This window comes from Protopterus annectens, chromosome 9.part0 (assembly GCF_019279795.1).
Source record: "Protopterus annectens isolate FY-2018-M chromosome 9.part0, PAN1.0, whole genome shotgun sequence".
Classification (NCBI taxonomy): domain Eukaryota; kingdom Metazoa; phylum Chordata; order Ceratodontiformes; family Protopteridae; genus Protopterus; species Protopterus annectens.
Window position 1 is genome coordinate 1,139,487,239 of NC_056743.1, and position 72,089 is coordinate 1,139,559,327.

Genomic DNA, 72,089 nt, shown 5'->3' on the forward strand with positions numbered 1-72,089 from the left:
CTCTACCCATAAGCCCCTACTGTAGTACCCTCTCCCCAGATGCCATTGTGTTGGGATCAAGGATAACAAGCTCTACAAACAAGTATCCTTTTGGAATTGTGGACTAGCCTTTTCTAATATTTTTCCTCTACCTTTATTTAGATAGTTTTCAGGTTAGGATTGTTGGGTGTTTTGTGATAGCTTTGTTATTCTGTGATAGTTTCTAAGTGTGTGATGTGTTTTGCCATTCCCATCTTTGCCCATTTTCCCTTGAGAGTACCACTGCTTGTAATTCTTTAGATTGTGTTTGTACAAAGACTTTTTTCATAGTCGCTACTAGTTATTAGATATAGGGGGTATATATTAGCAGTTACAATTTTTGTCTTGTTGTGTTGTTCTGCTTTGTTAGGTATGTAAATAGGTATTTTTTTCTGTGTAATAGTGTGCCGTTTTTACCCTTAAGTTGGATAGTTCTAAGACTTCAGAGTTTTAGAAATGTGTCTCCTATACATAAACTATCTTCTCAGGATACCCACGACAATGCGTGTATTGTTAGGGCACTGCCCATTTGAAAATTGATTGTCAGGCATGTGCCATGTTTGGTTCTCATGCTATTAATGAATGATGGGCTAAGCTGGTAGTAAAGGCCCTGCTAAAACCAGCTTCTGCCTTTTCCTCCCCTTCCTTCCTTAGTAAGAAGACTGGCAAGTGGGAGAAGGACATAGCTAAGAACAAAGATCCTAAGTCCAATGAAAAAGGGCAGGAGGGATGGAAATGACTATCCACATCTAAAGAGGAACTGCTAGAGACAAAGGTATATCACCCGTAGGCCTCTCTGGCTCTGATCCCTTCAGGTCTTTTGGTGCCAACTCTTCCCAATCTCCAGTACTGCATTTATCGCAGTATTCTAACTCCCCAACTCACACCATACCCAGCCCCTTTCAAGCTAAAGACCTCACTGCTTCCTCAAGCAGACTGCAGTCACCCTTCTGCTCTATCACTTCTTCCCCCCTTCAGAGCCAGTCTTCCCCTTTTCAGATCTGTTTCTCAGATCCTACAACCCACTAAGCGGTCATCCAAGCTGCTTTCAATGGCCTTTTTGTCTAGGTCAGCCAGGTCGTCAGGAGACTCGAGCCTTCAGATCTAGAACAGCTGATGTGATTTTTCCTGCAGGCTTAGATCTAGTTAGGTACTCCTGCCTCCTTGACCCTGAGGTCTGAGGTTTTAGCTCCCATTTTTGTTTTTCCCTTAGTTCTATCTGTTCTGGGGTAGTGTAGTCTAGCTGTGGTGACCTGTCCTGCTGGTGCTGATGGAATGGTCACTTTAGGTGCCAACCCCATCCTTGATGTTCTGAACTCTGGCAGTGTCAGATCTGGGGGCTCCTTGGGGCCAGGCTTTTGGGACTGGTTCCTTGGCATTGGGGTTGGCTTTCCATTTCTTGGAGTTGTCCTTGTCCTTGGGTGCATTGGCTGTTTACATCTAAGCTCTGGTCCCTGCATCAGAGACAATCAAGTCGGTTCCAGTTACCTGTGTCTTGCTTGTGTCTAAGGATATGAATAGTGCTAGGTCTAATCATCCAGCTTCCATTTCAGCCTTTAACATTGTGGAGAGGATCCTCTTCCATTTGAAGATGGGAGTTTTGGCAGTTTCTTTGGATCCATCCCAATCTGTCTGTTCTAGGCCTGCTGATCTATATCAGTTACCTCTGGAATAGCCTGTGCCTGTGAATCCCCATGTTCAACATCATTCAGGGCCCTCCACTTCTTCTGTGTCTCCTCCCACTTCCCCATCCAGGAAGGTGCAAAGTAAGAGCAAGTGCAGAGGAAATACTTGAATTCCCATGAGAAATCTCACACTGAGGATACTGACCATGATGAAGAGGAGGCTTCTCCCAGTTCCCCTCTTGATGATGCCTCCTTTTGTTATCTGATGGATTTGCTAAGACAGCATAGTTGAACCACAGAAGCCCCTTCCCCAGAGGAGGCTGTATTTCTGGAGGCCTTTGGTGCAGGTCCATTCATGTCCTGGGTGGTCCCCCCTACAGACAGTCTTATAGAACTGATGTCTTGGAGGACTTGGAGAAAACCCATTGTGGTGTAAATGATCCTCTAGAAACCAGACAAAATTTTGGCCTCTCCTAAAGACAGACCCCACTGATGTAAGGGTCCAGCTCTAGATGCCATCGTGATTTTGGTTACCATTGAAAAAGACCTCTCCAAGGAGAGTTTCTCGGTCCATCCACCCAAGAAGACATCTCGGACCTTGGACCATTTTGGAAAGCATGCTTACATTTCAGGCACCTTTGCCTTACATGTACTGAATTATCTTGCTCAGTGGATAAGGCTTCAGAGAGACCTGCTGTGTGAAGTGTCAAATGTCAAGACTCAACAGCCACTGGAGACTTAGAAGGCTCTGGAGGTTCAATTGTCAGTTATGCAGTCCATATCCAATGGGACATCCTATGCAGAAGGTACTGGCATTGTTATGTACCATCATGCATGGATGTGTTTATGCAATTTTGTGGACTGTTTCAAAGCATCCTTTGTTAATACACCTTTTGATGGTTCCTTCCTATTTTGCCCAAAGTTGAAGGAGATGCCGATTAGGACTGAACTGAAACAAAAGACACTGTCTACTGTCAGAGTTCATTTTGATCCCTCAGTGGTCCTTCTTCAGGAATAAGCAGAGTGGGAAGCATCTTTTTTTTTGTAAAATACAACAATCCTTCCAGAACTCTCCTAGTAAAGGGTTTCCCAGTGGCAGACAGGACAATCATAATGGACGCTGCCTACATAGAAGGGGCGGTCAGTAGAACTACAGGTTCCACAGGGGTTCTTAGGAGGCCCTTATAGTGCCCCCGCAGAGTTGCCCAGCTGCTGCACTCTAGAGGCAGTCAAGAGTCACTTGGCTCCCCGCCCAAAAGTTTGGAAAGCCATCACCTCAGACCCATGGGTGTTGAGAGTCATGTCCAGAAGTTATAAAATTCCTTTTTTTGTTTATCCAAATGTTTCCCAGAAATCCCTTTCAGATGTTCCACCCCACCAGATAAGGGACGCAGCAGTGAAAATCCAAAAACTGCTGGTCAACTGAGTCATCCAAGAGGTCCCACCAGACTAGTGAGGATCTGGGGTCTATTCCAGATTCTTTTTGGCACAGAAGAAAAAGAAGGACCTTGGATCCATTCTGGATCTCAGCAAGCAGAAATCTTTTGTCAAAAAGACCAAATCCCTGATGATCATGATACAGTCCATTCTACCACTTCTGAGGCAGTATGACTAAAAGTGTTTGGTGAATCACAAGGATCCCTGTCATGAAATAAAGATAACAAAGCACTTCAGTAGATTCCTGCGCTTTTGGCTGGGGTTCAGTCATCAGTTTCAGGCTCAAGGATGCCTATCATCACATAAAGATAATGAGGAACTCCGGTAGATTCCTGTGCCTTTGGCTGGGGGGGGCCAGTCATCAAATGCATGGCAGTAGTGACAGCTTGGCTTAGACTGCAGGGGTTCCAAGTTTTCCTTTACCCGGACGATTGGCTTCTCATCACTTTCACAAAGGCATTCTTCATCAAGGCCTTAGATTCCTTACTCCAGCTATGTTTGTTGTTGTGCATAACAGTGAATAATGAAAAATCCTCTCTGGAACCAGTTCGAGTACTAGAATTTATTAGTTGCCATGTGAGTATGGTCAGTCAGACAGCCAAGCTATCTTTATCAAGAATAAGTTTACTTTGTCTATGGGCATCTCACATTCTACAGTTTCCCAAACCCTCTACCACTTGAATACTTCATCTTCTTGGGCATATGGCAGCTTCTATTTGTCTAGTACCTCTTGCAAGATTCCACATGAGGGTTTTACAGTGGACTGTAGCAGCTGAATGGTCCTATCTGACTCATCCATGGAATTTTCAATGCCTGTGATAAGAGTTTGTCGCCTCTACATTCCATGGTGGTTAAGAGTCCCTCCTGGTCATAGCAGAAAGGCCATTTGTTTTTTCCCATCCTGACGTCAGGATGACTAATAACTCTACCCTTCTGGAGTGGTGGGGCAATTTGAGAGGAAGACTCTCTAAGGTACCTGCCTAGATACGAGACCAAGCTTCACTTCAGTGTCCTAGAAATGTAGACAGCTCTTCTAGCATTGCAGACATTTTAGGACCATTTCACCAAGGGTATAATTGCCATGCAGACTGACAACACATTCGTCGTCTTTTATTTGAGCAAGCAAGGAGGAGCTAGATCCTATCCTTTGCCAAGAGGCCATGGGATTTTGGCAATAGGCATTGTCCTCTCAATGATTTCTGATCACAATGCAAATTCCAGGGCGATCCAACAGTTTGGTGAACATTTTGAGCAGGAACATTCTTCTGCCTCATGAGTGGTCCCTGAATTCCAGTGTAGTGGAGCAGATTTTCAGTAGCTGGTGCACTCCATGCTGCGTTCATTTTGATTCTCTGTCCAACACAAAGTGTAACAGCTTTTATGACCTGATCCATCCTAAGAGACAGTCGCCAAGGGATGCTCTTCTGCATGTTTGGCTCTGGGTCTCCTTTATGCCTATCTCCAATGCCCTTGATAATCAAGTTTGTTTCAGAAGGCAACCCACTGTAAAAGTGACTGTCATCCTCAATTGCTTCATTCTGACCCCAAAAGATTTGTTTTCCCTTTCTTTGGTCTCACTTTTTTCATCCACACAGACAGCTGGCTGTGGTTCTGGATCTGATTTCTCATTATTCAGGATTACTGCTCCCAAACCTTTGCTCTCTCAAGCTTACTGCACAAATTCTGCAATTCTAATGGTGGCCAGGATTTCCATATATATATATATATATATATATATATATATATATATATATATATATATATATATATATATGTATATATAAAATCTATATATCTATATTTGTTGCTCTGGGAATTCTAACTTAGCTCTGTGTGGTTTGTATGCTTAATACTCTTTTTAAGCAGTTATAGGACTTTTCAAAAGTATTTTATGACTTGCACTGGGAAATTGAAGTTCCATGGTATCAGTAGAAAACTAGGCACTGCTTTATTCTAGGTCTGTTATTTATCTGCTTCATTTTGAAGTCCTGACAGGAAAATAATGCATTTTACACTTTTTTTTCCTTGATTTATATAATATTCACTTCTGAATTAACACTGCTATAGCAGTTGTTGTCATTACTTCACAATTTTAAAGCAAATTACGTTATTTCCTTTTTCTGTGGAGATTTTTTTTTTCATTTATGATGAGGGAGTCTCTAACAAATTTTTTGTGTTGTTTTAAAAGGTTTCTGTTTTATTTAAGGGCATATATTTTATTTTTTACACTATTTGGACAAATGAATTTTACTTGGTACTGTTACTGTTTGTGCTATGTTTACTGTACTGTGCAGGCTGTGGAGCAAGTCTTAGCACATTTAAATCTGTTTCTGCTATATTTCATGCAGTTTAGCCCTATTTGCTGTGTAGGGACATAGTTTATATTTTCTCTTATTGCTGACCTTAATTGGCCCTTAATAGTTCTAGTGTAATATTCTGTCTTGTGTTTTTCCCAGCTTGACAGATCCTGATATGGCCAGTTGGCCACCCCCCACTAATCCAATTCAGTTGCACCTAAAAAGAAAAACTCAACAAAATATGCCTCAACCTATGATTTGTGAATCTGTTTTTGCCTTACGCTGGCCTGCAGACCATTTGCCCTTTACTTTGTCACCCTCTGGTGTAGGCCTGCAGCTGTCTGTGGTACAGAATCAGACAGATCCTCTGGGGCTATTCCAGTACCTGGTTCAAGTATGGAAGAACCAAACCCTTTAGATATAGGAGATGTCTGCGGTAAGAGACCACTTGCCAGGTATAATACTCTGTCCCCAGATATTTTATCCACTAGTGTAGTTCGCAGTAAGAAGAAACAGAATCTTCACCACTATGCAAACAGTCAGTTATTACCATGTATATGACTGATGTGGTTTCCTTAGTTAAGAACGTTTTGCAGTCAGCTTATCTTGGAGACTATTCAGAATGGCCATGGGGATACCTTCTTTAGAGATTAGTCTATGATTGCAGATTTTTTGAGGGACTTTGATGCAGACAAAAGTGAGCACTCTGAGTCCATCCAGTATTATTGTTAGGAAGATGAACACGTTCAAAATCCCAAGCAGATGTTCACCTTTCCACAGATGCTAGTTAGGTTTAGAGATGTATTTGACTGGAAACAATCTGGAGCTATATCAGCAATTTGCAAAGTATATGATCTTATTGAAGATGAGATTCTAAATGTTTTTGCTGTTTCTCCTTAGAAGATGTATATAAAACTGCATGAAAAAAAAAAACTTTGGCTAGTGAATCAGTTCATAAAAAGGCTGTGATGAAATACAAGGTATGCTCTAATCTTGCATCTCTTTTTGCTCATTTGTCAGCTGACACATCTATGCTTTCTCCAACTGCCAACTCCAACAAGAGGGCCTTTGCTTTTTCTTACACTACAGTGCTGAATAAAATTGGTAAGTGGTTAGAATTTCAGGGAAAACAGTTGGCTCACTCTAGTAGTTTAGTGTTTAAATTTTAAATTGTCAGGTCTTTATGTGTGAATTTAATTTGCAATGTACTTACAGATTATATGACTTTTCTTCATATTTGCCTGCTGAACAGAAATGTTATATGAATGAGATTCTTTCTAATGTGACTCATGCCAAAACATGCTTTGAGTAGTATCTTGGAAGGTGCAGGCACAATTTCCAGAAATGCAGTTTCTTCTGTTGTATTGTGAAGGTATGCTTGGTTATATAATCAGAATTTTTTCTGAGGATTTAAAAAGTGAGATTTTGAACAGTCCTTTAAGTTCTGGATTTGTGTTTAGTCCTGCTTCCACCTAGATGCTCTAACAATGCGATGATAGAGGTAAATAGATGCATGGGGTATCTAGAACGTTTCATATTCCCAGGTTCTTCTCTAACAAGGCATTCAGCTTAAAAGTGAAAATCTCAGCCTAACAAGTGTCACTATACCAAGAGAATATGGCAGAAGGATAATATTTCCAAACCAAATGATAGGGGTTCTGTTCCCCAAAAAAAGATCTTTACCCTGCTAAAGAATGACTATGCCATGGCTCAAGGCTTCTAGTCCCTTCCTCCTGCCCCTCTTCCCTTTTCCCCTTCCCGCAAACTTTTGTTCAACCCAGCAGCCTGACCACAAATAGTTTTAGGCAATGAGGTGTTGAGTATAATTCAGTGAGGATATTCTTGGCAATGGACAGAAAATCCTCCTCCCTTCAGGGAAACCCCCTGCATTTGTCAGACAAGACACATCTGTTTTCTCTGAAACTCCTTCATAAGTTGCAAGCAAGGTTTATAGAACCAGTTCCTGCATAACAAAAAGAAAAGGATTGTATACCTGAATATTTTTGGTACCCAAAAAGGAGTTGCCATGGAGACCAGTGTTAGATTTGTCATATCTAAATTTCTTTTTGAAGGTACTCAGTTTCAAAATGCTCACCCTGCACATGGTTCTACCCTTTCTTCCAGACCACTATTTCATGGTGACTTTAGATATGCAGGATGCTTATCATCACATTCCAATTGCTCCAAACTTCAAGTTGTACATGTAAAAGTCCTGTTTCACACTTTCACAAAAAAAATTCTCAAGAGAATTTCTCAAAATTCTAGGCTTTATGGCATCAGTGATCTTTATGATACCACTGGCCAGACTCCATTATGAGAAAGATTCAGTGGTACTTAAAAAAATTGTTGGACCCTGCACCTGCATCCCTTAGAGTTCCAGTTATCAGTGCTGGAATTTCTGAAGTGAGACTTACGGTGTTGGAGGAATCAGATGTCTCTCAATGCAGACCTACTCATCTCCCTCCATACCCCAGTTTAATCAGTCCAAACTGAATCATCAGATTTTGCATTAGAAGCAGTCTGCAGGGGAGTTCAAGTGCAAGGCAAACATGGTCCCTCAGATGCTACAAAGCACATAAACATCAGAAGGATACCATACTAAATGGATACAAGGCCTAAACAACATGTCCTACGTGGACCAACTCAAAGTCCTTTCACCATACTCAGTATCCTACAGACTGCTAAGAGGTGACCTCTGTCTAGCATACAAAGGCATCCTCCGACCCATTACTGATGGATTTGCTGCACATCAGCAAGTCAAATAGCATCAGAAATACTTAGTCTAAGGATATAAACCTCTTCTGCAATATCAACAGAATGGTTTGGAGGGACAGGTATATTTCACAAAAGATAGTGCTGCTATGGAACAGACTCCCCATCCACATAAAACAAAGTTCAACCCTGTCTATTTTCAAGTGCAACTTAGATCTATAGACGAGAAACAGAAATTTTACCCCGGGACTGCCCACTGTACAACTAAGTGACAGTTGCAGGTCCTGAATGCTTTATCCCATGCATTGATCCCTTCAAATTATCTATGGTATGATCCCAGTTATATCCATTAGGGACGATATATAATTCTAAACCATGGCATGGGAAAGGCAAAGCTATAACCAAATGAGATAGGTCATTTTGAGCACCAAAAAGGAAACTGGCTAGGCTTAAAATGGCCTGCAAAGGCAGCTAGCATAGTACTTTCTTATGAACCTATGAGAAACAAGATACAAATGCCTCAGAAGAAATACGAGGAGGTCCTTTTACCACAAAGAAGGTATTGATGTATAGGACAGATTTCTTAATGAAAATGTGAGGCTGTAAACAGGAATACATTCAGACACAAAAAGGGAAACTGGCTAGAATTAAAAAGGCCCACAAGGGCAGCTAGCCTGGTACTTGCATATAAACCTATGAACCTATAAGAAATGTTAGTAGTAATTCAGGACTTAAAAGTTATTCACCACTTATGGTCTCCCATTCCCCTTTTATTGTAAACAGACAGCATCACAGTCATGTGGTATCTGAACAAGCAAGGGATTACAAGGTCAAACCTTCTTTGCTGGTTGGCATTAATGACCTGGGAACGAGCCTTACAGCATTCCTTGATGCTTCAGGCCTCATGCATCCCATCAGAACAAAACCTAGTGACAGACAGACTAAGCTGATCCTGAGTAGACCTTCATGAGTAGAAACTCAGGACAGAGGTCTGCCAGGATTTGGTCCAGATGTGGGGAACACCTCAAATTGTTCTTTTCACCTCCTTTCTAGGCAGATTGTTGGAAAAAATTTTGTTTGATACATACTTGCAGCCATGCTAGAAGGGCAGATGCATTCTCATTCCCTTAGATGGGAATGTTCCTTTATGCATTTCAGTCCTTTCCACTGATATCCAAGGTACGTCTGAAGAGTCAGAAAGACTTACCAGAGATCACTGTGGTGATGCCCTTTTGGCCCATGCAAAGTTGGCCATCTCTTTAATAGAATTAGCCAAGGGGAAATTACCACAAGCTTTCTCACAGTCTGATCTACTCACACAGTGTCAGAGGTGTCTGGTGCCTCCCAGCATAGAGAAATTGCAGCTGACAGCCTGGTTAATTCTGTCTTGATATCTTTTAAGCACTTGTTCTGAGAGGATGTGCAGCAGGTATAGAAGGAGGCAAGAAAACCTGCAACTTGAAAATCTTATCTTTACAAGTAGAAGATGTTTTGCAGGTGGTGCCTAACTGATATCAGAGAGCTCAGTATAGTGTCTACTCCTCTGATTTTTAAATATTTGATGTCTGACAAGGTGCATTGTGCAGCCATTTCAGCTTGCCTGGATCCCCTATTTCATCTCTTTTTGGGGGGTCAAACAGTTTATGAAAGAAGTGTTGCACTTGAGACTCCCTCAAATTCAAATTCCTCCTCCTTTGGATCTCAACTTTGTTCTTGAAAAACAGACCTTATCTCCTTTTGAATGTGCCTTTCAGGCTGATTTAAAGTTCATTGCTTTGAAGCATCTACAAAACGTGTCTATGAGCTGCAAGCTGTCATAGTAGACAAACCTTATCTGATTTTCCACACAGAAAGGGTTGTTTTATGCATTAATCCTTCTTTCATGCCAACAGTTTATTTCTGAATTTGTCCTGAAGCATACTATCAATCTCCAAGTTTTCTTACTGGAACCTAAAAACAAAGGAGAGCAGCTCAGGTAGTACCTTGGCAGAACTAAGACCTTCAGCAAAGCCGAACGGCTGTTTATTTCCTCTACTGGAGATAAAAGCAGTCAGCCTGTTTCTAGGCAAATGATTGCTCATTGGTTGTCCTCTGCTATTGTTTTTTGTTACTCCCACCATGGTAAATCAATTCTAGGCAAGGTTAGAGCACATTCCATTAGAGCCTTATCCTCTTTGATGGCATATTGGAAAGGAGTGGACTCAAGAAGCATTCTACAGACAGCAACTGGTACTCTGTTCATACCTTTACAAAATACTACAAACTGGAGTGTTTCTCAAGTTCCAGAGCAGACTTTGTGAGGACCATTCTCCAGGGCATTCTGGATCCTTATCCTTCCTCATCCCAGGCATGTTACGCTTAGGAAATCTACCAATATGGCACTGAGGCAGTGTGAATAATGAACATAGTACAGTTGCATAAGTCCTGTTTTCTTGTAATAGTACATATTTGAATTTTACACTGCCTCAGTGGCAACACCCACCCACCATCCCACATATTGTATATATAGTGTGATGGCATCCAACTTTGTTGTGTTGTTGGTTGGCTTTGGTTATTTGTGTTGGTGTTTTTCTTTGTTTGGTTTTAAGTATGTTGGTTTCAGGCAATTCTTTCTTCTGGTTCTTCTTAGTTTATCCTACATAGCATTAAAAGCATGAACAACTGACTTTGCTGTGAGAGGGTTGGGATTCCTCAGATGGGAGTGATTTAGCCAAATCCCTAGCACAGGGAGTCAGAGGAGAGGATTCTGAGGTTTGGAAAGCTGCCAGTGTGGGCTTGTGCAGGCACAGAACCCATATGTCACTGAGGCAGTGCGAAATTCAAACATCTGCTGTTACAAGTAAGACTTACACAACTGTACTTTTCTTTCCTGGACTTTCTGGGCAGGATAGAACTGGAATGAAGCTTAAGGGGCATCCTGGGGGTCTGGGGAACTACTTCCATGGGGGTATGCTATATGTCCTTCCCATACCCTGACAAATCCCCTATGTTCTGAAATCTCATCCAAGGGCTGCTTCCCTCATTGGAATACCCCTCCCATTAGGAAAGGTCATTGGTGAACACCCTACTTCCTGGGATGGGAATGCTCATCCCTCCCTGCGAGCACCTCAGACGCCTAAGATGCTAATCAAACTTAGGTCACCTGAACCATACTTAGGGATTTATCCCTCTATGCCACTGTGCTGGATGATGTAATGTTGAACTTAATACAGTTGTGTGATTAAACTTATCATAACATGGATGTTTTAGTAGATCACTGTTGCACCTTTCAGGGCTGTGGCCTCCATTTTTGAGGCAAAAATGCTCTGAAGCTTTTAGTGCCCTAACTTATTGCTTTTATGTGCCTCTGTTTCATCCACCCAGTGGTTAGGGGGGTATGGTATGGAGGGTGTCCTGAACTTTGAAAGGTGGTTGGTAGTCATATGCTAGGCATGCCATAATCCACACAGCGTAAACTACTGCAGTGATGATCTATTAGAAAATATGCAACTGTACTTTACAGTTTCAACACCCAGAAACTGCATTCATATTAGATTAGGAACTAAACATAATTAAAAAACAGAGGGTTTGGTACTGAATCATTTAGAAGAGCACAAGAAACACTAAAAAATGTGGTAACTGTCCATCCATTCTTTGTTTTCTAAAGAACAGACAGTTTTTTATCCATTGTACTTCTAATAAGCTAGTATATTTTTTCAGTAAGTTGCTTATAGTAGCTTCTTGTACTAAAGTGTCAAGGGGTTTGGCAAAGTTAGTATAAACTGCAGAAACAGAAAGAACATTATCTGGTTATTTTATTTATGTAGCTGTATAATGTAATGACTATCAGAACATGGCCTTGCAATCATATATGTATTCAGTAATGAACCAGATCAGTTTTAGAGTTATTATGCTACCAAGGTAAATAGAAATTTGCACATCATGAAAGCCTGTCTTGAAGAACCAAAGGGTTGAAATTCCCAGATCATAAATGTTGTGAGGGCTTATACTCATACTCTTGGTTCTCTCAAAGACTGTCTTCTAAGTCACAACCTGTTCACTCCTTTCACCGTAATATCCCCACCTTTTATCATCATTTATTCCCTTATTTACTATATCTTACTCCTTTCCAGCCTCTTCACTTGCTTTTTGTACATCTCCAGTTTATGTTTGTTCCCTGTATTCATCAACTCTCTTCTGTTATCTGTTTCATAATTGTCTGTATATCCTCTGTTCTATTTATACTTGTATTACGACATGTACTAGCATTTATAAATATTTTTGGATTTCTGTGAAGATATTTGTGAAATATTCAGATGTGTACATATTTTATATATGCTGTCCTTTTTGATGAATTAACACTGCCTTATAAACACCAACAATGTATTAATCATTGAAAATGTGTAAGTCTCATGTTATAAATATTTTCATCCTAGGCTATTGTTGAAATGGCTACACTGGTAAACAGACACAAAGAAATAAAAAATGTTGTGGGATGTTATAAAGGTAGCATGGAGAATATGACTGGTAGAGAAAACTGCGTTTGTGAAAACTGTAATAGCTCAAGACCACTGTGTACTATTTTGAGGGATTTCTTCTTTATCAAGTGTTAGATGACAATGGAGTTTGAGTACATATGTTAGGTAGAGTGAGGTCCTAGTAAAAAATGTTTTTGATATGATATGTGCAATTGGAATCAGTGGTAGAGATATATTTCAGTTGGATGCGATCATTCAAGTACTTTCCTGAATTACCAAGTTCCTTACAAAGTTGAAGCCTTAAAGTTATCACTGAACATATTTACAAAATTAGTCTTCCCTCTTTCACTCCTGTCATCTGATTTAGTTATCACTCTCCCTGTCATCAATGCTTTAACAGCAACAAAAAGTGGAGAGAGAATGGGCACTCCTGCCTCAAGCCAGTCTCACAATCCAGGGCACAAACTGTAGCCTGCAGTGTTGGATTTGCATAAGGGTTATAAACTTACTCCCAAAATCAATTTCACTTGGCACCTTATACAATCCACATTCTACAAATCAAAGGGGCTATATACATTTAATACTTGTCAACTTCCTTGAAAATGTTTACCTTCCACCCTAATCCATGAAATCCAGCAGAAATCCAAAGTAGCTGCTACATGTCTTTCCCTACAGTTCTCCCAGAGACCCTGTAATCTCACAATGAGCAGTTTAACAAAAATACCTACATATGCATAATTGCAATAATAGGTCTAGTATTGGTATACAGGTTTTCCTCCTCTTTCCTCTCCTTTGATATTGACAGTGCTTTCCTCATTCAGACATAGATAATCCCTCATTGTAAAAGGACCACTAAATTCATCATGGAATCTTTAGTCACTTAATTTGCCATCTTCGTATAAAAGTTCACTATAAGGTCATAACACACAAAGTTTCTCAAAATTTCTCTATACAAAATGTTTTCCTTTCAGTCCTTGTTCATCAAATTACTGAACTCACTCCCACAAAGAAACTCTTCATCCTACCCTTTCTCTCCATATCATCACCAACAGAAGAGTATGAATCCTAAAATATCTACAAAAACTCTACCTCTTCTGTTCATTTTAAGTATATGTGTGTGAAAAAGATTGAGTCCAAAAAGAGAACATAAGATTGTTGTTGTAGCAATGATGATTATGACAAGGATTTATGTTATGTTATATACCCAAAAAAATGAATAGTTTTTGAAGGAGGTAACAGGTAAACAAATAATGTAACTGAATTATATTGTGTTATGCTTGCTTAATTTATTACCCTGACAATTAAACCAAAGAGTGAAATGAATATTCACAAACAGCATGCTACATGAAACACAATGAATGTAAGTTGCAAAATGGACAAAAATACAAGCTTTCTAGAACCATGACTAGTATCAGTGCCGCACACATTTCTACTTAAAAAAAATCAGTTGTAACGACAATGGAATGTATTTAAAGGAAAATCTGCTTCCATTTCAGAAATATCTAATGCCCAGAGCTACAGTTTCTCTAATGAAATCTACACATGATCATCCTTGTGGTATTTAACGTCCAAGAGAAAAACAAAATAATTAACAACATCACAAACTTTCATTTAATCTGGATTTGGTATTTGCTTTACATATACCACATTTTGAAGAATGAAATGCAGCTTTACAGCAGAAGATTGAAATGATGGCTCTACATTGGCAAGGAAGACTTTATTAATTACTGCATTTTTTCTGTCATTTGTTGAAGGTAGGCTCAGTCATTTCTCATATAATTTTCAGAAAAAGAATCATAAAATACTATTTGGCACTGTCAGCTCTACTTAATATATAATACAGACAACAAGTGAGAAACATTGCTGTTGATGCTAGCATGTTTGTAGAAAGGGTAGTCATGTATGTTTGAGATTTGTTGTAGGTTCAGTTGTGCAGGAATCTGACTTGTGTTTCCTTGTGCCATCTGCCCAGTCTTCAGCTGTCCTTTTTTTGTCTTTTATACATTGACATCTAGTGTGTCTGGAGTTACTGCAACAAAAGAAAACAGTAAAATAAGTATAGAAGATTCACTGATTACTTAAACTGTGGCATATTATTGACAGACATAGCACCTCTTTCCAAAATTATGACACATACTGCCTGATGGGTCTTCTGATTCAACCTCGGATCTGACTTCAGCCACTTCAGGCTTTTGCACCTATAGTTCAGGCTCCTTCCCTTATCCATAATCCCCTACTAGCAGTAACATCACCTCAGATCTCATTTGCCACTTGTTGAGCTCAGACTTGATTCACTGGCTCGGGCGTACTTCAGCTAAGTTGTTTTTTTGTCTTAATGTTGTTTTACAGTTATTTTTTCTTTAACCTATATTTGGAGATTTTTTCCCTTGTGTCTGTCTTTGTACTTAGTGCCTTTTTTGCTTTTCATACTCACCTTGGGATAGTATTTATAATACAATTGTTATTAATTTTATTTTAACAAAATTTTTTGGGTCGGGTATTGTGCTCATACTTCATGGCTAGATACTGTGTGATACGCTCTTGATACATGTCTGGGAATTTAGGTGATATACTCATAATGTACAGCTGGAAATGTGAGTGCTCTACTCTTAATGCCTGGCAGGAAATGGCTTCATGTTCCTTTCAGAATGTCTGGCTATCAATGTGGGCTTCATCTTTTTTCCTCAGTCTCTTGTACCACTGATATAATTTCAGTCCTGGAATAATGTTGGCATACTTGATGAAGCCCACATTCTCAGCCAGACAATGTGGGCTTCATCAAGTATGCCAACATTATTCCAGGACTGAAATGATATCAGTGGTACAAGAGACTGAGGAAAAAAGATGAAATTTCATATTACTGTTTCTTGACTCTCGTCTTAAAGTAGTTACATCCTTCTGCCTTTAGCTATCGTGAGGAGATATTCTACACTCTGACTTCCCTGGTTCTGCCATTCTTGTACCTTTGGAGTGTGGGGTTAGGAATGTTTCATGTTTCCTAGCTGTGCATTACAGGCCTCTGGCTGTTTCAGGTGCAGGCTCTGATGATTGCTCTTGCTTTTCAATATAGTACCTTAAGTTGGGTTGTTGCCCTTGAACTGATTTATTTTTCTCTTTCAACTGATTATTCACCAGCATGTTGGGTATTTTTTTTGAGTTCAAGCCAAAAGAATGTTTTTTTCTTTTCTAATTGTGCTCCATGACCAGAATTTGAAGAGTTTCAGTTTTCATGTATAACCACTCAACCAGTGTTTGTAGTGTGGGTGGTAAGAATGGTTTGTGCATCCTTGTAGTCACTGCAGAGAAAGAAGAGATGGCCCTGGGAATACTTCATGATTGCAATATCATAGTTTGTGCTTGTGTTTGGTCTGTGAAACTCCCAGATTCTTCTGCTCACCACTGCTGTACTTCATCCAATGTGTGTGTGGTAAAGGTTCTGCAAGTATGGCATTTCTGCTAACGTTTCAGATGTGGATCTCATTAAAAATTTCTGCTTCTCTATATTACACCATAATTAAAGTTTACAATGTAGGACCCCAGCAAGCTTTCATAGCTCATATTATAGTATAGGCCGTAGTAAAGCTTTATGCTCCCTAGTGTGCCATTTCCATATTTGGGAAATGAATCTTAGGATTTTTTTCCCCTATTTTCCAATGTATTCTATTAGCTATTATTTATGGTATACATTCCACGCCTGGTTTATTCTGATGGAGTGCTGAAACTGGAGTGTGAGTTCTCCTATATGGTTTGTGCCACATAGTAACACACATCGTTTGGCACTTAACTTGTGGATGCAGCCAGTGGCTTTTGTCGGCCAGTGCTGTACCTTAGATAATATTTATGATGCGGGCCATAGGAGTGGTTCATGCTTCCCAGTACAGTATTTTAGTCACCATTTAGAGATTTAGGCCACAGAGGTAGATAATACATCCTATAAATCTATCAGTATATGTTTATAATGTGAACCACTGGAACAGTACATGGACACTCTGTGCTGTACCTTAACTAGCATTTGAGGAATAAGACCTGGTCCATAGTCTGTATCCCTTAGTGCTGCACATGAGCTGTTGTTTGAGTGTGTCACAGTGAACTTTCTGTTCCCACTATAGTACCTCAGACAATATCTGGTATCCACTATTGTACTTAATCAAACTTTGTAGTAAATTCTTTGTCATGATCATGCTTTTCTGCATAAGAGTTTAGACAGTGGTTGAGGTATGCCATATCTCCTTCCATGTTGTTAGCATTTTTGTGAAGATTTTCTCTGGACACTTGTTTCTTATTATACATAATGTATGTAGTACATAGCAGGACCTCACTACACGTGGAAATTACATGCAATGATTTCAGTTATACTGCACTATGTGCATCATAAAGACAGTTAACACTATTTATCTCTGAGTGGGATTCACAATCCATCTTACATTTACTGTAGGCCCCCTTATTACATGCTTGCAGAAAGTATTAGGTATGTCATGGGGAGTCCCAGTACAAAGACAGATCAAACCCTGGCCACCTTTGCTTCTGCACCTCTGCAGCTCCAGTACACTGGGGTCATATAACATAACCTTTAGTGAATGTGTGAGAAGCAGGCATGCCATTCTTAAAATTGACCACTGTTGGCAGACTGTCATACCAGAGTATAAACTGTGGACACCTGTAGAAGTAGGTTCCAGCAGCCTTACGTCATTCAGATACCCTCAACACTCATACACCACTGCCAGTAGGTAGCATGAACATCAAGCCCATTTCCCTGACACAGAATTGATAGTCCATAATCATCCCCCCACCTTAAGACCAGTAATTGTCTTTTGACCTTCCCAACAACATTGCAGCCATCAGTGTACATAGCCAGAAGTGTCTTTGAGCTCTCCTTGCATACTGATATTGTCTGGAGCCTCCCTATGCTCACATGAATCTTGGTGGTGATTGTCTTAATTCCCCTACCCATCCTGTAAGTTATTGGTGTCACCATTCTTCCTACCCCAGGATTGACTGTTGTTCCCTACATTCTACTTCCTTCTTCCTTGTACTGATCTGTATCTCCATCCTCTCAGCAGTTGGATTCCACCCTCCCACAGCTGTGTCAGGGATTGATCTCTAACCTAGGCTGATGGGTTAACATTTAGGTTGACTGTAGCATCAGAGCAGTCTATCTTGCATGGCAACTGTTTCACAGCCCCTGATAATGAATTCTTCATGTGCTGGCATCACAGCCCAAAGGAATAGACTCTGACTCTTTGCCAGATTACCCAAGTTCCATTATTAACTTGGGCCATGGAGGAGTGGTTACTACTGGCTTATCCTTTCTGGAGGGATAGCTACAACTCAATTTGCTCCAAGCCTTACACTTAGTAGGATGCCTGTTGAAATTTCAGGTTACATAACTGTGATCTTCTAAATAGCAAACTACAGGTAAGAAAGTAGTGGAATACATTCTGAGTCTAAGGTTCTGGTACCTCAGAATACTTCTCTTATTTTGAGTTACAGTGATTTCTGAATTTATATGTGTATATATATATATATATATATATATATATATATATATATATACATACACACACATATACATACATAGCAGGGGTGTGGGGACATAACTCCTTAAACTGGGGTTATAGTGGGAAAATCCACTACAAAAATGCTTTAATGTGTAATAACCCATTTCAAAAATTGCCGTTATTTTTGGTTAAATCACAATTTATTTTTTGGATATTTTTGACTCACCTTATCATGTTTTACAGTTGTATTAAGAGACCTCCTTGCAGAGGCTGGTTATGCCAATATGTTGCATGCAGAAATAAGGATGTGTGCACACTAAGCTGCATACATGCTGCAACTACATATAAATACATGTGCAGATGTGCATGTAATGTGTGACCTCAACATCATGTGAACTTTGTACATCCAAGGATGCCCCTGGATTCTGGGATAATAGGGGTTAGGGCAAGCAAGAAAACCCTGATGGTGGCAGGAATGATGATGATGATGATGATGCCAAGGCAGCTGGGAGAAAAAAACAAAACAACAAAAAAAAAAGAATCACATTTCATAGTCTCCCTAATCCAGGTACAATACACTGAACACCCTGGACTAAACATAAACATAATGATTTTAAAAACTGCTCCCCATTAAAATTCCTCTGATTTTGTGGCTTAGTGTACTATATCAAGCACATTACACTGTTGTTCTTATGTGGACCTTTCTAGAGTCCCATGAGGTGAACTTAGGCATCTACTGATAGGCCGGTGGCAATGCAAAACATGCTTTGCAATGCTTTTTCTAGAACCTTGATGAATTTTAGTCTGTGTAGATTATTTTCTGTTTATTCATTTTATTATTATGTTTCTGTTATTCATTTCTTAACTTGGTTAGTATACTAGACACAGCTGCATCTTTTCATAGGTAACCCAGGAAAACTGACTGGTTAGGCAACCTACTCAGGATCAGACACTATAAATGAAAACCAAGGGAATAAAATTCAGGGCTACAAGCTGTCATTGAATATCCATATTGAAGAAGAATAAACAGTTCTTCTGTAAAGCATTGTTAAAGCTCCATCCACTCTGATATTGATTGATATATCTATGTGAAAGACTACACTAAATTACAAAACAGCAACCATCCTTAAGTGTCTATATCATTCTGTATAGGTCATTGCCTTGGAATTTTGATATGAACTACATGGAACAAAGTCTGACTCAAAGATGATCAAGTACCAGAAATTAACTATCTGAAAATTGCTAAGACATCTTAAGCTTCACTCTCAGAATTAAAGAAAAGTTACCAAGCTGTCTCACTGGGGCGATTGAGCAATTATTGATGTTAAACCAGTTATTATTTCAACTTTGTTTGTATTGTATTGTTATACACTATTTAAAATGGATTATAATTATCCAATGCAATATTCAAAAAAAAGGGAAAATATTAAAATGTACAGCCACTCCTTACCATTTTCATCCAGGAGTACTTTTGGGTGACATGCAGGCTTGTTTATGTCCATATAGGTTTTTCCTGCCAAGGTCATAGCCACTTGTGAGGCCACCAGTGTGTTCTTGAAAGATTTCTGTGTGATTTCATGTAGCAGTTTGTGAATACTGGGCATGCAGTCAAATGCACCTTTAGGATAATACCTCCAGTTCAAAACTAAAGCCTACAAAAACATAAAATGCATCAGTGAATCAACAGTCTTTGCCTGTGTTATTATCATGAAACATCACACAGATGCTGATGCTACTCAGCTATCCCAGAAATGCAATCAAAAGGAAATTCCAGATAAAAACAAAGGAATATTACCAGTCTTTATTTGTTTTGCAGTAGTTCTACCTTCATTTTTTTCACCACGTTTCTTTAATTTTTCTTATGTAGTGAGCATGTATACATATTTAAGACTGCACAACCAGTAAACTAAATACCTTTCCCTGGACTCATAACAAATTTAGCTAATATAGCTCATTTCAAAGATTATTTACTTTTTTTATATGTGCTATCAATAAAAGCTAACTCACCCATGAACAAGTTGGAGGGCAGACTTAGGAGCATGCAACCCAACTTTTTAAGAATCAGAATCTATTGCCTGAAATGCTGAGGTTTATCTTTTACAATACAAGTGACTTACTATGTTAGTTGCACTCATAGTTTGTTAATTTCTGGAATTCCATTGTCAGCTACTCCTATTTAGTGAAGAAAATAATCTTTCTAAATTATGTTTACACATTACCATACACTCCTTAACTAAACATTTGGACTGCTAAACTCCTCTTTATACTTGGTCACCTTGATATTATTTTTAATTGTGTCTTGTATTATGCTATTTTCATATTTTAACATGTATTAGTATATAGTACCAGAGGATTGTTTTGTGTGTGTGTGTGTATATATATATATACATATATATATATATATATATATATATATATATCTATTGAAAAAGATCTGGGACACAATTGTATTACCTTTGCACCAAAAATGCAATATATAAAAATAAATTATAAAAAAAACACAGCTACAAATTGACACCAACATGCATTGATTTCTTTTTTTTTTAAATTGTTTTAGTTATAACAATATTCACTATCCATTTTCAAACATTATCCTACCTGTACAGCAATTGCAGTACTGTCAAGGTTTCCAATGATCCCAGATGAATGCACTTGTGAGAGAACTTTCTTCACTGCAGATTTCAGGAAACTTTCCAGTCCTGGGGTTTTATGTGGAACACTAATCCTTACACGTCTCTCCAGGCACGTTGAAGCCAAAATGGCAAGGGAAAGTGTGTCTGTAACAGAATTGTAGGTTTGTCATCATGGTACTGTGAGAGTAAGCACAACTAATTAATGTAATGGCTTTTCTCAGATTTCCTTGGCAGTTATTGTAGGAAAGTGGAATAGCTGTTGTCTATACCAAGAGAAAGTGAAATATTGCACACGTCTATTTTCAAATTAAAATGATCAGCTACACAGAAGCTTAGATTTTTCTACTTCTCGATGATGTGTCAAAAAGTAAGGGACTGTGCAGCTCAATGAAAACAGATGATCGCTAGTAGCATCATATATGTTTTCTTATGTTAATCACTGCAGTTATATTTGATAGGTACATCTCATACCAAAAAAAGGTAGAAATAACAAAACAAAACCTAGGTGAAAACCTTCTTGCTGTAAATTAGGAGAAAAATTAGTACTATAATCTACCTGAAAAAGAGTAGTCCTGGACCTAATGTTCTCAAAACAGGGAATGAGTAAGTGATGAAAGACCTCAGACCTTGAAGACAGCAGCTAAAAAGTGTCTATTAAAAGAGAAGGTTTTAGACTTACATATTAGGCAGATTTTGTCAAAATGTGGCAGTACCCTAGAAAATTTCAAACCACCAAGTATTAGGGCTATGTGGAGAGCAATGAGAATGCATTAGAAGAGCCATCACAAAAGCAGCAAGCCTTCGTGCATAGAATTACTGAGCAAATGTTAAAGAAGAAATAGAAACTGCAATTCATACTTAAACAAGGTAACACTGAAGCCATGCACGTATCCAGACATTTCATTTTGTACTCAGACAAAAGATAGATGCCAGAAAACCAGACATAGTGGTCCAGGAAAAGAAGACAAAAGTAGCACTGATCATTGAAATCAACACACCCAGTGACTACAGTGTCCGGTGTACACAGAGACACAAAGTCATAAAATATCAGGATTTGCAAGCAGAAATGAGAGCAATGTGGAAGAAAGATACCCAGACAGTTCCAATAGTAGTAGGAGTAATGGGTCTAATAAAAAAAAGTCTAGAATTTTATTTAAATATGCTACCAATACATGTAACACTGTATGAATTGCAGAAGGAGTCATTACTGAGCACATTGCGGGTGCTGCGAAGAGCACTTTTGCCTGACATCAAGGAGTGAAACAATTCTAATTTCATGATCTTTAGTAGTACTCTGACTTAGGAATGGGGTTCATTCCTGTCATGGTATTAGAAACCCAAAAGATTTGGTGAAATTAAAAAAAGAGAGGAAACATATATATTGTTACCTTCCCCACTCACCTAAAATAAAAAAAAAATAGGTTCACATCTCCACAAATGCTACCCCTGAAGATGTATGAAAAAAGATAAAATAGAAGGGCAACTCATTACTTTTTTGTGTTTTTGCTTGCCAAAAACAGCTGTAATATGCACTACCACGAGTTAAAAATTTGGTGGTCTCACATGCATACACACACACACACACACTGCTGACACATACTTTTTTCCCTAAAATTGGGTTGGGTGGTTGTTATAAATACATGCACTGGCTAAGATTTTGCAGTGGTACATACATATTTTTGACAAAATTAATATTTATGCAAGTCCCTTTATGAAGTTTTTAATTAGTTGCGCTCTTATTTGGTTACTTACAGAAGGTTTTCAGTAGGGTGGCCACAGTGGTGCAGCGGTTAGCGTTGCTGCCTCACAGCAAGAGGTTCTCCACTTCGATTCTTGGCTGGGGTGCCTTCTGTGCGGAGTCTGTATGTCCTCCCTGTCATTGCATTGGTTTCCTCCGGGTGCTCCAGTTTCCTCCCACATCCCAAAAGACATGCTGTAGGTGGATTGGACACTCTAAATTGGTCCTAGGTGTGAGTGTGTGTGTGCCTTCTGTGGAAGGTTAAGTGCCGGGCTAGAAACTCGACACCGTAAAACTCCACCACCAATCATGAGCGGACAGATGATCTGCTGTGGCGACCCCTAACTGGGAAAAGCCAAAAGAAGAAGAAAGAAGGTTTTTCAGCATCTGCTGAGATTTTGTCAGGGTTCTTGTGGACATAAAGTTCCAAATCTCACATCATTTCTTTGTCTATATCTTTTTGGATGGTGCATGAAAGTGTATTAGACTATTATTTTTTTTTTGTCTTTGAGTTCATCTTTCTTTAGAAATGTGAGATGTTCGGGATTGAGAGACTGAACTAACTTATAGGACTGCATGATGTGTCTGTCTGGACCCTATAATTTCTTATGCCAGTGTATGATATGTGGAGTTGGAAGGAGTGATTCCTTAAGGCAAATGTTTATGTACATTTGGAGCTTTTAGTTATTTGTGTGAATGAGTGACATTGTGGTTCTGAGATGTTCTTACCTGTGTGAATGTGAAAAGTGTGATACCTAAGATAGTTCATACCAAGGGGGTATACTGTGGGGAAGTGGCATTGCAGGCATCTCTTTCCTATAGGAATCTACAGTGTACTGAGGCAGCGACTATAAAATGTACTTTTGTATGGGACTGTGCAAAATGCATGCACTTGGCACCTGTACTTATCTATGGATATGGGAACATGTGGGATAGGAGAATGCAAATACTAGTTAGAATATGGTGTTGTTTAAGGTCATCAACTACATTTTCCATGGAACTATATGTAATGGATACACTTATTTAAGGAAATGTGTGAAATGCAGTTCTGACTCTGCATTTATCTTTGGGGGTGTTATTATGGAAATTTGTCAAACATGGGCTGGGAAATGGAACTTATAAAAATGAATGTGTGACTTAGTGGGTTGAAGAATATATGTTTGTATGGGACTGTGTGGCTGAATGATCTAGGGACTGTACTTATACATGTGAATGTGTTGTTTAGGTTACTGTATGCACATATGTGTGGGTTTTGTGAAGAGAGAAGCTTTATGTTTCCTTAAGACCATATACAAGCCAGTGACTGTAATGTATTAAAAAATATTCTTACCAGTAGGCACTGTATTAAGTTGTTGATCGTAGTTGTTAAACTGGAGTAGCTGGTTTAGTGCATTTTGAGGGAAGTCGTAGTTTTCTAAACACAGTGCTAATGTTCCAAAGGCAATGCCACGGTCACTGAAGAGAGGAGTTTGTGCATTAGCTGAAAGAAACAAAAGTATAATGAAATGTTATTAAAATTTGCAAACAGTTGGTTCTTTGAAATGGTGATAGACCTTTTTTATTTCTTTTTCTAACTACCATTTTCTTTACCTTTATTGGTGAAAGCATCTACACCACAGTGATGTAATCAGATGATATTTAAATCTTTAATCATCAGTGTGCATGCTAGAGCTCCCAATATTGTTAATATACCCCTTTATGAAGGAGCTATGGCTTTATTCTTCTCTATTCCTACAGAGCTAATGACACAAAAGCACAGATTGGTTCTCAGAGTAGGGTACACTAACTACAGTCTGTATTGCTGGTATCTTTCTCTGGGCTTATCCTTCATACCATACATACCAGATTTTCCCAGAGTAGCTAGAAGTTTGTCAGCAACAGCTTTCACAAGGTTGACATTCTTGTGATGACCATAGAAATCCATAGGGTCCTGGCATGCAGCTTTGAAGGCCATGAGATCAAGTGCTGCTTCCTCTAGCTCTAATGGTAGACCTGTAGGAAGGGAAAAGACAAAATCATGAAGCAATCATGCTGATGCAAAGTGTTAACTGTTAACAGAGTGTATGGACCAGTTAATACCATATAGAGAAAACATTTAACTATCTCCTCCTCCTTCTGATGTTTTGATTCAGGGTAATGTTCTGTTTCCTCAAGTAAACTTTCCTTTTGTGGATGTCTTCTTGCAACATTGTTCAAACAGTGCACATTTTGCCCTCACTTCTTGCACCCTATCCAACTTAACTTATATATGTCATGTATCTTTTAATTATATCTGTACATTCAAAATGCAATTATATGTATTAATCAGTTAACAGTTCTGATGTCGCATGCAAATGATTGTATCTGTTATCCTAGGAACAGCTTTTAAACATTATCGTTTTAGTGTATTTGTGCTAATGAAAGCCTCACTCTCTGATAGTGATTTGATATTTGGTTGTAATTTGCTGTCTTAATAACGACTTGTGGAGCCTGAGTTTATACTTCTATATATAGCTATGACTGTGTTCACTGTATTATTTTACTACAGACCAATGTCTTGAGTAAAATGGCTCTTTAGTAGTCATGGTATAAAATTAAAAAACATATAGTTAGCCAAACTCGGAGAATAGATAACAGATGCCCTCATAACCTTGATTGTCTGTGCTGTGATTTTAGTTACTCAGATGAGATCATGAACAACTTGCAAATCTGTATTCAGAAATAGCAGCATTTTTAATCTGATAATTCTTAACATTAGTAATATAAATGTGGTTTCAAAATGACACAATCATTTTTTTCTGTGGTGATCCTCTGTACAGAAAGACTCATATTACGTCAAACCTAATATCCTGTCTGCTCCTCTTAAGCAGACATATAGGCAGCAGCTTTGCTGTAATAGGAGCTATATTTTGCTTAGACAGTTTCTTAGCCATGAAGATGAGCCCTAAGACAGAATGGCAACAGGATATTTAAAACCAAGTATATGGACTTTTTGTTCAGTTACAGTTAACTTTAAGTAGTGACTGCACATCATCTGTCATAAATTAATCTCTGTCACTATAAGCAATGTCTGAAATAGGTACCTATGCCACTGATGTACAGTGTTTATTACACAAAATGATATCTAATTGTCATCTGTAGAATGTTTTGTTGATTTTCAGTTGAGACACATTAAGTAATATGTTGTTTTAAGGTTTATATCTAGTAACATTGCTGGAGCCTTCCTGTGTCCTGACAGAGTGCTCTTCAAACTATCTGGAGATATACAGAGCTGAGTATATTTTTCTGGCACTTCAGAGTTGTGTACTGGTAATTGTTGTTTGACTAATTTTATATCATTGCTGGCTGACTTCAGAGTTGTGCACTGTTATTTTTGCTTCACTGTATGGTTTTTCAGATCTCTGTTGAAGGTGTTGGTTTTCCCATACCCACCTTCCCTATTCCTGTCTTGTTTAAATTTGGAGGCTTTTGCAGTTGCCCACCCCCACTGTAGATTTGATCTGGGACACTCCCCCCAGTCCCTTCTCTTTACCTCATTCTACCTAATAGACTCATTCTGCACTTGTTTTAGTCATTTTTTATTTAATTGCATTTTTTAAACTGTTTGGTCTAACATTGCTACATACTCGTGTGCTAGCTTGCACTGCATTTGAATTGTTTTTAGTGCTGTTTTAGCTACTTTTCTGTATATATATATATATATATATATATATATATATATATATATATATATATAAAAAAATATATATATATATATATATATATATATATATACTTTTCCTTTAACTAGTGTAGTCCAGATTCAGATTTGCTGTATCCAGGACTGTATGTAAGCTTCTAAGCCCCCCCAAGTTTTCTGTGTTGGAGGGAAACCTTCTAGCTTATCATTGGAAGTGGTAAGCACTAGGTAACCTATCTACCACATAAGGAGTGGTTCTGGCCCAGAAATTGTAGTTATTGGCCGTTTGGGCAGTTTTTCCATCTCTCTCAACTTTCTGATTTAAAAGCCCGCATTTGCACTTGTTTCCCCCCTTTCCTGTAACTAGTTTAGTCCAGATACAGATTAATTTTAGCACTTGAATTTGCTTATTCGTGATCAGCACTTGTTCAGAACTTGTAAGCACTAAATAAGCTACTAATTACTACAGCACTCAACCTTCCTCATTACCTAGAGGAAAACAGTTTTGGTACTTACTTTCCTCCCTTGCTTAGAGAAAAACAGCTCTTGTACTCACCTTCCTCACTTATCTAGAGGAAAATATTTTTTTATTCAGGCATGTCCAAGGGTCAGCTCCAGTGTTCTCTCCTGTCTATCTGATGAATCTGGGCATCTTGGGGCAATGTAGAGATTGCCTCATGTACACCGACAATCCTCTCCTCCTACCACCCAACACTACAACCTGTGAGAGATGCACTTATCTAGCCAAACTGGAGGTAAAGCTCTCTCCAATCAAGACTGAACTTGACAGTCAAGAGAAGAAGGTAAACACATGCACCACACCACAATCATCACATAGTCTCACTAAATCTACATCGCCAAAATCCACACATAGAAACACAAAAACATTTGCGGAGGCTCTCAATAATAATCTGCTCAAGCAACAGAGACCTCCAAAGCAGAAATGCAAGCAACCTCCACCACCCAACACAACCCAAATGACACATAGCCCACAGACTCAGTGTGCCACTCAACCACAGCCAATAAGGCAAAACAACGTACCCAACACACTAGTCATAGGTGACTCTATAGTCAGGCACAGTGATGTCCCACTCACCAGGCTAAACAAGGAGAAGGTTACTGTCAGCTGCCTGTCGGGTGCCAGGATCTGCCACATAACCCACACACTCAGGTCACTCCACAACAAGTACAAATATGACTCAGTCATTGTCCATGTTGGTGTGAACGACCTGAGACATACCTCCCTGGACTACATGAAAAGAGACATGGAAATGCTCTCCGATCTTGTAGCCCAGGCAGGTATGACCCTAGCCCTGAATAGCACTCTGCCATCACCCAGAATGATGCCGCAGTACAAGGACAAAATGATTGACTTCAACAATTGGCTAAGCTTCTGGTGCCATTCTAAAGGGATCCAGTATCTGTCTGCCTGGGATGACATGGTCGACAGACCATGATGCTTTGCCAGAGATGGCCTGCGCCTGTCACCCCTGGGATTCCGGATACTGGCTAAGGTTCTTGCCGCTCCTATAGTGCTTTTAGCCAAGGTTCAAATGACAAATTCACCACCGTAAACAAGAAGAAGCAAGCAAAACTCAGAATTAAACAGGACGGTGATAAGTGGTAATAAAATTTTATTACCACTTATCACCGTGTGGTCTGTCTTTGGACTGTGTAGCTCCTTTCGCTTTCCTGTTTAAATTCACCACCGTAACAGGAACAGGCAAGCAAAAACCAGAGGGTGATGCTACTCAGTGCTAGAAGTCTAAATCTCAAAATGCACTCACTCGAGGCACTCCTTAAAATGGAAAACATCAATATCTGTGCAGTGACTGAGACCTGGTTCAAGGCTCCAGAGAGCACCCCTGCACTACCAGGCTATAACTCATACCACACTTTTTGGCCATGTAACCTGGACCGGAACACCAAAGGTGGAGGTGGTTCCATATTCATTAAGGATATCCACACCTCAAGGCTAGTTGCTCAGCATAATGCAGCCGAGGTTATCCAAGTGCAACTAACTCTGGGAAAAACTGCAATCCAAATTGTAGCTTGCTACAGATCACCCACCATGCCCCAGGATTCCCACTCCTCTTTTCTTGATGTACTGGAAAATATTAGGGTTCAACCAAACACCCTGATAATGGGCGATTTCAACTACCCCACCATTAACTGGGAAAACTACTCATGTACCAACTCCTTTGCTCAATGCTTTCTGGAATTTATAAACTCCACTGCCCTGAATCAACTTATCCACACCCCCACCAGGGGCAACAATATCCTAGATCTAGTCATTACCAACTTGAGTGACCGGTGTTCCACACTTGAAGTCAACGCCTCATTGGTCCGATCTGACCATAAGCTAATTACCCTAGATATCCACATCCTGCCCCCACCCCCCCATTAAGGAAACCATGGTAAAAAATTTCTCCAAAGCCAAATTCATGCTTCTTAAGACAGAAGGGGTGAACTTCGTGACACCCATGCAGATGGACAATACAGTTATGACTACTGAATCCTGCACAATTGCACTTTATAAGCACTTACAGAACCAAGATGCTATCCTGCAAAAAAAACGAAGCCAATCTGGTTATCCCCTGCCATAAACAAACTGTACAACAGAAGGAAGAAACTGTTGCAAAAGAGAGTAAAATCCCATGAGTGGAGGAGCTCCCTGGTCAGCCTCAGTAAGAAGCTGCGATCCGTATTAAAATCCTCCAAAGCTAGTTATGAAAACAAAATCGCCACTTATTCTAAAGACAGCCACAAAGCATTCTATAGCTATGTCAAGAATCTCAATGGCAACACTCAGATTTGCTCTGAGTTACAGCACAATGGCACTAAATATACAGACCCAACTGATATTGTCAACATCCTGGCAGATAGGTTCAGTACTAACTTTACCCCCCTCTCACCCCCTAAAGAGCCCATCTCTATACCAGAAGAATGCAAAGTTCCTGTAATCATGGCTGCACAGGTAAAAACCACACTTTCCAAAGCCAAGAACACAGCATCCATGGGACCAGACAACATCCCAGGCTGCGTTCTACATGAACTACAGAACAAACTGGCACCCCACCTAAGTGCCATGTTCAGTCATAGCCTCACCTCAGGCTTTGTGCCTGCTGAATGGCACACAGCGACGGTTATCTCACTGCACAAGGGGGGAGCCACCACGAACCCCGGGAACTACCGCCCCATTAGCCTGACTAACCTGGTCTGCAAGGCCATGGAACATATCATCATGGAACTTATAAACAAAGACATTGGTAATCTACAAACTCTGGACCCCACCCAGTTCGGGTTTGTAAAAGGCAGATCATGTCTCCTAAACCTGATAGACTTCTTTGAAGCAGTCACCAAAGGCGTAGACAAGGGTAAGGTGGTTCACGCAGCCTATCTAGATCTTGCCAAGGCTTTCGACACCATCCCCCAATCTGGAATTATAGATAAACTCACTAAACTAGTTATAAATCCCTATGTCACAAGATGGGTTGGCAACTGGCTCACTGACAGAACCCACACTGTGAAAGTAGCAGACTCCATGACTTCAGACCAGTGACAAGTGGAGTACCACAGGGTTCAGTCCTGGGTCCTCTCCTGTTTGGTATCTACTTCTCTGAAGTACAGGCTAACACAGAAGGCCTTTGGCTAACAAAGTTCGCAGATGACTGCAAACTAGGAGTCATAATCGAAACTTCTAATGATGTGGACATCCTACAAAAGGGCCTCACTGAGACAAATGCCTGGTGTCAAAGCAATGGCCTCAAGCTCAATGCCAAAAAGTGCATTGTCATCCCCTTTGGTAAAAACTCTGTACCCATGAACTACAACATAGGTGGTAGTATACTTAACACCGAAAGTGTGATAAGAGAACTTGGGACACAGGTGGACAATAGTCTCTCCTTTGATAACCACATCGCCACAGTAGTCAGGTAATCCTTTTTCATGGCACACCTCATCACAAAAGGTTTCTCATCCAGAAAAAAAGAGCTCATTGTTCCCCTTTACTCATCACTCATTAGACCAATTATAGAGTACAGCGCCCCTTTTGGTATGCACCTCACAAGATATCTACAACAACTGGAAAGGCCACAGAAATACCTCACAAAGAGGATTACCAGCCTCAAACAGATGCCCTATGCAGACCGTCTCAAAAAACTCCAGCTTTACTCCATCACATATCGCCTACTTAGCGGTGATCTCTGCCCAACATACAAATCTATGTCAAACCCAGAGCTGTTGGACATGCTCCATTTAAATAAATCCCAATCCCTCCGAGCTACATGCTCTAGGGACCTAAACTTTGTTACCACAATAAACAGAACATGCCGGAGGGATAGATTCCTGTCCCAGAGACTTCCCATACTCTGGAATAAACTACCTATCTATATCAAACAAAGCTCCTCATTAGCACTCTTCAAGAAAAATCTTGATGATTGGATGGGAAATAGAAAATTCACCTTGGGGATCACCTCTGTGGCTCTGCTTGACAGTGGCACAGGAAAATAATTTTCTTGGGTGGCAAAAGCCAGGGTACCTTTTTGGCTGGGCTTGTATAGGCCCCAGGGCCATTAGCCTAGTACCTACCTATGAATCTAAGTAGTGTGATTTTTGTGAACCATTTTGCATATTTTTTCTGTTTATTTATCTATCCATCTAGTAATAATTTGCTTTGATTAGTGTTATTACTGGGTTTGTTTCTATCTGGTAAGTAGAATGAATTTGATTATCTCTTTCACTTATCAATCCATGCATCTGTATATACACATATTTGCCTATATAAAGGTGGCATCAGCTTCTCTCAGTTTAGCTATATGTACCTGTCTGCAAGTAGTATTTGCTTATCTTAGCAGTTGTAAAATTTATTTGTTTGCATAAACTATTTAGTTGCCTGTTGGTAGTATACATGCATATAATTAAGCATAAAAGCTATCTGTTTGTTCATATGTGTCTGTCTGAAGAGCTAATTATGCAAAAGGAAATATAGTATAGTATTTTTTTAAGTTAATATTCTTCTACTGGCCTACTTGACCTCATCCAAGGACTGTTCCAAACTTGGAAATTACTGTGCTCCATAGTCTTTTTTACCATTTTGAGTCTTGCTATCAATAATATACCCACTAATATATCAGCACGTTCTGTAGTCATCCACAGCAACTATTTTATGAAGGAGCATTCCCTTAGAGGGAAAGTAGACTTAATAGATGTCACAAGTACCATGTGCTTAGCTAGCATTGAGTCAGGAACCATGTAGATCTGTTATGGAGTTGGACTTGGCTTGAGATGCACAGAGTAAGCAGAGTTTTGTCTACCGTTTTCTGTTGGATCTTGTTTTGTTAGATAAAATTAAACTGCTCTAAATTACATTGCTTGGCTGCAATGGCAGAAAAACAAGGGCTGAATACACAAAATACCTAAATACATGTATGTGTAGCTGAAATGCTTCTGTGCAATTACTGTGATCAAAAATCCAAATAAGCATGTCTTGCATGATGATACCCCACCCCTTACTTTTATATTTTGCTCTATAGTCACTATAATGGCTTTTTTCTTAGTTGCTGCAATATCAGATTATCTTCAATAGAACAGATTTTAAGTCGACACAGGTTGCTCTTGTATGATCAATTAAACACTCAAGCAACAAAGCTTGACCAACTGTGACATAAAGGATGCCATACTAAGCTCCTGAAGGAATGTACATACTGTCAGATCCTACTGAGTGCAGCAGTGCAAATTCCCTGATGTATTTCAAATCTGCCAATGCTGTGGTCAGTTGTGACACTAGACAGTTTCTGTCAGGATTGCTGTTTTGTGATTGTGACCAAAGTAATTTTTATGAGAAGGACAGTTGCCCAGTACCATCTCAGTTCTACTTACTTCAGCTAGTACTCCAGCAACCACAAACCATTCCTGAACATGGATCATTGGTGCTACAGATACAGATATTTACCTCTTGCACCTGTGGACAAGTTCCATCATCAATTTTGTAGGATTCAGGTGGTACATATGCTGCATGAATAATTTACACTTGCATTTTATATAAAGTGTTTTGAAGTTAAAACAAACAAAATAAAAGGTGCTTACAATTAATGTTGAGTAACATATGAGTAATACACATCACAATTAAGAAATCATGGACTTCTTTTATCAGTCATCTAAACCAAATTGCAAGAAATTAGAATGTTATGCTGCAAAAAGGTCTCATGCTGCCTATGTTATTTAAACATTTATAAAATTAACAGCCAAGAATCTATCTGTAAGAATATATATATATATATATATATATATATATATATATATATATATATATATATATATATATATATCAACTTAGAGACTATGATTTGCTCAACAGAAGTTAAGATAGCCACACATCAATACAAGACCATTTGCTTACCTTTGTAAAGTGCGATTGCCACTGATCGTCTAAGCTGTTGAAAGATCTTGACTTCCTTCAATGGACGGTTCTGTCTCACAAGTCGGAGTGCAATAAGAGGGTTGGCATCTGACTTGACATTATTTCCAGAGATCGTCATTGACATGAGCTGTTTTATTACATGGCCTGATTTCCACCTCTCATTTCTTTCAACCGCTGCAAAAAAAATAATGACAATGAGAAAAGGGAAACATGAATACAGTAGTGAAGCAAACACAAAAAGTAAGCAAAGGTAAGGTAGGAGATATTACATTTAATTAGATTAGTGGTCTGGTTACAAATATCATTTTGAGACACAACTATAAACCAGGGCAAAGCAGTAACACAAATAATTTCATATAATAGAAGGACAGATCCTAATAAATAAGAGAAAGACATATACAGCTGAAATAATACTCGTATAAAGATAATACAAACATCATGAATCTGCTACAACACAAATAAACAGCTACATAGAACTGCATTTGTACAATGCAGTGGTTGACAGCACAGTGAATAATTTAGGACAGAATTAGATGATTATGTATGTCTTGCAAGTAGTTTGGAAGGTAGTCAACTCTTTTCACTGATATATTGACCTTTATAGTTTGGTGACTGATATTTCAATAGATTAGTTTTGAGATACCTAAAGGAGAGACAGTAATAACAGGAGAGGAAACAGTAGGAGACACACTGAAATGGAAAAATGAGAAGTTTCATCTGGTAGTCACATGGGAGCTGACATTTTTCATTTTTTTCCTCCAATATAAATTCCAAATGAGTAACAGGAGCAAGAGAATGAGAAAGGGAGGGGAGAGAAAGAGACTGGGAAGCAGGGAGAGACAGAGCAGTAGAACAAGTATTTTCACTTTTGGAAAATGTCCATTTTTTTGTTTGAGAATGTCATCATTCAGCCAAGTGTGGCAGTAGTCCATTGAGCTTACTGTTTGCATACTGTGTGATACTGTGTTGATAATTTAAGCATGCTACAGTTTTAAGTTTTTCCTTGAAAACATTCATTGATACTAGTAAGTTTCAAGTAGTTAATAAATATTTACCATTACCACTAGGTAAGGTGAAGTTCCTGAGTGCTTATATTTGTCAAGGTATTCTAAAAGCTGATGTGAAACATCATTTAATGACCCAGACACAGATTATTAATTCATCTCAGCAAGTGCTGCCCCAACTGTTGCTGGTAGGAAACTATAAAATAATTAGACAGTAATACACGTTTGTTTCAAGTGAGAAAATATAATACCACTCAGCACATCAGTAATCCACAAAACAGGGGAAGAGAAAAAACTAAAGTATATCTAATACTGACATGTGTCATGCAAATGCGTGCGCGTGCACACACACACACACACACACACACACACACACACACACACACAGTTGTGCTATAAATTTTTTTTGCAGATTAATAAACAAGTACTTTTAAAAGACTGACTTCAGGAATAAGTAGAATAGAATGATTCATTAAACATAATTCCATAAACCTTCATTTTGTTGTGGTTGAATGGTAACTAAACTCTAAAACTTCCGTAGTTTTACAAAAATCTGTACAGATCTTGTATAACAACTCATAAGCCCTTATATTTTGGAACTTGAATTTCTGAGTAACTTTATAGCATAAAGGAATTACACTAATAGATGCTGCATTTCTGACTATCAAAATGCTTTTGCCCATCTCAGTGGTAACTGTTCCTTAAATCTAACCTGCTAAAAGGTGGATATAATGCAAAGTCTCATTGCAGTTTTTAAATATGGTATCACAGCTACTAAATATTTTTTACTTGGCACTACCTATTGATTTAGAGGTGTAACACATATGTCTAAAAAGTAATTATTGTCTCAAATTTCCCTCCTAGAACTTTTTGTTTTTGTCAAGAGTAATAATTTTTCCTTGAACCTTTGTAACATTTATTTTCCTCCTTAGTATGTAACAGAAGTACCATTGTGATGTATAGTGTGCCTCAAGTAATGAAAACTAAAAAAGAAAAACAAGAATTAACTAACAATTTGGAATTCAGCCTCCTTAGTATGTAACAGAAGTAACATTGTGATGTATAGTGTGCCTCAAGTAATGAAAACTAAATAAGAAAAACAAGAATTAACTAACAATTTGGAATTCAGCCTCCTTAGTATGTAACAGAAGTAACATTGTGATGTATAGTGTGCCTCAAGTAATGAAAACTAAAAAAGAAAAACAAGAATTAACTAACAATTTGGAATTCAGCCTCCTTAGTCTGTAACAGAAGTAACATTGTGATGTATAGTGTGCCTCAAGTAATGAAAACTAAATAAGAAAAACAAGAATTAACTAACAATTTGGAATTCAGCCTCCTTAGTATGTAACAGAAGTAACATTGTGATGTATAGTGTGCCTCAAGTAATGAAAACTAAAAAAGAAAAACAAGAATTAACTAACAATTTGGAATTCAGCCACCTTAGTATGTAACAGAAGTAACATTGTGATGTATAGTGTGCCTCAAGTAATGAAAACTAAAATAGAAAAACAAGAATTAACTAACAATTTGGAATTCAGCCTCCTTAGTATGTAACAGAAGTAACATTGTGATGTATAGTGTGCCTCAAGTAATGAAAACTGAATAAGAAAAACAAGAATTAACTAACAATTTGGAATTCAGCCTCCTTAGTATGTAACAGAAGTAACATTGTGATGTATAGTGTCTCACGTAATGAAAACTAAAAAAGAAAAACAAGAATTAAATAATTTGGAATTCAGCCTCCTTAGTATGTAACAGAAGTAACTTTATGATGTATAGTTTGTCTCAAGTGATGAAAACTAAAAAAGAAAAACAAGAATTAACTAACAATTTGGAATTCAGCCTCCTTAGTCTGTAACAGAAGTAACATTATAATGTATAGTGTGTCTCAAGTGATGAAAACTAAAAAAGAAAATCAAGAATTAACTAACAATTTGGAATTCAGCCACCTTAGTATGTAACAGAAGTAACATTATGATGTATAGTGTGTCTCAAGTGATGAAAACCAAAAAAGAAAAACAAGAATTAACCAACAATTTGGAATTCAGCCTTCTTATTATGTAACAGAAGTAACATTGTGATGTATAGTGTGCCTCAAGTAATGAAAACTAAAAAAGAAAAACAAGAATTAACTAACAATTTGGAATTCAGCCTCCTTAGTATGTAACAGAAGTAACATTATGATGTATAGTGTGTCTCAAGTGATGAAAACTAAAAAATAAAAACAAGAATTAACTAACAATTTGGAATTCAGCCTCCTTAGTATGTAACAGAAGTAACATTGTGATGTATAGTGTGCCTCAAGTAATGAAAACTAAAAAAGAAAAACAAGAATTAACTAACAATTTGGAATTCAGCCTCCTTAGTATATAACAGAAGTACCATTGTGATGTATAGTGTGCCTCAAGTAATGAAAACTAAAAAAGAAAAACAAGAATTAACTAACAATTTGGAATTCAGCCTCCTTAGTATGTAACAGAAGTAACATTGTGATGTATAGTGTGCCTCAAGTGATGAAAACTAAAAAAGAAAAACAAGAATTAACTAACAATTTGAAATTCAGCCTCCTTAGTATGTAATAGAAGTAACATTGTGATGTATAGTGTGCCTCAAGTGATGAAAACTAAATAAGAAAAACAAGAATTAACTAACAATTTGGAATTCAGCCTCCTTAGTATGTAACAGAAGTAACATTGTGATGTATAGTGTGTCTCAAGTGATGAAAACTAAAAAAGAAAAACAAGAATTAACTAACAATTTGGAATTCAGCCTCCTTAGTATGTAACAGAAGTAACATTATGATGTATAGTGTGCCTCAAGTGATGAAAACTAAAAAAGAAAAACAAGAATTAACTAACAATTTGGAATTCAGCCTCCTTAGTATGTAACAGAAGTAACATTATGATGTATAGTGTGCCTCAAGTGATGAAAACTAAAAAAGAAAAACAAGAATTAACTAACAATTTGGAATTCAGCCTCCTTAGTATGTAACAGAAGTAACATTATGATGTATAGTGTGCCTCAAGTAATGAAAACTAAAATAGAAAAACAAGAATTAACTAACAATTTGGAATTCAGCCTCCTTAGTATGTAACAGAAGTAACATTGTGATGTATAGTGTGCCTCAAGTGATGAAAACTAAAAAAGAAAAACAAGAATTAACTAACAATTTGGAATTCAGCCTCCTTAGTATGTAACAGAAGTAACATTATGATGTATAGTGTGCCTCAAGTAATGAAAACTAAAAAAGAAAAACAAGAATTAACTAACATTTTGGAATTCAGTAGTTACACTCTTGCCAAATCCTAAGCAAGTAATTTCTATTAGGTTTATAAATATGAATAAATGGAAATATAGTATTATTTTAAATAATTTTAAATTCAGTTTTATAAATGCTATTTTAGATAATAACTGGAGCAATATCTGTATTTTAATAGACTCTTTTTCTTAAAAGGATATGACTTTAGACAACATCTGCCCCAACACTGATGAGTCAAGCTATAACATTAGCCTTTTATCATATATTTTTCTTTCAAGGCTTGTGGAATTTTTAAGTTTTAATGCAATAATTTTTCAAAATTATGATTTTTTTCATGTGTCTGTTCAGCCCCCAAAATATGATTAATGTACCACAGTAATTTTGTTTTTAGTATAAAGAAACTGGTTCTGTTGTACCTCAAACTATATAGTCACAATCATTCTTATGAGGAAACAAATATATTTAGTTGTTTTGTACGTATTTAGCAAGTGACACGTCAAACAGCCAGACTTAGTGTTGCTAAAATGTATCTATTTGTGTTTGTTAACTGGTGTTGAGCACTAATCTACATGGACCTTGTTCAGCCTCAGACTGGGATTACTGTCTGGTTTGCTGAATCACTCAGAAATTTTTAAAGAAGACAAAAATCTTTATTATGGATTTTTGTCATATACTTTATGGCAGAATATTTTCTTACATATGCAGCATGAGTGCAAAACTTCAAATAAGCTAAAGCATGGAGATTTATATACACAGATGTTCTGAAAGAAGATCCTTGAGAGAACAGCATTATTAAAAGACTCAGAAATCTAAACTGTGTGTGTGTGTGTGTGTGTGTGTGTGTGTGTGTGTGTGTGTGTGTGTGTGTGTGTGTACTTAAATGTGGGAGGTAGAATTCTCAACACATGCTATTCTGAATTTCACTAATGTTAATAAGATGTATAATGGCAGATTTTTTTGCCATAATATATATAACAACTATGGGCATTGCCAGGGATTTTGATTGAAATATTCCACAGTTGCTGACAGGAGACCATTGGCTGTGTTTGATGTGGGCCCTGACTTATTATCCATGCTAAGGTGCAGTTCACAGGTTCTCCCAAGTCTGATCTAATCATTGGCCACTCATATGCTATCACCCTCAGCAAAACGTAGGTACTGATAACTGATCATAGGAGTTATCCTGGCTATCAGAGTCATAACTGCTAATTTATTGTTGATGGGTATGCCTAATGTGAAAATAAATTCCGAGTTCTGCTAGAAATAGTAGTATAGAGCTCCAAGCCATTCTTTATTTGCTTAGGTGTTCATTTTGTTTCATGAGTTTCTTTACAGTGAATCAGGTCCTACAAGATGGAAACTTGTGCTTATAATTTTCATCTATAAAGAAAAGGTTGAAGAAGCTGAGATAGATCCTGTTAATAGGAAGCTGCATGAAGTATGTTTAGTGCAAATCCTGCAGTAGAACATGCAATATATTGGCTTAGATGATAACTGGTATGAGTATAAACCAAATTATCATCTGCTACTGCACTTTTGTGCCAGGCACCATTAAGAATATGGACTATAAAACATAGACTGATACATATTTTCCCTTGCCATTACAAGAACTGAACAAGGTCTGACAGAACAGCTTCCTAGATTCAGTTGATTAAATTCAGACCTCACTGGGTCAGACAACCTGGTGTTTCAGGTTCTTTAACAATATTTGTGAACAGAAAACTATGAATATGGGAATGCCCCTGGTCCTTGCCATGAGTAACCACTTTTTCTTCAGTTTATACATTGAACACGGGTTTATTCATGAACCTAGATGATGCAATATGTGAATAATATTATGCTGAAAATAAAATCTAAGAGTTTTTGTACTTAAAATCTAACTGTCCTTGTCCAGCATTTGAATCATCTTACAAAAATGCTACATTAAATATGAAAAAACTAAACAAGCATATTATAAATACTGACTTTCATATGGGTTAAGAAGTTATTTCTCCTGTAGAGGAGTATAAAACCTTATGTATACTAATTGACTATAACTTTACTTTCACTCAGCACATAGACATTGTATAAAAGGCAATTTAAAAAAAAATTACGCTATTTTGATTTCCATTAAGCTTAGGAATGTGACCATTCTGGGGCCTTTGTTCTGTGTATTAACACAAAGTTAGAATATAGTTGCTTCATATGGCTCTTATTAGATAAAACTGATCAGATTTATAGAAGAGGTATGATATACTTAAGCCAGCAACATATTAGCTGCCAGACCTCAGTCATTTAATGAAAGGTTATAGACCCTGAGACAGTTTTTCTTGCATTACAGTAGGCGATGTTGATACTTAATTTTAGATTACCAAGTCTTTCATAGCCAAAAGACATTTAATAACTTGGGGATTACCAAGCCTTTGGTACGAAAACACATTTAACAACTTGGGTACATGTATAAAACAGACCCATTAATCTAAGGCATCCTGATGTGTGGTTGTAGATACAGTTGTGTAGTATTGCTAAAGACTACAGGCTGTAAAAATGTGGGCGAGTGTAAGAGTACCAGAACAGCTAGTACTTTACTATTAGAAGAATTTTTGGGTGATTGCACATATTTAGAAATATTGTGCTGGGCAGGCAAAAAAATTGCCATCTCTTGAAGAAAGCATATGTATCTGCTAAATCACCCTGTGTGCTTTCAAGATAGAACCTGTTTGTAATCTACAAACCAGAAAAAAAGTTTGGGGCAAGGTTTATACTCACAATGCATATCCAAAACTATGACACTAGTCAAATGTGAAATTGTTTTGTAAGACAGAAGAGAATTTATTCTCAAAAATGCCCTTAGTAAACACATTCAAGAATCAGGTGCCACACATTTCTTCAAATTTGCTATTTTGGAGTCTGTTAAAAGAAATCCAAGAGGAGGTGATATTAAGTCTGCTTTATTGTTAAATAATTAAACTCATTTTTATATCTCACATTTTATGAAGGGTCTGAGTTTCAGCACATATCCAGAACTATAGAACTCTATCCCATGATCAATCAGAACTATATCTAGCCTTCATGTAGTTAAGTCCTCTCTCTCAAACAATTTCTCACTTTTTCAGGGCTATGCCCATGCACCTCACCTCTATGATCTATATTAACGAATACTTTATACTCTTACTAATCTATCCTTTCATATTATCTATACCTTTCAACACCTGCCTCTCCCCAGGGTGGACTATAATATTTTTAGTTTTATTTCCTACCATAATAGTCTATACTTCTAATACCTTTATATGTACTGATTATCACATTTAATCATCAATTTTTAAATTTCTTTTAATTTTACATCACAGCTGTATCCTCATGCTTTATTATTCACAACTAAACAGTATGCATATACATTTTTTCAGTTACATTTAACTCTCTGAAGCATTTCTCCCCAGGCCTCTGTTGAAAATGGGTCTAAATTACACAGTTAGACTTTCCCTGTAAACAATGTCAATAAATAAATACATACAAATAATAAATATGCATAGAAAGATTCATTAAAATGAATACAATATACTACAAAAAGTGATAAAAGCCTGAAGGATAAATGAAAGTATCTAACCTAACTTCCAGTTGATGCAGGAATGTATTAAAGTCTTAAATTTGTTGGTTACTAATTGTAATACAGAATTATTTTATAAACAGTAAGATATTTAAAGTACATAGGCCATGTGAAATGAAATATGAAAAGAAGAAATGTATGAATTCCTTAAATACCTTTGAAAATTAAGCTTTTCTAATGCCCAACATGTTGAAAAGATAAACAATAGCATAATTACTAAAACAGTTGACTAAAGTGCTCTGTCCCAGGACTTGAACTTATAGTAATGCTGGGGGACTATATAAAACATTTCTTATTTATTAAATTGATTTACAAGAGCAATTAGTCAGATAATAAGATACACCAGAGATGCTGCGGCTTGTGTCAAAGAGACAAAAAGCTGGAGATGTACTTTACAATAGACATTAAAATCTTAAATATTGTATACTATATTTGCTTTAACATTTTTATATAAATATTTAACATACAGCACATTAAAATACAACTGTGGTGTTAGAATGTAATATTCTCCCTGTCGTAATATTTACACAGAGCCTGACTACCATACCACACACCCATACTGATAATTTTCTTTAGGCCCACCACTTGTACAGAAGTGCTGATTACTTCTAAGCATTTTTGTAATAGTAAAAGAGAACTTAAAATTATTTGAACTCATGTTACTTACCACACTCTCCTGCTGCATGTGCAATAACACACAGAATGATAAGAATTAGGCAGGGCAGCTCCATAGTTGTGCTCTGGTGGATGACTCCTGCAAGTCAGCTTGCTAGCCACAAGTAAAAGAGCTTTTTATACTATTCCTGTCAAACATTTTCTGTTATCAAAGTCATACATCTTTCCCTGTTCCTTGATAACACTGATCCAGGTTTGACCAGCCATAGTTCTCCCATGAAATTTGATAAATTTGACTAGAGTTTCTACCCTTTGTCTCCATCAAAGCATGCAAGTACTTTAGAAACAATGCTGCCAGTGTCAATTTATTTGTAAAATTCACTGAGATTAATGTGTTTTCCCTTCATTTACCTTTCACTGTGTTATTTTTTACTGACTGGTTTATGGAAAAATATATTATTTGCATCACAAAAGAAAATTCCAATATATCTGTGGATATATTATGTGTCATTAAGTAAATCAAGGTACATCAAGAAAATCTGGACCATAAAATAGATGCAAAGTTTAAAAGTCTTAAATATGATTGTTGTCTTACTTGCACTAACTTAAACTAGAAAAGTTAGATTTGAAACTGAAAATGACATGTAATTATGGGAAAAGTATGAGTATTATATCTGTGAATGATAGACACAGCATAATGTGGCATATGTAGGCTATATATTGTAGTAAGTCCAACAACAGCACCACGTATGAGGCGACCAGGCTCACTTGAATTATCCAGAATACTCAAAAAGTGTATAAAAGCAAAGATCTTTTATTCACATAAATCCAACAGGTTAGCGCTTTCACGTACTGCTTCCTCAGACCTTAAAAATATACATACATACATATATATTGTAGTAAGTTTAGAGTGGAATTGAGGAGGCATTTCTTTGCACAAAGTAGACTATTGTAGGGAATTGTCATGTGAGAAACTATAGAAGGAGCAAGAGGATAAGGCATGGAAAGAACTACGGAGAGCTGAGAACAGACACCTGTAGCAGAATTAAATGTATTTATTTGCAGAATAAGACCATTCTGTTACTTCCATTGGCATTTTAATATGTCCATAATTCACATTGTATTGTTTTTGTTGTTTCTAATAACATTTCAAGAACATATTCCTATTCCACCTATGAAATGCAGACTGAGAGGGTGACAGTGGAAGGACAGAGATGGGGGCAGGTGTGTATTGAACTTACTGGGTTAAGGAAATGAATATTTATGCAACTGCTAAGAAGTTAAAATATAGCAATGGCATCCTTATTTGGGTAACACACTGAATAGTTACAAGATTCATCAGTTTAATTCCATCTAGTTTCATCCAGAGAAACCTTTGCAGTAAACCTTTTCTTAGTTAACTTGTATTGTTTCTGAATGTTTGTGCTTTTCTTGAAGGATGCAACAGTTTCTTAGAACTGACAGGATTTGACATATAGTAGTCTGCATGTAGACAGGGATTCAGACTGACCCAAAACAGCCACCCCTATAAAGGTGACACTGTCCTCCTTTTGTGCAACCTTTGTATCTTCTATCTGAATCAGTTGGAATATGAAACTATGTCTTAACATTTTGCACTGCACCTTATGGCCTTTGTCCATAGTCTCTTGTGTATTCCACTGATTTCCAAAACCATATCAAGTTGTATTTTGTCTCACTGTCTTGTGACAAGACACATCTAGATTTAGTGACAGTGGGGCTGTGAAGGTTGTAAGTGGTTTTGATATGAATGAGTGACAGAAGGCTGGTAGGCACTATCACAATGAACAGGAGGCTGCATTTATTAGTGATGAGGCCCCCAACATGGCTAGATGGATCTCATTATTTCCAAGGATAGAATATTTTTAGAGAGATTTGATTTAATGAAAGCACAGGAATGTTGCAGGCTGATCTACTAGAGTTTGAACAAATAAGTAGACAAATGGTTTTGGTGGTATTGAGAGTGCTGATGCAGAAAAGCACAAAAAGGCAGCTGCATGGGAGATTAAAGGAAAACTCTACCCTAGAACTATCACTCTATCTTTGTTTCCTGACCTATTTTAACACCTCAAAATCATTCTAAGTGCTTTATTTGTAATTTTAGCCTGTTTTTCACAACATGGCTACCAATGAGGCTTGGTGTATCAACATGATCTTGTACTCCCTCAACCCTTTCTCTTTCCCGAAATACTTTGTATGGCTCATGCCAGACATAAAGAAGTAACTTTGAATTCCCATACCACTGACACATAATGGGATTTAGGAGGGTCATTGTTATTTTCTTTACCTTCTGTAAAAAGACTGATTATTTTCTGTATGTAATCACCCTTATTTATGTTTGGCTCAGACCTTGTTTTACATTATACTTAGAAGTTATCCAGCTACAGCCAGAAAAGTAATTAAATTGCAGGACTTTGTTCCATTTTTTCTTTTGTAGTTCAAGAGGAATTGAGAGTCCCCTCCCCCACACTACTGGAGAGGTGTTAAAACTGTCAGTTCACTGAGAGACCCTTGCAGCATGGCTGGCCTTAGGCATAGGTGAACTAAGCGACCGCCTAGGGTGCCGTACGGGCCAGCCTCAGAAAGGGCGCTATTTTTAACTATTTAATTATTTTAATTAATACAATTCTTCTTGCTCGGCTCCCTGTTCAGGAAGCCTGAACCATAGCGTGAGAGGGGGTGAGCGCCCTCCCACTTACAGCTCCAGTTTGGCCCAGAGACTAAAAAAAAAAAAAAAAATTGCGGTACACGAGTCTGTTACCTTAAGGAGAAACATTAACATGCATGCGTCATGACGCCAGTGTGAGCGTAAATACATTCTTCAGGCCTGCGTGTAATTTAAACTAGCAGTTCTTTTAAGAAATATGCCAAGTCCGTGTGGAGCCATTTGGTTTAGAAAGAAGGTAAGTGTATGCGTGTTTGTGTTTAAATGTAATTTAAGCCGCTCACTTCTGTATGAGAGAGGAAGTATGTGTGTGTATATGTATGTATGTATGTGTATGAAATTTAAATTTAGCTGGTCTGTTTGTATGAGAGATAGTGTGCGTGTGTGTCAATATGTGAGAGTAGATGCGTGTACATGTGTGTTGCTGATATGGTGAAAGTCTGTAGCAAATAGCTCTCAGCAGGTATCCAGGGAATATTATCTGGACCAATGTAACTGGAATTTTTTAATTTGGAAAGTGTAAAAAGGACTTGATCTGAAGTGATTTCAAAGGAGGAGATGGAGACTGATATAGTCTGAAGCTGCAAGTCTCAAGCCCACATACCACTATTTACTACTCAGGTGCACTACTATACCTTAGCTGCATAGCTTCTTCTGTTTTTCATTTTGTGAGGGACCAGTGGTACCCATTACTCATATCTGCATAACATTTATCACATATGATTGGCAAATACACTCTCTAGTTCCTTCACTCAGATAAGAGTATGTATATATCGGTCAGTGTTCAAACCTATTGCTATGGTCTTTGATCCCATCCTGACACATCTAGAGTGTCATTTGTGTTACTAATATTCATGCTTCTATTGTGTGTAAGAACCATTTATCTCTGAATTGTGAATACAGTGAGAAAAAAAAAGGATAAGGTGGTTTTACTTTGCATTTAGATAGGGAATAATAAAATTTTGCAAATATTTGGAACAATATTTGTTTTTTAATTTAAAGCATGGAAGCAGATGGCATACTGGTGCAGCACTAAGCACTGTCACCTCACAGCAAGAGGTTCCATGGTTCGATTCTTGGCTGGGGTGCCATCTGTGTGAAGTCCGTCAGCCCTTTTGTGTCCGTGTGGGTTTCCTCCCGGTGCTCCGATTTCCTTCCATATTCCCAAGACATGCTGTAGGTGTAGTGGACATTCTAAATTGGCCCTAGGTGTGCGTGTGTGTGTGTGTGTGTGTGTGTGTGTGTGTGTGTGTGTGTGTGTGTGTGTATAATGTAAACTTAGTGGTTCCGTTTGTCTCTGTATGAGAGAGAAAAGTACATGTCTCCTTGTATGAGAGAGTAGAGTAGGACTATGTGGAATTTAAACTAGTTGTTAGTTGCTGTATGAAAGAGAAGGTGTGTGTGTGTTGCTATGTGAGAGAGTAGGTGTGTGTTGTTATTTGAGAGTAGGGGTGTGTGTGTGTGTGTGTGTGTGTGTGTGTGTGTGTGTGTGTGTGTGTGTGTGTTTAGCATACCTTTTCAAGTGTCTGAATTTAGCATTAAAGTTTTTGTCTGTTTCTCATAAAGTTTGTGGTTTTCTGGTAAATCAGGGAGGACTGAAGTCACAAAATTATATGTATATGAGTTTTAAACTTTGCATCCTCCACAAAATACATGCTAATACAAATACTGTTATTCTTTTAACTTTCTAAGTTAAAAAGGGCACTACTTCAAACTGTACATTAAACTGTCCCTATTTTTAGCCATTGCATCCATGTTATTTTAGGCTTTGTGCAGATTTTTTGCACTAAGAGGTTGAGAAGTATGCATATATTTTAGCTGTACAGATGTTTGCAGAATGTCCAAAGTATTGCCTCATATTTTTGTCATATTCCTCATAAAATGTGTGGTTTTCTGGAAAATCCCTAAAGAGTGAAATAATTAAATTTCATACATTTGAGTTTCAGTCTTCATTTCCTTTAGACAATGCCTGCTAAGATAAATGCTGTTATTCTAGCAACTTTTTAAGTCTATAAGAGCAATATTTATAATCTGCCCTTTTGGAGCCTTTGCCCCCCCCCCCAATATTTTAGGCTTTGATATCTAGTAACTATGAACTTGTCAGTTTTAGTCATTTCCTTTTGCAATGTTACCAGTTTATCACATTTTTAATTGTAATATAGGCAATTCTTCAAGGGCAACATACACTGAATTTGTAGATGAAGCATTGAGGTGTAAAGTTGTTTGCCAGTAGCAACCTCTTCATTAGTTACTTAGTTCTTTAATGTGGAATTATTCAGATGATTTTACTTCTGCAGGATTGTGCATTGAGTGATATTGGTGGATTGTAATGACAGAAGTCTAGCCTTTTATGGTTGACATTTTCTGAAATGAATAGTGTTATTATTGATTTTATACATCATTTCATTGCTTATTAAAAGAACGTTAAACTGCAATTTAAAACATTTTCTAACAAGTGGCAGTGGTATTATACAAGGAATATAATTTACTATAATCAGGAAGGTGAATCAAAGAACGAATCATGATGATCTCTTTCAGGTTTCTTTTGTTTCCAGACCTCAATATTGTTAATGTGGTTATCAATTCCTTTAAATATTTGATAGTATTCTTGGTGTTGCTCAAACAATAAGTCCATAATAATTACAACATCCAATTCCTTTACTTCTTTTATGAGTTTGTCCATTAGCTTGATATTGTGTTTTATGAGTATCTCCATGTACTTGCATCCATGCTAGTCGAATAAAGCAAGCAAGTCTTGGTGTAAGGGTGAATCCCTAATTACACATGTAGGGAATTTCAACATTTTCAGTCCCTTAGGGACTTGATTCCATTTAATACATTCAACCAGATAGGCATTCTCGGTCTGTAGTTTACGGACTTTTAACAATTTGTACTGATACAAGTCCAAACTATTTTTTGATGTTCTATTCACCTGTGGAGCTGAACACTGAGAAAAGGTAATACTATGATGTAACCATTCATTTAAGTTAGAGCTGTCCATCCCCAAATTGACCGGAGATAAAGACCGAACTTGCCCATTCACTTGTTCTGGAGGTATAGAGCCTGCAAGGCTGTTTTCTCTCCTAAACAGAGGATCAGACAACACAATAAACCCAGACCCAGCAGTATAGTGTTGTTGCACTTCCACAGCCAGCACATCCACTTTCTGAGTTAATTGTTGAATCAACAAAGTTAGTTCACCAGCTGACATATTAGTAGTAGGTTCATTGTCAGAAAGCAATAAAGGTGAAGGAGACACATGTCCTGAAGCCATCGATATCAGCAAAAACAAACCACAGCATAAAAAAGTCCACAAACACTTTGGCCACAAAAAACAGCCGACATGAAGGCAAGGACATTTTCCCCAAGTTTATTTTCTCTTAGTGCTTTCATCTCAACCAATGGTAAGACTTCTTCAGACAAAATACAGAAAGATAAAATGCCTTTAAATACACACATATGATCACACATCATCGACCAGAGGCGGTACACATCTAGAACCCATTTTACTCTTGGGTGCAGGGAAGATTGTCTGTGAGCAAAAACAGATTTGGAAGGATAATTCCTCTGAAACTTGGGAATAGGAGAAACAAAAATAAGTTTCAACCCTTGCACGGCTTTGCCCTTATCCTGGAGAGAATTGAAAAATTCAGCAGCAGTATCAAAGATGTTTTTACTATCCCTATGAACTATGAAAGGAGCACCCAATAATTTGGCCTTAATGTCATCAGGTTAAGCCAGAAGATGAAGCCAAGAGTAACGGCTCATAATAGAACCAAATGCAGCAGTCCTGGAAGAAAAATCAGCTGCATCATAACTGCACTTAATAGAGTGGCAGGCAATTTGAGAAGCAGAACCCAACAAGGAAAGGGCCAAAGCTCTCCCTTCAGAATCAGGAAGGTCAGAAATCACCTGAGAAACTTGAGAAAGGAGGGGTAAAACATACCTGGTCAGAGTCTAGTAATTAATAGTCTTAAAATACCTCATACAATCGTGCTCATAAAATGAGTGGAAGCATGGGAATATGCGCAGCATTCCAAAACAATAAAGCACACAAAATAGATGTTTTGTAGAAGGTAACCCCCGGCATCCCCTGATACAGGAGGTTGCGGCTCCATGACCCTATTTGTATATTCAAGTTGCAAGGTCACATCATCATGGTGAAGTGGAAATCCCTTGTACACTGGTAATTTTAACCTAATGCTGAAATATCTGGCAATCACAAACTAGTGACTGCACATATGAGTATTGATCATTAATGCTTCACTGACAAACCCGCCACTCACTGGAAAATTGTATCTGTTATCAAGTGTTAGAACACCTCAGCAACAGTAAACTGCAGCCTAATATCTACATGGATTCTATCCAGGCCATAGTATAAAGTAATTCCTACTAGTTTCTTTCCAGTCAAATAAGGCCATACCTAAGTAAAGACTGCTACATAGGTGCTGTATTTCTTGATTTGTCAAACACTTTTATTATGGACATCAGCATCATTCTTAACTCTCTTTTTTCCTCATTTTCTAACTGAGGTCAGGAAATTGTGCAGCATAAATAATTCATTGGATCACTCAACCAAACCTCCCCATTTGAGTTAATTAACCTTGAAGTCTCCTGAGGATTAAATGTTCATCATTTCATCACTGCTGCAATAGCCTTAGCTATATGAGTTATATCCTGCACAGGATATAACAGCCAGACAATTTCCAAAGCTTAAGGGCACCCTCCTCAAGCCCAAACTATTGACACCTCAGGCAGGGCTGAAGAAAATTAACAGTTTGGGTACTAAACCCTTCAGAGCTTCACTTCTGTCAAAGAGCACTCCTCTTGTAGGCTTTTGAGGATTGACTGCTGGTTAGCAATTCTCCATTGATGTGCAAATAAATTCACTTTGAGGAAAAAAAAGTCCATGTTTTCAGTTTATGGTAGAAACTTAACTTTGTGAAGTAACTTAATTTAAGCTAGGAAACTGTTTTATTGGACTGTCTTGTGACTTCTGTTCATTTTAAGAATGAAGTGCTACTTTTTACTTCTGTTTAAAAAATTGTTAAAACTAATTTATCTTTTCTTTCTGCTGAGCACTTGAGTTAAATTATTTTAGGTTCTGTGAGAAGTATATGTTGTGCATTTCATGTTTTATTTTTTGGTAGAGAACATATCTCTTTTACTGACTGTTGCTATCAGTCTTACCTGGCTTCAGGCTTCACTTTTGACATCAGCATGGAACAACTTTTTTGTTACTTGGTTTTTGCTTCCTCTAGCCACAAAAGAAGAAAATTTCCAGATGGCTTTTGTCTCTTTAGCCAGATACAAATTTGCCTTAGGCACATATAGGTGCTGCTGCTGTGGCCATTTTTGGTTCCTCAGACCATTCATCTTCTACCTTAGTTCCCTCTGGTGTAGTCCAATCAGCCAGAATGTCATGCTCCTTGCAGCTGTTAAAGTGACTTTGGTGGACATGGGAGAACCACTGGTGTCAGTCTTGGAGAAATGAGAAGGGAATGCTTCTCTGGATAGCTGGAAAGGGATGCCTGCCCACTGTGTATATGTCCCTAATAGGAGTCAGTCTGCTTCTATGGAAAGTTCTGTTATTTATATATTGACAGTTTACTAGGAAAGTTTGACTGGACCCAGAGGAACTCATTTTAACAGAAGCCCTGGGAGAAAACTCCAGATGTGATTACATGATATGAAAAAAATAATACAAAAAATAATAACAATAACATCACAGCAAAAATGTTAAAAAGACGTAGAAAATTTAAACATTTATCTTCTTCTGTCTCTGTTACTTTAGACTGGAATAATTTCTTGAACTTAGCTCAGGGTTCAGGCTCCTGTCCCCTCTCATTCTGGCTTTATTGGTAAGAGAAACAGGAATTCTTTATTTTCTGAAGATTCTGTATAGTGAATAGGAAAGTGATTTTGAGGGAACAGCTTTCTATTTTCTATCTAAAGATTATTGATTAAAATTGAGAGGAAAGTGTTTTATTCTGATAGTCAATTAGAAGAATTTTCTTTTTCTGAAACTATATCCAGACTAAACCATTTTTTTTCAATGGGAACAAAATGATATTCCAGTATCATTGAAAAAATATCATGACTTGTTACAACTGAAAATTCCTGAAATATCTCCTGCTCCTGCTGTACTTTTTGCTTTGGAGATTTTTTTTTATTACATACTGTAGCTTGCCTGACAGCCAACATGCTGCCCCTAAGAAAGAAGATAGACTGTATAATGTTCGACAGTCTTACAAATTTATATTTTCTAACCCCAGATCTGATCCTGCAGTGATTTCTTTGGCAAACCATACTGCTGTTAAACATTTGATAAATGCTAATCCCTCCACTTCTGATAAGAATGGGAAAGCTTTTGACAGATTTTGTGAAGCAGTGTATACCCCAGCCTCACTTATTTTTAGAATTCTTAATTGTTAAGATGACATGTTAAAGTTTTTGCTTCTGTGTTCTGAGTACATAAGGAGCATTACAGCTACTTTTCCCTCTTCTGAGGAAAAAAAAATCTTCTTTGAATCCCATTACTACTTTTGTGTCTCAGATCACCAAACATTCTTTGAAATGTGCTTATGATTCAACTGATGGCTCTTCCAGAGCAGTTGCTACTGGAACTGTTATAAGAAGCTTTCCACGGTTAATATGCAAAATTTACCTAAGGATGTTAAAGCTGAAATTTGGAGCTATCCTTTAGAGAAAAATTTAGTGACCGTATGCTGTTGGGGTCCTGCAAAATTGTGAAGGGGCGGACTTATTCAGGGGGTAGTTAGATTTTTCAGCCTTCCTTCTGGAGGTTTGTTAAAAATTTTACACCTGCCTCAATACCCTTTTATAAAAAGCAAAATAATCAGACATAGCAAAATTCTGGCAAACAGACATTCAAAAATAATGGCAAGGGTCTCCAAAAAGAAAAGGAACATCCCTCAAGAAACAAGGACAGTGCAACAGGTCTGAATGATTATCTGTAGGTGGTAACCCTCCTCTCCACCCTGGCAAGCCTAATCATCATACCCCTTTTCCCCATTTTCTACATGAGATCAGGGTGTCACATCAACTGTCACCATCTCTCTTGATTCAATACTATTCACCTTCTTCAGCAGTCATGTCTGACTATCTCAGGTCTTCTGTCACACAATCCATCCATCTCTTTGCTGGACTGCCATTTCCTCTTGCCTTTATCCTGTCTGTCCAAAATCTTCTTCACAAGATTGTCTTCTGCGTCCTTACATATGCTCAAACCACTGTAATGTGTTCTCTTTGACCTTCTCTGCAATTGGGCTTCTGGTCTGATATCCTTATTTCTTCTTCTTCTGTTCCACAGTATGCATTCTACCTCCCTTCTCAGGCACTTCATCTCCATCACTTCTATCTTCCTCAACAAATTTGCTTTCACTGCCCAGGTTTCTGTACCGTATAGTAGTACTGTTCACACCACTATTTTGTACACCTTGGTTTTCAGCTTTTTGGCTTTCTTCTGTCATACACCACCATAACACTGTGTCATTTGGCTGCAGCCCCTCTTTTCTAGTGTTGACCTCCTTGTTCAGACACTGCTTCTCCTCAACTCCTCCTCCCAGATAATTGAAGATGTTAACCTGTTCCACTGTTTTCACTTCTACTTCAATTCTCAACTTCTTCTGATTTTCCCCATTTGCTACCATTACAACTGTTTTATCTGTACTCAGTTTCATCCTGTATTTCTTCAGTTTTGCATTTCATTCCCCTCTTCTTTACTGAAGCTCTTGTTCAGAGTCTGCCTGTGATGCCACATTGTCTGCATACAGCAAAACATTTTTGTTCTGTCCCCTCCTACCTGCTTGCTAATGTAGTCCACACCAGTAGGAAATAGCAGTGAGTTCAGACCTGAACACTAATGCACACCGACTCCCACTGGGTACCCCTCTTTCAGACCAAATGTTGTTCTTACTTGAGCTATTGGATACTTGTACATCCATCCATCTATCTATCCACAACACCTTTTTCCCATTTTCCACATGAGGTTAGGGTGTCACTTCAATAGTAACAATCATCTAGAGCCAAGGCACACAACCACTGGGTGGCTAGCCTTGCCACAGTTTTTCTTCCATACCACTCAGACATACACACAATCACACCTTCAGTCAATTTAGAATGTGCAGTCCACCTAATGCATGTCTTTGGAGTGTCGGAGGAAACCAGAGCACCTGGAAAAATTCCACACGAACACAGGGAGAACATATATCCTCACTAATTCTGCCAGTGGTTCTGGAACTTTGACCCATCTTAGGATTGCCCAGATCAGCTTTCTTGGGACTTTGTCAAATGTTTTCTCCAAGTCTATAAATACATAGCTGGACTTTATCTTCATCTCTAGCTTCTTCTCAGCTATCTGTCTCACTATAAACATCAGATTGTTTGTGCTGCATCCCAATCTAAATCTGAAATGCTCCACTCTCATCTTACTTTCTATTACTCTGCATATTTGTTTATCAATCACCCTGTCCTTAACTTTCATGCAATATGACAAGAGTTTGATCCTGCTATACTGCCTACAGTTGTGAATATTCTCTTTGTTCTTGTACACTGGTATTAGTATCCCTATTTTTTCCATTCATCAGTGTTACACCTTCTTCATACTGCTGAGAGTACCCTCAAGAAACATTTCTTCCCTAACTCAGCCAACATCTTGATCATATTTGCTGTGAACCTAACTGAGCCTGCAACTTTCCTTGATGTCATTTTCCCTAGTGCTGGTTTTATCTCTTCTAGAGAGGGCTCCTCTTCTTCTTGCATCATAGGCTGTGTCTGAGACAGTACAGCTTCTGTGGAGGTTTCTTCATGCAGAAGTGCTGGAAGTACTCCTTCCATCTGCCATTGATGTCTTGTGAAATGGTGAGCAGGTTGTTATTGGCATCCCTTATAAAGGCTGTCTGATGACTATCTTCTTTATCTTTCTGTCTTTGTCTTGCAACCTGACAGAGTTTCTTTGTGGCATCTACTGTGTCTCTTCCCGAAACTGGAAGAGTGTCTCTGATGCATTGTTCTTCACTTTTGCAACTGCTCTGTTAGCCTGTTTGTTAGCCAACCAGTAGTATGGGGAAAAAGGGGGTTGGTGATGATGAGTCTAGGTCTCCCATTTCTCTTCCAACTCCAACAGAGTCTGTAACTACTGATGCCTCTGACTTTCCTAAGGAAGCAGTGTCTATGGGAGTAAATGTGTAGGGTGTTTGGAACAAAAGGCGCAGATCAAAACATGTAAACATGGAAGAGATGTTGGCAGTCATAAATCTACTGAACTCTCTCAATCATCTGTGGCTCCCAGGGCTGTTGTACATGATTACAGACAACAACACAGGGAAGTGATACATAAACAAATGGGGGGATCCAGATCTTACCCCTTGTGCAAACTAGCAGTGGTAGCTGTGATATAGCAGTTCAGCACAATAACACTCTATAGGCATCTTAGCTTAGAGCAAAATATTGTGGCAGACAAGGTGAGCCGGACCAGGATATAGTCTAATTAATGGAAACTGAAACAGAGTACCTTCTAGGATTTGATCCAGTTGTGGGAACATCTCAGACAGATCTTTTTTTTGCTTCCATTCACAATAAAAAATGGCAGAATTCTGCTCCAAGATTCCTTGAAAACACGCTTGGAAAACAGACAGATGCATTTTCATTTCCTTGTATGGAATGTTCATGTATGCCTTTTCACTGATATCCAGGTTCATTCTGAAGATTCATATGGACTCTCCAAAGATCATTCCAGGGATTCCTTTCTGGACCAAGCACCATCAGATGTTCATATTATTGATCACTGCTGCAGTAGCCCTTGCAATATGGGTTATATCCTGCAAAGGATGTAATGGCTGGCCAGCTTCCAAAGTTTCAAGGGCAGCTTCCATGCCCCCAAATCATTAATGAGCTCAATATGAGGTGAAGAAAAAGAATGGTTTAGGTGCCAAGTCCTTCAAAGCTTTCCTGCTGCTGAACAGCTCTCTTCTTGCTGGCTTTTGAGGTCTGATGTTTGGCTAATGCTTTCCTTTGCTGGGCAGATAAGTTCCCTTCAGGGAAAAAAAACTTCCACATTTTAACTTTATGATTGAAACTTAACTTATTCTGTGTAATTAATTACTTTAGGCTAGGAAAAAAGTGTTTTATCTATTGTCATGTGACTTTAGTAACTTTTAAATAGAAGCTTAACTTTTTACTTTTGTGGAAAAAAGTTGTTAAAACTAATATAAAATTACTTTTTCCTTGGTAAAAGCTGTGTTATTTAATTTTGGGGGCTGCTTTTTACTGTGGTTTTTTTTAGTAGAAAATGTGACTTTTTTACTGCCTACCTGTTTTCCGGGGAATCGGGTATATCTGATGTTGTCAATTATCATTCTGTCCTCAACTTATGGGTTTGGATCAGATCCCTCAAATCCGACTCAGCCATTGCAAAAGCTTGCGGCAACCAGAAAACTCTCAAGCTACTCCCTTACCCACAATGCGCCAACCCCAAGTACCTCCGATCTCATTTGCCGCTTTCAGTGAAAGAAGTGATGCTACTGTGCTGTCGAGTGACTGTTCATAATTAAGACAAGTTAACCATTTTTTCTCTTTAAAAATTCATTTTTCTTCCCTTTTCACTGTAATTACTGTGTTGACGTCCCCTTTTTGTCTCGAACCTCTCCTTTTCCCATTCTCGTACTGGTATGTTTATTTCCTACAATTGTTAGTACTCTTTCCCTTTCTTACACTTTACACTGTATTTCCCTCTGTTAACACCATTATTGGTACTCTTTCCCTTTTTTCCTTAAAAAAAAAAAAAAAAAAAAAAAAAAGAGAGAGAAACTGGCTGGTTTCAAGAAATGTACTAAATGTGATCATAAAATATAGCTTTCAGATGCGCATTCCTTATGTGTTTACTGTTTAGGACATCATTATCTTCAGGAGAACTGCTCCATTTGCTACTCTTTCAACTCTAGAGCTCTCTGGTGAAGCATTAGAATAAATTAATTCTTAAAGAGTTACTTCCTTCCTCTTTTTCTGTGGCCTTATTTGGAGCTTCCCCTGAGAAAACTAAAAAGACCAATCCTCCCAATACTTCAACAGCTTCTACAAAATCGTCTGAGAAATCTAAGAAAAGACCTCTTTTGGATCTGAGTGACTCTTTGGATCCTAAAAAGAAAATTACAAAATTGCTGGATCTGACTTCACACTCGGATCCAAGATGCCTGACTAAGGAGCTATTGAATCCGATTTTGCAATCGGATCTGAAGCTTAAGAGGCCTAGGTATCTATCGGATCAGACTTCAGATCTGACACTGAAAATATCGGATCTCACAGCTCATTCCACACCCCTTCCAAGGACCAGATACTCTTCCTCAGTGGACCCTGTTCCACCTTGAGTTCCTTTTCCATTTTTGGAGAGATCTATGTCTCCATCTCTTGTTTCCACTCGCTGTTCCAGGATCATTACAGAAGAAGATGTGCAGAAGTTAGTGAGAATGATTCTTTTGGTGCAGAGAGTGTCAAGTGTTCTGTTGGTTCCTACCCATTTGGGTCAATCCATACCCGGTCTTCGGGATACCGGATCTGAGTCATCTGGGTCCGTCTGCATCTGATCCAAGAATATCTTTGTCCTCAGATTTAAGCTTGTTCTGAACTCTTCTGTAACACTGGATCCAGAGACCTGTTGGAGTTGGAGCCACCCTGTCAGGTCTGGGGTGTCACAGTCAACTCATTAGTTCTCAGAACCATCTCTGTGCCTCGGGGCCTTAGCATTGGTTAGTTTGGCTTTGACTTCAACCTTGGGGGAGTTCTCCTTGGAGCAGGGAGGGGTTTTAGTCCAGAGGCTTCCCCTTACAGATCCAGGGTCCTGTTCCTCTCTGGAGGGATCTGCCTTTGAGGTCATGGAGAGAACATTGTCAGCATCCTCAACAATGATGGTTCCCTTCCCCTCAGATCATCAGTGTGCAAACTTGCCAATGTTTGCTTAGAGTCTCATCTACCCTCTCTACAAGGACAGCTGATTCCAAAACCCCAGGCTTCCCAATAGGGTCTTTCCACCTCTTCTAATATCTCTCAAGAGCTCCCCATTGAAGAGGTCCCTAAGAAGAGAATGTGCAAGAGGAAGCACTTAGACTCTCCTGAGGAGTCAGTCACTGAAGATACAGACTTTGATGAAGGCAAAGTGTCTCCGCTGTCACCTCTTGAAGATGTCTAGTTTGGAGACACCCTTGAAATCCTGAAACAGAGAGGTGGCTGGAAGTCCAGCAACCCTTTGTTGGAGGAGTCTGTGTTCCTGGAGGCATTTGATACTGGCCCGTCTACTTCCTGGGTGACTCCATCTGCCAATGACCTCAGAGATTTGATCTCACTAAGAGCATGGAACATGCTGGACACCATTGAACCACTCTGGAAACCAGACAAAATCTTAACAGCACCAGAGGACAGACAGTTTTGGGCAAAAGGGGTGCCTGTTGATGCCATGGTCATGGTGGTGGCCACTAAAAGGAACTATATGAAGAGAGTTCCATTCATCCTCCGAACAAGGAGTCTTGGTCAACGGACAGGTTTGGGAAGCATGTCTATGCTTCAGTGACCTTTGCCTTAAGGTTTCTGAACTATTTGGCACATTTCACCAGGTTACATACAGAGAGACCTAGTTAAGTAACTCTCATACCATTTCAGATCCATTTCTGATGAGGTAGAGGCATCTGTTACTTCTCAGTCAGCTACCCTGCAACCAAGTTCAAATTCATCCATGAAGTTAATTTTGCATGTGGCCTAAGGAACCTCAAGAGCAGCCGGTTTTGACATTTCGATAATGAGGCACACCTGGGTGTGCTTATGTAATTTTGCAGAGCCCTTCAAGTCTTTGTTCGTCAATGCCCCATTTGATGGAATGTCTTTATTTGTCCCCAAAGTTAAGGCCATTTTATCCAGGTGTGAAAAGGACTGAAAAACCCTGTCTGTTGTGGGCATGTTTTTCAACACGTCAAATATCCTTCTCCACCTATCAATGAGGCACTAGAAAAATGTGGTCCAGAAATCCCCAGGATCCCTTGAGGACACATGTGGAGGAAGTTCCCCCAGGGGTAAAGGGGGGAACTCCAATGGTAGAAGCCACCCTCTTGGCTGAGGTGGCCCACAAAACCAAGGATCTAGAGATTCTTTTTTCAACAGACCCTTCCAGTGCTCCTGAAAGGAGGCCCAATTGTCCCCCTTTGGAGGCAATCAGGGATCGATTATCCCTGCAACAGAGTCTGACTAGAGATAACAACAGATACATGGGTGCAAAGGATCATTTCCAGAGATTATATAATACCCTTTTCCCCTTTCTCCTCAAATATCAAGAAAAATCCTTGATGTTCTACCCAGTAAGAGGGAACAAGAGGCACTTCAAATACAATAGCAGCTAGAAAAAAAGAGTCATCCAAGAGGTCCCAACAGACCAGATAAAATCCAGATCTTACTCAAGATTCCTTCTAGTGCCAAAGAAAACAGGACTGGAAACCAATCTTGGATCTCAGCAACTTGAACAAATCAGTTTGATGTGCCAAGTTTCAGATGGCCACGGTTCAGTCCATTCTCACATTTCTGGACAGGGACAACTAGATGTACTCAATAGACCTACAAGATTCATGTTATCATATAAAGATGAACAGGTGGTCCAGAAGGTATTTACACTTCCATCTGGGAGCCAGTTATTACCAGTTCAGAGTTCTGCCCTTTGGTCTCACCACAGCCCCCATGGTGTTCACCAAATGTATGGCAGTAGTGGCAGCTCACTTGAGACTGCAAGGATTCCGGGTGTTTCTATATCTAGATGACTGTCTTATTACTGCCCCAACCAGGCATCAAGTAATAGAGGCAAGAAATTAGGTTCTTCAGACATGCATTTATCTGAGGATAACCATAAACTATGAAAAGTCTCACTTGGAACCTACTCAAAAGTTGGAGTTTATAGGAGCATTGTTCAATGCAAAATCAATGATAGCTTCAATGCTTCCTCTAAGAGTTCAGACCTTAAGAACACGGGTCAGGAAGATAATCTGCAGCACCAAAATTTCTGTTCACTTGGGTCTTCAGGGCCTAGGATCAATTGCAGTGGCAATATCTCTAGTACCTTTATCCAGGTTTTACATGAGGATTCTACAATGGATGCTAGCCACACAATGGTCAACACACCAACCTATATCAACCCTGATATGTATTACACAGATTTGCAATAGGGATCTCAGATGGTAGATTCAATCAGAACAGAGACTGTGCGAACCCTGGAATTTCCTAGAAAGCTCTGGGGTGTACCATTGAGTGTTGCAGGGGTTACAGTTGCTGCTATGTGCTTGGGCCTGTTTCTTTTAAAAACATGCTGTATACTATCAACATGACCTTTATCACTGTGCCTTCTAGGGCTGTTCTCATTTGTAAGCATATTTGTGTGCTTTTCTCTGAGCTCGTATATCTGACAAATCTCAATGGCCTTATTCAAAGTTAAATCACTGTCACTAAGCAAAATTGTTCTCACAGCATCATCTTTTATATCACACGAAAATCTGTCCTTTATCAATTCATCCCTTAAGTCACCAAATCTGTACATTTTAGCCTTATTTCTCAGGTCAGTTATATATGCTGCAAAAGTTTCACCAGGCTTTTGATCTCTTGTGTAAAATAAGTACCTTTCCATTGTAACATTTGTCTAGGGGTTACACATTTCTCTAAATTTACATTTTAACCACTCAGGGTCCTCCCTTGACTCAGCCTGTACAACAATATGATGGTTTTACCCTACTCCAGTATAGACAGCAAGTGCATTCACAAATGAACATTCCCTTTCTATGGCTTCTGACCCAGCTAAATTAAGCAAAATAAATGCGTTTGTATGGTCACCTTTATCAGAAAATGCAGCCTGTATGAAAATATCATACTCTTGCTCAAACATTCTCCAGTTCTCAACAATGTTACTGTCAAACACAAGTGCACTGGTTTTTCAAAATCTGTCTGCCATGCCCACAAAGTATACACAAACACACTAAAAATATGGCCCTTGTAATTATGTATGAACAGACAGTTTTGTGAGCTTGTAGTCACATTCAAATGCACAATAAACTCTTTGAAGTACTGTAGTTTGCAAAATATACTCTGTAATGGTCTTACTTTGTGAAATATGCCCTGCAATGGCTGTATTTCTGTGAAATAACTTTACTGTAACATTACACAAACATGTTAACACTTTATATACTTCTGATAACTCGGGTATCTTTGCTTAACATAAAAATGCGGTTGTTTTTCTTTATTTTATTCATTTTATGCAATTCAGACTTTATTTCAAGCATTTTCTGTAGTAATTTGAATATTTTTATCAGTATCATCTGTTTATGCAAAAAATATTTAGAATGTTCTGCATGCCTTGTGTCATATTATGCAAAAAGAAATAGTGCTATGCAAGTTTTAATACCTGAAATTCATTTCTGACCTGTTTTGTGAAGTTTGCACATTTTAGGGATGATCAGCTTGTCTATATTCCTCCAGCTGTAAGCAAGTGCCTCTAGTCATTTTATCAAAGCTGCCTTAAACTTCATGCCCCTTGGATATGCCGGTTTCTGATTCATTGTCCTTTAGACATGCTGCTTCTGACACCATGTTGCTTGTTCATCTCTAACACATATAACAAGAAGGCTGAGATTTTTGTTTAGATGCTTTAATACATACAAACACATCAGGATGGATAGCAGCATCATTAAATATGAACAAACTAGTTAACAGACAGACCTTACATGCATACATCTCAACTGCTTACTACAAAATGGCAGTCTAGCTTGCAAGTGATAAGTACTTATACACTTGTGCAAGCCCTTGGATCACTTCTTAAACATATATATATATATATATATATATATATATATATATATATATATATATATATATATATATATATACACACATATTGATCTACAAAGGCCATTGGTGAGGGCAGATCTGTGCAAGCAGCATACCTTGACTTGACAAAGGCTTTCAACACAATCTCACATTCCGGCATTACCAATAAACTTAGCAAACTGAATGTAAACCCCTTTGGTGTAAAATTTATTGCCAGCTGACTCACAAACTGAACACACACTATCAAAGTGGGTGACTCCACATCAACCAGGCAGACCTGTTACCTGTGGGGTACCGCAGAGGTCAGTGCTGGGTCACCTACTGTTTGGTATATACTTCTCAGAAGTTCAGGTCAAAACTAAAGAGTTGTGGCTGACCAAGTTTGCAGATGACTGCAAACTAGATGTAACCACTGAACCCCCAAATTATGTCAGTATACTCTAAGATATTCTGACACAGACCAGTGACTGGTGTATTAGTCACAGTCTCAAACTGAATGCAAAGAAATGAATCATCATTCCCTTCAGCACAAACCATTTTCCTTCACACTATCAAATCAATAACAATACCCTAAGTACCCATGAAATGATAAGGGACCTGGGATCACAGGTTGACAGTGACCTTAACTTCAATCAGCACACGTCTACCATTGTAAGGAAAGCTTTCCATGTAGCTCACTTGATTAGTAAAGACATCGCCTCGACAGCAAAAGAAGTTATAACCTCTCCCATACTCGGCACTTACCCGGCCCATAATTAAGTATAACGCCCCATTTGGTATGTACCATACTAAGCATCTACAGGAATTAGAGAGACCTCAGAGGTTTCTAACAAAAAAGATCAAGGGCCTTCAGCATGTGCCTTACATGGACCAACTAAAATCCTTGTCACTATACTCTGTATTGTATAGACTTCTTAGCGGAGACTTATGCCTGGCCTACAGAGCAACCCAAGACCTAAACCTAATGAACTTACTGCATATCTGTAAATCAAATGGGTCTAGAGCTACCCTTTCCAGGGACTTAAATATGGCCTACAACTTAAATAGGACATGCTGGCGGGACAGATTTATCTCCCAGCAACTGCCATATCTTTGGAACAGGTTACCAATTCATGTGAAACAGAGCAACAATATGACACTGTTTAAGAGGAACCTGGATGACTGGATGGGGCACCATAAATTCTTACCACGGATAGTGCCCACAACCCCCCTGGACATGGGCAGTCATCACTAAATGCAATCTTGGGTATGGACTAGTACTTCTATGGTATTACATTGGGTTGAACCGGCTAGACTTAAATTGACTTCCAGATTGATAGCCTAGTAATTTCTATGATCCTATGATGATTCTATGTTTCAACCAATTAGGGAAGGAAGGAGGGGTTTGTGACCTAAGAATATTAAGTGCTTATGATAATTGTAAGAACACAATGTTATTGGATATGTAAAAGGACTTAAAGGTGTTTTATTGGTTGAAAGTTATTACTTCATCATTTAGAAAATCTATGTGATGACTGTGATGACCAATGGTTTATTTTTAATGCGTATTTAAATGTTAATTTTGAAAGTGTGTTTTATCTGATGAAGTTCATTATTTTAGTGGATGAAAGTGCTTATGTTATTCCTATTTTTATGGTTGTACTTGCGTTTTATTGTTTTAAAGCAAGGAAAAGTTAATAAAAGTTACACTTATATCAGTTTGCTCTCAACACCATGGTTTATTTTGTTACTTCATAGAGAAGCATTCGTTGTACCAGTGATTTAAGCTAGTCCTATCCAGAAACTGGAATTGAGGGTTTGGTTGTTAGAGGCAGGCATGTTTCCATACCAACAACAAACTCTTGGTAGTCTGATTTCCTCCTCATATCCACAGTGCCATGCTCCACCCAGAATCTTCAGATCTTGCTGCTGCTGTTGAGAGCTTCAGAGATTCTTTTCTCAACTAGAGCCACTTGAGAGGATTTTCTGTCAATGATTATTCTTCATACACAGGTTTATAATGTATTATACATTTGATATTTGCTAGTTAAGAGAATTTTTTGGATAGCTCATACAAGTCGCCTCTGAGCCATATTAGGAAGAGGCTGTGCAAAACATAGTAGATAGACTCCCCCTCCCCACAGATGGATCTCGGTGAAGAAAAGTCACCCCAATCCCCTCTAGAAGAAACCACATTTGCTGAAATCATATAAATTATAAGACACGGGGTATTGTGGCCTACTGACATCCCCTCCCCCCAGGAAGAGATCCTATAAGAATAAGTTCTCATACACAGTGTCCTGGGTGGTTAACATACCTCTCAATCTCTCAGTCCAAGAAATCTGGACAAAGCCAAAAATAATTGGGACAAAGGACCACAAATAAGGACAGATTTCAGCTATTGCTCTTATAACCTTAGAAAGCTGACAGATTAAAGGGTTTACATTAGCTGCATTTTTTGAAGGATATGAAGTCTGAAACACAAATGTCTGTCATTATTTAGTGAATTGCCAGAAAACCACAAATTGTATGAGGAATAGACCAAAATATATGGGAAAATCTGGACATTCTGCAACATTCTGGACAGTTGAGGGCTACATACAAACAATCTCATTGATATGGTCTAATCCAGTGTGTGACAGGAGCCAGATGTAGTGGAGCCCATCCTGCATATACCTGAGAGGGTGTTGTGGACCTCCAACGATAGGCAACACTGGAGCAAGAGTCCCTTTATCAATTCCATTGTGGTGTCAGCGGCCACTAAGCCTGAGGTCCTAAAGGATGATCAAACTATCTATCTTCCTGATAAGGATTACAAGTTAATGGATAGACTTGTAAAGTGAGAATGTACATTAAGTACCTTTTCCATCAAAGCAATGCAGTACTTGGTGAATATGGTAAGCTTTCTGAAGGATGTAGCAGACAAAACTATAGAAACTGTGAAACAGTTGCCAGTGATATCCTGTAGAAAAAGATGGATACCCAGGTGGCTATTATTTAGTCTATTTCTTCACTGGCAATGTGTCTTTTGACATAATGCAGTAAATGGGGCAGTCAGAACAGCTGTTTCAGGCATTGCAGTGGAACATCAGGCCTGGTTATGCCTTACAGACTTTGTAGAATACTTTAAAGTGGCTTTTGTCAATGCCTCATTTGAATAAATCTTTCTGTTTGGGCACAAGGTTAAGGACAAACTGTTGCAATGTGAGCTAAAAGACAAAATGCCCACTGCTGTTGTGGTAAAATTTTCAGCTTCTAGAAATCCATTTAGGGAAACCAGAAGGATGTCAAAAATATCTTGTTTTCGAGAGCATATACAGATATGAGTATGGGGAAGGCACTCTGAATGTGGTCATTGGCATTGCATAACTAGTTTTACTTTGAATCTCAGGATTCTGCTTGCACTTACAGTTTACAGAGTTGTGGTTATCTTTTAAATAAAGTGGAGTTCCTGTTGTAACTTTTACTTTGTTACTTAACTTACTTAAAAATCAAAGATTGCCTTTTGTCTTCAGATCTCAGGTGAAAGACTCCAGCAGCTCGTAATATGGTGGCAGATGGACTGAGCTCTCTGCTTCATGTCCTAACCAAGAAAATTACATTTGTTAAGCAAACATAGGGGTGCCAGATCCAATGAAATCCCCAACACTGAATATTCAACAAATCAAAGAGACCACTGCTAATGATGATTTAACTGTCAGTTATTCAACAGGCCCTTGTGCAGCAGCAGAGTGACTGAACAAAGGGCAATTGTGTCAAACCATTCACAGGCCATCCAGGATCTGTAGATAATGGAACGACCGCTGGAAAGTATGGCGGAGGACATAAAGAACCCATTTTGATGGAACCACATTCTAATAATTGGTCTGCTGGAAGTTTTGGAAGGAAATGATTTGTAAGTTTTGTTAAACAAGAAACAAAAAGTTTTTGGCTGTAAACTAGGTATCAGTCATAGAAAGACCTCAGTCAACCACAGAAATAAAATAAGTAATATGCCAAGACATTTTACTGGAACATTTTTAGACTATAATGATGGAAAGGGTATGTTGGAAAAAGCTAGAGAGCTGGTACAGAGCACATGTTTTGCAGGGCATGCTGTCACAATCCCTTGATTACAGCACAGCTTTACACATGATGAGGAAGCTCTGATCTAATTTTTACAACCTTGCAGATAACTTGGGTTCACAGTTCAGCTCTGTTTTCCTGCACTCCTGGTTATTAGTAAAAGCTCTGTGTCTTATTTTTTTACCTCTCCACTTAATGCTGATGCATTTATTTGAAACAGGATCATGACTTCTGGACAGTCATATGCAGATGCAACTAAATCCTAATGGAACACAGTAGTGAAAAATGACCTCATGCAGTTCTCCCTCTTTTGTGTGCTAAGCAAGTGAAGTATCTGACTAACCCCCCCCCCCCCAATATAAAAAGGGTAAAGACACTGGAGCGGTACAGTATCCATCAGCTACCAAAAAAAAAATAGCAGAATCCTGTGACACAGATTACACAGTCTTTTCTAATGTGTAATAGATCTGACCCACTGGTTGAAGATTACCAACCATAAAACAGAATGGATAATGTTCATCCAGATATTGAACCAGGGGAGATCATGGAGTTAGAAAAGCTGGGCAGAATCCATGAAGGGAGCAAACAGTCAAAGACCTAATGAAACATGACTTTGTTATGGAGTCTGTTTGTTAACAGTTTTCTTTAACTGGTTGATTGATTTGCCTGTTGCTGCCTAGACCTCCTTATTGGTAGGTTGTAACTTTTTCTGAATAGTTCTGGTCTTCGACATGGACATTATTTGCAGTCATCTTTAATTTTTTTTTTTGGCATGTAGAATATTATGTATGGCAGAGGAGGGTTACTGAAATTATATAGAAAATCAATAAGCTGTTCCTTTTCATTTATTTCATAATCCAGGTCTCATAGGTGACAGGGGCTTTGTTGGCGCTATCTTCTTACTTAAAGCCACAAAGGCAAGTACTGGGTGTACTTTATTATAGGAAGGGTGGATTAATCTATCCAGAGGTCTATCATTAGCTTATGGGGGTGTACACAATTAGTATGTGTTTTTTTCTTCTTTTCTTCTTTTTTTGTAGTTGTGTTGTGTCTCTAGGTTAACTTGAATGCTGTATCTGTTCCTAGTTCTTAGGTGATATATCTTCCACAAGTACCCGACCCCTTTGCAGAAAGACTAGATACTGTTGTTAGGTTTAAATCTTAGTTTTTCCAGTGTTGTTGTGAATAGTGATAGTCTAACTGGGAGTAGAGTTTATTCCTGCACAGTTATGATTCTAGTTTATTTTTAAGTGTGGCCAACTATGTAGTTTATAGCACTCAATACAAGATTGATGGCGATCACCCAACCTGGTCAGATTGAGACAATCAGGTTGGACACCTAACCATTAACTCAAATTCATGTTTGTATCATGGAATATAAAGGGGCTGTCTACCCAAACTAAGAGTTCCATTATACTTTTTATATTAAAACAATTAAAAGTGGGTGTGTATCTTACAAGAAATGGAACTCAAAAAGAAGTATGAACAAAGTATTTTAAACATGTAGCCAGGTACATGATATTTTAGCTCTGCACATACTGCGAAAAGAGGGATGGTTATTTTGTTACATAAGACACAGTCTCTGACCATGGTTAAAAAAGACAATGAGGAGAGAGATGGCTTATTCTTCATGCACAAATCTCATGTGGGCCCATGCTATTATGTAACTTTTATGGGCCAAACTCAGATGATATTTAAAAAAATAAAAAGAAAAAAGAAAAGCAAAACTCAGATGATACTTGTCTATTAAATTAAGTCTATAGGACAGTTAAGGAGACAAGCAGGGATGGGGACTTGGTGATGGTAGAAAGGAAGTTTAATGTTGCTCTAGATCCCTTCAAAGACAGTATACCTGCAAAGAAGATAAGATTACCAAAAGTGGCTTGATATTATGGCATGTCTGCATGTATGTGATCAAACTGATGATCATTGATAGCTCCATCCAGATGAAGATGAATTTGCGTATTAGAGTTATGACCAAAACTCGGCGGCCACAGTGGTGCAGCGGTTAGCATTGTCGCCTCACAGCAAGAGGTTCTCCGGTTCGATTCTTGGCTGGGGTGCCTTCTGTGCGGAGTCTGCATGTCCACCCTGTGGTCGCGTGGGTTTCCTCCAGGTGCTCCGGTTTCCTCCCACATCCCAAAGACATGCTGTAGGTGGATTGGACACTCTAAATTGGCCCTAGGTGTGAGTGTGTGCATGTGTGTGCCTTCTGTGGAAGGTTGGGCGCTGGGCTGGCAACTCAACACCATAAAACTCCACTGCCAATCATGAGCGGACAGATGATCTGCTGTGGCGACCCCTAACCGGGAAAAGCCAAAAGAAGAAGAAGAGTTATGGCCAAAACTGTTCCACTAGGATTGACTGTTGGTTTCCTTTTCTAAACCTATTATCTAAGGTGGGTAAAACTAACATACTCCTTACATCTCTCTCTCTCTCGGACCAAAGGGCCTCACTTCCCAGAAACTGTTTGCACATATATGTAAAGAAAGATGTAGAGATGTCTCTATACTAGTTTTAAAATATAACAATGGGACAATTACACATGACCATACTGACAGCAATAGACTGCTGGCTTTGGAATACAGTTCAAGCACTCAGTAGGGGAAAAGCAGGATAACAGTAATAGGACTACTTGCATTGGGAGCTTGGTGCTACTCCACATTTCACAAGAGCAAAAACATTGCTTAGAGTAACCTATAACTATTAAAGATAGTCTAGCTGTAATAGAAGGTCTTACATCAAGAAAAGCACTGGAAATTAACGAGTTTACATTAGACTTTTATAAGGCATATAAACATATTCTGGCTCAATGGAGGCTTTCCTTCCAAATGTATGTTGGAAAAAGTTATGTTATCAAAACTTAACAGGGATCCTTACAATTCAACAAATTATAGACCTATTTACCTCTTGCAGATGGAGTTAAAGATATTTGCTAAGGTAATTGTCTCTATACTGGAAGTTGTCTTATCTCAGATAATCCCACAAAACCACCAAAAATTCATTAAGGGGAGGAAAGTCAGTCAAGATTTAGTTAGGCTCCGGTTCAGTAGACAAAGTTGGGTGGTTTCCATGGATAGTAGTTTGGCAGCACACCAAACTGACTTCAACAAAGCATTCAATTCAGTGCAATAGCCATTCTTATGGGAAATTATAAAGTATACTTCCCGAGTAGTTTTATTATTTGTGGTGAATTCTACATACTAACTCAACTGCTGTTGTGTTCTCCAACAATGTCCTGTCTGAGAGCTTTAATTTACAAAGGGGCACCTGACAGTAACACCCACTATGCCCACTGTTATTTATTTTAGCAGCTCTTACAGCAGATGTCTCATTAAAAAGTTCTGAATACTACATGGGTTAGGATTTCTGCACACCTTCTAGATCTCTTGTATTAGTTTTCTGATGACTGTTTGATATGATGTTTGAACCCCAAAGAAAATATTAAATTAGCCCTCTCCTGCCTTTTTCAGTTTGCAAAAATTTCAGGGTTTATAGTTATTTTGAAAAAATCACAAGTGTTACCTCTCAGTCAGAGCACCTATAATGAGCTATATCAAGTGACGAATTTTCCCGTGCTGGTGGGGGGTGAAGTTGTAGAACTTGGCATTATGAAGTCAGTCTATATGGATAAAGTAATGAAATTTAATCTCAACTCAGTTATCCAACAAATTAAATGCAAAATTTGTACCTTGACTAAATAATTTACTCTGTTCTTGATTATGGTTCAAATTGTTAAACTATGATCTTGTCAAAAGTCAATTTTATATCGAGACATCTCTCCCAAGCTACCTACTCTAGGGGACTTGAAAAACTCCCAAAGGTTATTATAGGTTCATAGGTGAGTACTAGGCTAATGGCCCTGGGGCCTTTACAAGCCTAGCCCATAGGATTACCCTGGCATTGTGCCACCCAACCTTAGTTCCCAACAGAGTAAAGCCACTGGAGTGATCCCTGGGGTGAATTTTCTATTTCCTATCCACTCATCAAGATTTCTCTTGAAGATGGCCATTGAGGTGCTCTGCTTGACATGTATGGGAAGTCTGTTCCATAGCATGGACAGTCTCTGGGTTATGAACCTGTCCCTCCAGCATGTTCTGTTGATTGTGGTAATGAGGTTGAGGTCTCTGGAGTGTGTGGAGTGGTGGGATTGGGATTTCTTTAGATGTAGTATTTCTAACAGAGCTGGGTCAGACATGGCTTTGTAAGTCAAGCAGAGATCGCCTCTAAGTAGGCTATATGAGACAGAGAATAGTTGGGGTTTTTTTAGTCTGTCCATATAGGACAAATGTTTAAGGCCTAGGATCCTCTTTGTGAGGTACTTTTGTGGCCTCTCCAGTTGTTGCAGGTGTTTAGTGAGGTACATGCCAAATGAGGCATTGTACTCAATGATTGGCCTAATGAGGGAAGAGTAGAGGGAGACAATGACCTCTTTCTTCTTGGATGCAAAACCCTTGGTAATGAGATGTACCACATAGAAGGACTTTCTGACCACAGTGGCAATGTGGTAGTCAAAAAAGAGGTTGCTGTCAACTTGTGTTTCCAGATCTCTTATAATGCCTTCTGTGTTCAGTGGACAAACCATCGATGTGATAATTCATGGGAACTGGGTTTTCCCAAAGGGGATGATGACACATTTTTTTGCACTGAGCTTAAGGCCATGGTTCTGACATCAGTCATTTGTCTCAGTGAGGCCTTTCTGTAGGATGTCAACATCCCTCAGAGAGTTAATAATAGCTCCCAACTTGCAATCATCTGCAAACTTTGTCCTCCAGAGTCCCTTCGTGTTGGCCTGGAATTCAGAGAAGTAGATACCAAACAGGAGAGGAACCAGGACCAAACCCTGTGGGACTCCACTCATGACTGGTTGGCAGTCTGACTTGGAGTCAGCTACTTTCACACTGTGGGTTCTACCTGTGAGACAGTTTGCAACCCACCTACTGATATAGGGGCTGATGCCTAGCTTAGTGAGTTTTTCTATGATTCCTGAGTGGGGTATGGTATCAAAGGCCTTGGCCAGATCAAGGTAGGCTGTATGAACCACCTTGTCTTCATCCGCAACTCTGGTGACTGACTCAAAGAAGTTGACCAAGTTGAGCAGGCATGATCTACCCTTCACAAAACCAAACTGTGTGGGATCCAGAGTTTGAAGATTCCCTATATCCTTGTTTATTAGGTCCATGATGATGTGTTCCATAGCTTTGCATATCAGACTCGTCAGGCTAATGGGGGCAATAGTTTCCAGGGCCTGTAGTCTCTCCCCCTTTGCGGAGAGGGATTACTGTAGCAGTGCACCATTTGGTAGGGACAAAGCCTGAGGTGAGGCTGTGATTGAACAAGGCACACAGGTGAGATGCCAGTTCACTCTGTAGTTCATGTAGAACATAGCCAGGGATATTGTCAGGTCCCATAGAAGCTGTATTCTTGGCCTTGGACTGTGTTGTTTTAACCTGTGCAGCAGTAATACTGGATGCCTGGCAATCTACTGATATTGTGACTGGTCCCTTGGGGGGAGGAGGTAAAGTTGGCACTGAATCTGTGGCCATTATATTGGCAATATCTGTTGGCTTGGTATAAGAGGTACCATTGTGCAGTACGTCAGAGCAAATATGGGTATTGCTATGAAGATTCTTTACATAGCTATAGAAGGCCTTGTGTTTTCTTTGCTATTTGCTGCAATTCTGTTTTCATAGCTAGCTTTAGAGGATTTGATGAGGGATCTCAACGTTTTGTTGAGGCTGACAAGGGAGTTTTTCCAATCTTAGGACTTCACCTTATTCCGCATCAGTTTCCTCCTTCTGTTGTAAAGTTTGTTATGGCAGGGACCACCAGATTAGCTTCCTTTTTTTGGAGAAGAGCATCTTGGTTCTGTTGGGTATTGCAAAATCCATGCATTTGTGTACGTATTTCTACAGTGCATTGGTGTATGATTCGGCGGTCATACACCTGCTCTCCATTTGTATGAGGGCCGTGAAGTTAGCCACCTCTGTTTTTAGGAGCCCAAAGTTAGCTTTGGAGAAGTTTTTCATGGTGGTTACCTCTGCAGGGGTGGGGGTTGGGGGGTTTGGGAGATTGCGGATTTCCAGGTTGATTAGTTTGTGGTCGGATCTAACCAGGTAGGAGTTGACTACTGGTGTAGAGCTATGGTCGCCCATGTTAGTAATGACCAGGTCAAGGATGTTGCTACCTCTAGTGGGGATAAGAACGTGCTGATCCAGGGCATTGGAATTAATGAATTCCAGGAAGCATTGGGAAAGTGTATTGGTACATGAGTAGTTTTCCCAGTTAATTTATGGGTAGTGGAAGACGTCCAGTATGAGAGTGTTAGGATGAACCCTAATATTATCCAGGGTGCTTAGGAACGTGGAGTGTGAGTCTTGGGACATAGTTGGGGACCTATAGCAGGCTACAACCTGAACCACTGTCTTACCCAATGTTAGCTGTACCTGAAGTATCTCAGATGAGTTATGTTGGGCTACTAGTCTGGAGGTGTGCACATCCTTTATGAATATGGAAACACCACCGCCTTTGGAGCTTCAGTCCAAGTTCTAGGGCCAAAAGGTGTGGAATAAGTTATAGCCTGGTAGTGCAAGGGTACTTTCTGCTGCCTCTAACCAGGTCTTTGTTACAGCACAAATGTAGATGTTCTCCATTTTAAGGAGTACTTCGAGTGAGGGCATTTTGAGATTTAGACTTCTAGCATTGAGCAGCATGACCCTCAGATTGCATTTGTTTGTAGCTGTTACAGTGGTAATTTTGTCTTTGGAACACTGCCCAAAAAGGCACTATAGGGGTGGCAAGAGCCTTGGTCAGTATCCGGAAGCCCAGGGGAGACAAATGCAGGCCATCTCTGGCAAAGCATCTAGGTCTGTCAATCATGTCATCCCAGGCAGACAGATAATGGATCCCTGTAGAATGACACCCGAAACTTAGCCAATTGTTGAAATCAGTCATTTTCTGCTTGCACTGTGGTATTATTCTGGGTGATGGTAGGATGCTGCTCAGGGCTAGGGTCATACCCAACTGGGCTACATAATCCGAGAGCTCCTCCATGTCTCTTTTCATGTAGTCCAGGGAGGTACATCTCAGGTCATTCACACCCTCATGTAAATGACAGAGTCATATTTGTACCTGTAGTTGAGGGACATGCGTGCATGCGTTATGTGGTGGATCCTGGCACCTGACAGGCAGCTGACTGTTACTTTCTCCTTATTCAACCTAGTGAGTGGGACATCAATGTGCCGCACTATCGAGTCACCTATGACTAGTGTGTTGGGCATGCTTTTTGCCTTAGGGGCTTTGGTTGAGTGACACGCTGTTTAGGAGAGTTATGTGTCTCATGATTAGTGTTGTGTTGTGGTGGTTGAGTGCGTTTCTGCCTTGGAGGTCTCTGATACTTGCGTAGATTTTTATTGAGAGCCTCTGAGAAGGTGTGTGTGTGTGTCTTCTGTTTTTATGTGAAGGCAGTGCTGCTGTGCGTTCTGGAGGGCTATGTGTTTCATGTGGTGTGGTGCAAGTGTTGACTTTCTCCTCTTGACCAGCTATTCTGGTCTTGGCTGGAGAGTATGTGTCTTCCAATTTGGATATATAAGTGCATCTTTCGCAAGTCTGAGTGTTGGGAGGTAAGAGGAGGTAGTTGCTACATGGCCTCAAGATGCCCGAGTTCACCAGGTTAATAGGAGAATGCACAGGGGACTGACCTTTAGACATGCCTGGAGGGGTGGGCATTATTAATAAGTACTGGAGCTGTTTCCTTGTAGAATGTTTAGTGCTGGTAGCACTTTTGTGTGCTACAATAATTGCTACAAGAAGTCTGGTAAAGTGCTTGACTAATAAGCAAGTAAAAGTGCAGGAGAGGAGAGAACTAGTAGATCTACAGTAAAAATTGAAGAGCAGACTTTGGCACCGCCCAGAAGCTTACAAACAGTCCTGGATACAGCAAATCTGTATCTGGACTTAACTAGTTACAGGGAAGGTGGGAAACAAGCACAAACACGGGCTTTTAAACCAGAAAGTTGAAAGAGATGGAAAAACTGCCCAAACAGCCAATAAACTACAATTTGTGGGCCAGAAACCACTCCTCTTGTGGTAGATAGGCTACCTAGTGCTTACCACTCCCACTGATAAGCTATAGAAGGCTTCCCTCCAACACAGAAAGGCTTGGTAGGCACAGAAGGTTACATACAGTCCTGGATACAGCAAATTTGTATCTGGACTAGTCTGCTTACAGGAAAGGTGGGAAAAGTGCAAACACTGGCTTTTAAACCAGAAAGTTGAAAGATATGGAAAAACTGCCCAAACAGCCAATATACTACAATTTCTGGGCCAGAAACCACTCCTCTTGTGGTAGATAGTCTACCTAGTGCTTAACACTTACACTGATAAGCTAGAAGGCTTCCCTCCAACACAGAAAGGCTTGGGGGGGCACATAAACTTGCAAACAGTCCTGGATACAGCAAATCTGTATCTGGACTAGACTAGTTACAGGAAAGGTGGGAAACAAGCACAAACATGGGCGTTTAAACCAGAAAGTTGAA

At 38.8% G+C, this 72,089-nt stretch overlaps 1 protein-coding gene across 1 annotated transcript; it reads right to left on the minus strand.

The window, feature by feature from the left end:
* Window positions 1-13,807: 13,807 nt before the first annotated feature.
* On the minus strand, window positions 13,808-41,124 carry LOC122811871 (transcobalamin-2-like). Its single transcript, XM_044084005.1, has 7 exons — window positions 41,014-41,124; window positions 32,474-32,668; window positions 24,258-24,407; window positions 23,746-23,895; window positions 20,643-20,821; window positions 19,495-19,696; window positions 13,808-14,575 (listed from the first exon to the last, which is right to left on the minus strand). Exons 1-7 carry the CDS (start codon window positions 41,075-41,077, stop codon window positions 14,544-14,546), a joined length of 972 nt encoding a protein of 323 aa, XP_043939940.1. The 5' UTR covers window positions 41,078-41,124; the 3' UTR covers window positions 13,808-14,543.
* Window positions 41,125-72,089: the final 30,965 nt, after the last annotated feature.

Excerpts from the sequence above, each read along its gene's own strand:
- LOC122811871 (XM_044084005.1), bottom strand. The coding sequence starts at position 41,077 with ATGGAGCTGCCCTGCCTAATTCTTATCATTCTGTGTGTTATTGCACAT. Across the intron at positions 32,669-41,013 it reads ACATGCAGCAGGAGAGTGTG|CGGTTGAAAGAAATGAGAGG; the intron begins GTAAGTAACATG and ends TTTTTTTTGCAG. Across the intron at positions 14,576-19,494 it reads AGTACTCCTGGATGAAAATG|TAACTCCAGACACACTAGAT; the intron begins GTAAGGAGTGGC and ends CTTTTGTTGCAG.